The 65,902-nt window shown below is 37.2% G+C and overlaps 2 protein-coding genes across 3 annotated transcripts; both read left to right on the forward strand.

The window, feature by feature from the left end:
* Nucleotides 1–3,178: 3,178 nt before the first annotated feature.
* LOC129245207 (esterase B1-like) lies at nucleotides 3,179–9,514 on the forward strand. 2 transcript variants are annotated; one of them, XM_054883245.1, is made up of 6 exons: nucleotides 3,179–3,244; nucleotides 3,786–3,866; nucleotides 3,980–4,262; nucleotides 4,350–4,500; nucleotides 8,005–8,759; nucleotides 8,830–9,514. In XM_054883245.1, the coding sequence occupies exons 2-6, from the start codon at nucleotides 3,856–3,858 to the stop codon at nucleotides 9,331–9,333; spliced, it is 1,704 nt and encodes a 567-aa protein (XP_054739220.1). In that variant the 5' UTR covers nucleotides 3,179–3,244; nucleotides 3,786–3,855; the 3' UTR covers nucleotides 9,334–9,514. The 2 variants fall into 2 exon arrangements, with proteins under 2 accessions (XP_054739220.1, XP_054739227.1); XM_054883252.1 differs by having other exon boundaries at nucleotides 3,208–3,258.
* Nucleotides 9,515–25,275: 15,761 nt separating this feature from the next.
* LOC129245198 (esterase B1) lies at nucleotides 25,276–50,169 on the forward strand. Its single transcript, XM_054883231.1, has 6 exons — nucleotides 25,276–25,675; nucleotides 46,348–46,660; nucleotides 46,729–46,879; nucleotides 46,958–47,518; nucleotides 49,126–49,289; nucleotides 49,359–50,169. The coding sequence occupies exons 1-6, from the start codon at nucleotides 25,629–25,631 to the stop codon at nucleotides 49,830–49,832; spliced, it is 1,710 nt and encodes a 569-aa protein (XP_054739206.1). The 5' UTR covers nucleotides 25,276–25,628; the 3' UTR covers nucleotides 49,833–50,169.
* The last annotated feature ends 15,733 nt before the right edge of the window (nucleotides 50,170–65,902 follow it).

Here is a 65,902-nt window from a genome sequence, read left to right on the forward strand (position 1 = left end):
ATCCCGTCTGGTCCTGCTGTTTTGTATGGTTCAATTTTTTCATCACCCATAGTATTCTATCTTGGGATACGATTTGATTGATTGTATTGGATAACAGGTTGGACGTTGGAACACTGCTTCTATTGTTTTTCAATGTATTCTGTGTTACCTGGGAAGTGTGTATTTATAAGATATTCTATTGTGTCGGCCGAGGGTTTTGTCCATTATCCGTTATTTTTTTCGAGAAAGAAGGGCAGGAGTGTTCTTTGGATAAAAGCTTACCTAGTCTGGCCGTATCTTTGGTCGATTCGATGAAACTGCAAAAATCTCTCCAATTCTCTGTCCGAGCCTCTTTGATAGCTTTCTTGTATTCCCTAAGGCAATCTTTGTAGGGTTTGAAGTACTTGTGTTTGTAGCAGATATTGAAGATTTCTCTTGTCATTTTCCTGAGTTGACTTAAATCTTCATACCACCAGGTAGGATTGCTTGTTTTGCCATATGTGGCGGGACATGAAGCTTCAAGTCTTTTCGTCAACGAAGCTTCGAATGCTCCTGCTTTCTCATCTAAGTCTTCTCTTGAGGTTATAGTTTTATTTATGTGTTGAAGTTTAGACTGGGTTACTCTACGGAATATGTGCCAGTTTGTTCTTCTAGGGTTTCTATATGGGGTCAGTTTCTCAAGCTTCAGATTGATATCGAAGAGAATCCAACTATGGTCCGAAAAGGATTTCTTGTCGGATTCTCTCTAATTTGTGACTGTTCGGGAATTATTATTTGTGTATAGGGTAACGTGTAAGACCTCTGCCCAGCCTGGAAAATTTATCGAGCTCGGAAAAGTGAAGGTTGGGGTGTTCCTCTGACTTTATCTGAGGTGAGTACTGGAACAACGCAAGTGTTTATAAGATTGTGTTCAGTGAAAATCTGGAAAAATATTTTGAAGTGTGGAAAAGAGAAAAATATGATTTCTTAGTTTTTTGATTTATTGTAAATTCAGGAAATTCAAATACTGATAAGAAATTAAAAAAGACAACAAAAGGTACCAAAACGAGAATGAGTTAAGATGACTGCTGTTTGAGGAAAGGGTGGAGTTCTTCTCGTAAAAAAGAGTTTTCGTTGGACAACATAATTTTTGCTGCTGCTTGAGGAAAGCTTATACAAAGCTACAGAGCCGAGCGTAGTGCGGCGTCGAGCAACCGTGCGCTTATTGTTGTAGTGTATTGTTTCTGTGTACGTCTCTGTAAGTGTTTGTTTCTCGGCTTTTCATTTTCATGATTTTACCTAATTTATGTACACGATTGCAAAAAAACTAAACTAGCTATCCATTTCATTGAAAATGCGTTATCTTCAGTATTGTTTTCTTTTCTATGTGAACTAAAAAAAACATCCAAAAACTTTTTTAAGCGACTTTTTTACCCAGTTGAAGAGTTTTTTTTCCTTGAAAAACCACTTTTTTTTCTACCTTCCCCAAAAACTCGAATTTTACGTGTTTTTCCCAATTTTCTTAGTTCACATCGAAAATAATTACGTCAGAATTAATAATCTTTTTTTTTTTTTGTTTTCAGATGAAAATTGCAAGTTGTATCTTGTACAGAATTTGGATACTTCAGTGGCAAGGCGCTCTGGGAATCTATTGATAACTCGGCTTACATATATATTAAACTATCCCCAAAACTTCATTTGGCTAATTGTTTTTTTTTCTCATCCTACAACGCTTCGCGAAAACTACTGAATTTAGGACATCTAATTGGCCCGCCGGCCTTAAGAAGGTGAATAAAGGGGAATAAATTAAATCCTTTTTGGTAAAAATGGTAGCAAAAAGGTATTCTTTTACTTAAATGTAAGCAAACAACGAACGGTTTAATTATTATTGGAAACAAGTTCCGTCAATACCAACTTTCTTATAATGAGGTCTGCAATGTTATCGATTGCGTCAGCACTATCCCATTATTCTCCCTGTCGTAACTCTTTGGGAAATGCTCTTTTCAAAACATGAATTCCTTTTAAATCACCACATCATAAGAAATAAAGTTTTTTTAATTCTCCTTTTATCGATCTCGGATTATCTCAATTACTCTTTCATGCCCTGACTTAAGCGGTATGTATTCCATGTCATACTACCATAGTCCTGGCCATACCGATAAAAACTCTTTAGCGGGTTGTTGCTCGTAAGCAGACCATTTTGAAAATGAAATGTTTTTTCTACAAATTTTACTTTTCCTCCACTTTTACTAAACATTTGTAAAGCTAGCAACCAAGTGTATTGCTAAGGGAGCTGATTTGTCAAGAGGGAACGAGAAAGCTGCTTACTGAGCAAACCTTTTATTATTGAATCATGGCTTTTTTATAACAATATATATTATATTATAAGTATGTATGTATATTTTAGAATCAAAAACAGTTTTGTTGCTTATTGGCCTAAGACTCTTGTTTTTTTCGTAATCGTCAAAGTTTTTACTTTAGTGGTATTGAACAAGTAAAAAAGCTATTTCTAAAGACGCGCCTAGATATGTTAGAACAAAACATGGAAAAATTTAGAATATTTCAGGTTTAACTATTTTTATTCAAACAACAAGTATATTTCAAGGATTCAATATGTAAATGTCGACCATGGACCCATTTTCAAAACTCGTTCACACATTATCGCATTGAGTTCAACAATCTCGATCCAAATGTTGCTTTTCAGCGTTGGAACTGTTGTTGGCTTATCCACATAGACTAAACCACGTTTCAAAAAACTTAGTCTCGTCTGTCAGTCCTTTTTCTATTCTCGGTTGAACCAGTTTCTTCAAATTTTTTCTCCAATTTTCTCGATTTTCGCGATATATTTTTCTTCAAGATCGACAATTTTCATAAAAAGTTTAATTTAAAATTAATGAGTACTTTACTTTAATTCATAATTTTAACGTGGTGCTCTATAGTGTAGGTATCCATGGTTAAAATTGTAGATCTGTCCACTTGAAAAATGTCAAAAATGGCATAAAACAAGGTATGGTCTAGGAATTATTCACTACTGACATTTACTTTGAGAGACGTTCTCTCTCGCCCTTAAACACATACACACACGCATGCAATCTTCTTTACCTAATGCTTACGACTGATTAGAATAGCTTTTATGTCAATACAAACTTCCAGCGCACTCAAAAGCAGCTAATATATATCAATAGCCCTTTAGATTAGTTAATTAGTTTAATAATTTAGTACTTCATATACTCCTAGGCTGTTGTAATAGCGGAAATTTTTCTGCGTATACTCGTACGGGATTCAAGTATTACAGGTTTGGTAAGAAAGCAGACTGCTTTATTAAAAATGAATGTTTCTTTGAACAAATAAAAAAGGGAATTTAAAACATAATAGATTTTTTTTTGTTTTTCGAATAAAGTGCTTTGCTGGCGTCACTAATTTCTTTTTATATGTTTGCTTTTTGTGTTTCCTTCCTCGTTCTCAATTCATTTTTTTAATGGCGAGTATTTAATTAGTTAGTTTGAAATTCAAATATTGTTATTTATATTGAGCGCAGTTTTTTAAAAACGTGGTTTTGTTTCTTGGTCGTGTTAAGCATTTTTAAAATGTCCATCATGAAATTCCTTTGTTTTTGTATTTTTTTGTATGTGGCAAGGCTGCTGCTGTTAATGTTGTCGATCTTGGAAATTGCTTAGCATTCGTCAAAAAATTGTGAAGTGAAGTTACGGCCTATAACCGTCGAACTCTATATACTCAAAATTATTAATTTGGAAATTTTAAATTATCACAAAAAAATTGAAAAGAAAAAACAACTACACTTAACAATTCAAAACAATGTTTTGCAGAGTTTAAAGATTTACCAACAAATTGCATAAACTGCCCACTGCTAACGCGCTACGCTCATATCTTCGAAAAATGGCAACAGAGTAAGTGTGATAAATATTTTTGCATAATAATTTGAACTTTAATATCCAGTACAATTATTAATTCTCATACGTACATATGTATGCATCTGTATGTTCACATCACACACCACCAGCTCTGGCATTTTAGAGACAGTGGAATTGCAATTGCCCCAAGGCCGCATCCGCGGTGCGAAGCGGGAGACTGTCTATGGCGATACGTATTACAGCTTTGAGGGCATTCCGTATGCACAACCACCTGTTGGAAAATTACGTTTTCGCGCACCTGTACCCTTTGGAAATTGGAAAGAGACACTTGACGGCACTAAAAGTCCACCTAAGCCGGTGCAAAAGAATTCGATAACTGGTCAAATAGAGGGTAGCGAGGACTGTCTATACCTGAATGTGTTCACGAAAAATGTTAGTGTTAGCAAGGAGTACCACAAATTCAAGTGCAGTAATATTTCCTGTAATTTTCTTGCTTTGCTTTCATGCGAACAATTTTAGATTAATGTAACTAAGCAAATGCCCGTAATGGTTTGGATTTATGGTGGCGCTTTTCACACAGGTCGTGCAGCTCGCGATCATCATGGACCGGATTACCTTATGCGTGAAGATGTTGTGTTTGTTTCCTTGAACTATCGGCTCTCCTCGTTGGGTAAGTTAATGGCTATTGATAGTGGGACTGCGTAAAGCTGTGTCATTTTACTTAGGAAAGTTGAAATGTATTCAACTTTCTTACTGTGCTTTGTTAGTGTTGTCTGTGAATTCATTTCAGCTGTCAAACGCACGCATAGAGATAGGCATTCTATGTAGGATCCGCTTTGCACTTGAGATAGGTGGCGCAAAATTAATCATTTTCTTTTTTAATAAGAGCTTTATTAAATGTAAAAAAATTATATTTCACACGCTTTATTGCTTGTCTGCATACTCCAGCTGTCTAGTTCAAAAGTGCGAAATGTGATTGACGAACGACAACATTTGCAAAAATTATAAATCTTCCGATAGGCTGATTAATTTTGCGCCGCCTTGTGTATATTTTTGTTTTATATCCTTGTTAACTCCGCTTGAGAGCATAGATACTCGAACAGACTCTTCCATCGTACATGGTTCCGTGTTGTTGTGTTTGCGCCGTCTCAAGTGATGTCGGCATCTGCTAACTCGCGCCGCATCGACCTTCTCCAACTATTCTTTGACCGACCGGGACCTCTGCTTCCTTGTGGGTTCCAGTCCAGTACCTTTCTCGTGATGCTGTCTGGTGGTTATCTAAGCGGCTTCCTACCAGTTGCCACTTTCTGCGTTTGATTTGCCATAGGATGGGCACTTCATTCGTTGATCTCGACAGCGCGTCGTTGGTGATGGTTTTCGGCCAGAATATTCTACAGATGATGCGGAGACATTTGTTGACGAAATATTGTAGGCTTTGTGTGATTGTGTTGGAAACCAGCCAAGTTTTACTTCCTGAATGAGCTGAATATTCGCAGTTTAGTGCGCCTGGAGATTTGCGAACTCGCCCATACTGTGTGCATTCGCCGCAACGCCGCTCTCGGTTTGTTTAGTCTGCATATGACATCTTTATCTACTCGCCATCTGCCGTGATAATGCAGCCGAGGTAGCAGAAGCTTGAAAGAAGCGACAAATGCTTGGTGGAATTAGGATTTTCGGAAGCAAGTTCCCGGACGTACAACTGATGTGTATTGGCCATATCACACCTATTTATCGTCCTCTTAATTGGCACTATAACCGCTTATGAGATTTTGGCCGCTTATGCGATTTTCTCGTACTAACCGGCGCCAGTTGGACACACCAAGTAAAGCTAAGGCCTTATCCACCTGATCTTTCCAACGCAGTGGAGGCCTTCCTTTTCCTCTGCTACCCCCAGCTGGTACCGCATCGAATACTTTCAGAGCCGTAGCATTTGCATCCCTTCAGACGACAGGACCCAGCCAACGTAATTGCTGGATCTTTATTCGCTGCACTGTGTTTAGGTCGTCGTAAATCGCCTACGATATTCGACTTCACCCAGGTGTGAAGGTTCAAAAATCGGCAATCTTGCTCTCAAACACTCCAAGGGACGCCCCATCGAATGTTGTCATCGTCGAAGCTTCTGCGCCATACGTTAGAACGGGTGGGCCATCTAGAGTGTTAGTTTCGTTCGTCGAGAGAAGACTTTACTACTCAATTGCCTACTGAGTCAAAAGTAGCACTTGTTGGCTAGCGAGATTCTTCGTTGGGTTTCAAGGCTGACATTGGTATCGGTATTAATGTTGGTTCCTAGATAAACGAAGTCTCTTACAACCTGGGAACAATAACTGTCAACAGTGACGTGGGCGATTCGCGAGTGCATCGACTGATATCAATATCATCAGCAAATGCTAGCAATTGCTCTCTCTTATAAAAATTGTGCCTAAACGATTGAGTTCTGCGACTTGCATGAACTTTTCCCGCATCAGGTTAAAGAAGTCAGATGGCAGCGAGTCACCCTGTCACAGTGAAGTGCAGTTTTCATCAAACGCCACTTTTACTTCTTTTGATTAGATTAAATTTTTTAAATTTGGTCGTGTGCATACTGAAAGAACTTTTGTGTTCAAAGACATCTAAATATAAAAAAATAAAAATTTAGAATTAAAAACTGAATCTTAAAATTTTCGCTATAGCGAACTTTTAATTCTGTATCAGCCGGATTGTCTCTGTTAGTTTTGCAATAAAAAATTCCAATAAAATATTGCAATAAAACAAATTGATAGCACACAGCACTGGCAATATAATATTGCATACATACATACATACATACTCCATACTAATATGATAATAAGCCTATTTTTAGCATTTTAGTGATAAAAGTTTTCTGCTGTTGCAGTAACGGCATAAAAAATTCGCCATATTTTTTTTGCGAATGTCCTTGGTCGGATTTAAGTCCGGGTCGTACTGGTAACATCGGAATCACTATCGGGGGAACAAGTGGCAAAACATCTAACTATTGTTTCACACATTTTTTACAACACTCATTGCCGTTTATAGTTTGGGCTCAGGCGAATCCACACAAGTTAACAGTAGAAGTATAAAAAAAAATTGCATACCACACTTAAGAGCCTTGATAATTTTTATACATATATATCCTCCTCCGACTTGTGATGTGCGTTTTTCCACACATGGAGGGACCTACAGCGCTGATCGACGAACGAAAGTGCGCGCAGTAGCAGAGGCCATAGGTGTTTCGACCAGAATGGCAATTAATATTTTACACGATAAGTTGGCGATGAAAAAATTGTCGACCCGATGGGTGTCGCATCGCTCACGGTGGACAACAAGCGGATGCGGCTGTTAACTTCGAAACAGTGTTTCGTGCGATCTAAGCGAGATCCGAAGGAATTTTCGGTTTGGGATGCGAACGGTGACATCCTCATGCATTTTTTAGGAAAAGGAAGAACGATCACTCGACAATATTACAGTGAGTTATTGAACCACTTTCACAAAAAACTGAAGGAGACACGGTTGCACTTGGCGAAAAAGAAGATGCTGTTTCAGCACCATAACGCACCAATGCATTCAACCGGAGTTGTCGCCGCCAAACTGCATGAATCGCACCCCGAATTGTTGCCGTAACCCCCGTATTCACGCGATCTGTTTTCATGCGACTTTTTCTTGATCCCCAGGATCGCGGGGAAAAAATTTGGTTCAAACGAAGAAGTCATCGCCGAGACAGAGACGTATTTTTGAGAGTTCGACAAATTTTATTTTTTGGAGGTATTAAAAAATGGCCGGAGCGTTGAGAGAAGTGTATCTTTCTAAGAGGGCGAAAAAGGGAATTGAGAAATAAATACATTTAAAAAAAAACGGTGTCTTCATTTCTAACATGGATGCTTACTAAAGTCGTAGTGTATCGGTGTTCTCATCCCGCCGATAGAGTTTAGTCAGAACTTATATTATCCGATAAGTTTTGGGACTTCAAGTGATTTAGGTCAGTCTGGCTGTACTTCAGACGTTGATCTGGTATTTGCGTCGCTTTCTCTCTTTTATTTATTCCGCAGGTTTTCGCTTCAATTGAAGGGTAAGAATTATTTAATTCTGATTTTTTTTTTGTTTTGTTATTTTTATTTACTCTTTTCTTAATACTTAAACAGCTCTTACTTTTCTTGTCTTTTGCCTCCTTTAATTCTAGGTTTCCTAAGCCTAAGTGATCCGAAACTTGATGTGCCCGGCAACGCCGCTCTCAAAGATCAACTGCTCGCCCTTAAGTGGGTAAAGAAAAATATTTACCACTTCAATGGCAATTGCAATAATATCACCGTTTTTGGTGAAAGCGCTGGCGCTGCTTGTGCACACATTTTATCTTTGTCCGATCAGGCACGTGGCCTCTTCCAACAGGTGATTTTGATGTCTGGTTGTGCCCTCAACTTTTGGGCTAATATGCAGCAAACAGATATGGCTTACCGTCTGGCGACATATCATGGCTATAAGGGAGCATTCGAGGACCGCGCAATACTTGCATATTTAGAAAATTTGGATGCAGGAAAATTGGTCGATCACTCACTACTTAATGAGGAAGAAATATGTAATTTGCATATACTGAGCTTTGCACCGACTATTGAACCGTACGTATCAGATCATTGCATACTGCCAACCGATCCATTGAATTTGTTGAAATCAGCATGGAGTAATGGCATACCAATTCTAATGGGTGGCACCTCATTTGAGGGATTGCTTATATATCCACACCTGAAGATATATCCACACATTCTCGATGTAGTTAGACAGGAACCAGAAAAAGTTTTACCTTCAGAAGTAAGAGATCAGCATAAAAGCGGCTGGAACCAAGCTGAAGGTTCACGCATACTGCAAATGTACTTTGGCAAAGAGAAGGACGCGGTGGTGGCAAAGCAGCTAAAGCAAGATCCCATATTCGATTTGCTGCACGTGAGTATAAATGTTAGAGTTGTGTTTCCAATTTCTCATGAAATATGTCTTTTTTTTGTTTTGGTAACAGCTTTGCTCACACAAAATGTTCTGGCACGGCCTACACCGCACAGCACTCGCACGCAGTAAATATGCCACTGCCGTCACGTACCTCTATCGTTTCGATTTCGACTCGCCCACCTTCAACCACCATCGCTTACGTTTTTGCGGCAATGATTGTGTGAATGGTGTGGCGCATGGCGATGATCTCTCCTATTTATTTTACCTAACTGAGTCTTGCAAGTTGGAGAAAGATACGCCGGAGTATACGACTATCCAACGCATGGTTGGCATATGCACCTCCTTTGCCAAACTGGGCAATCCCAATTGTGCTGAGATCAAACCGAATGTATGGCTACCGATAGAAAAGACAAAACCCGATGTTGGTTTAAATATTAGTCATGAGGTGCAAGTAATGCAAATACCAGATGCTGCTAAACTGGCGCAATGGGACGCTTTGTATGACAAACAAATGCTCTACGATTCGGTATCTGATACTGAGGAAGAGCCTGTAAAATTTTCGAGCGCTAATTAACATACCTGAGCTATTGATTCGGTTGAAGTGCTGATGGATTAGATAATCACATGTGAGATATGAATTTGTAGATACTAATAGATTTTGTTATATTCTTTCTAGATTTTGTTATATATTATCGTAATTTTTCGGGTGGTATAATTTATATAAATATTGCGGAATGTCAAATATGAAATAAAGCAAGTATTCTTATGGGTATGTAAATTAGAAAAGCACTTCATATTTGCTATGTTATATTTTTAAAGGGTTTTCCAATATATAAAAGTTGAATAGTTAAATGCAAACGCACTCTTAGCTTTTAATGAGCTGGCCATGCTTAAACGTCAGTCAAGGTGAATATTTTTTTCATGTCACCAGAGAAAACAAACAGTTTGGGATTTTTATTTTATTACAATGTTAACTTTGAACCGTTAGTGAAGAACTTATTGTCCTTCCTTAAAGTATTGGGTGTTTTTTTAAGAGCTTGAGCACTTAAGGGGTCCCGGTGGTCCAGAGCTCGGAAATTTAGGGTATTTTCAGGAAGTTTTTGAATAAAAAAATGAAAAACGATATTTAAATTTCTTAGGCTTTTTATTTAACTTCTTTTACATACGAAAATTTTTTTTTAATTTTAATAGTTTTAAAAATGGCTCGGAAGTTACCCTCCCGAAAAATTAGACCTGGACGGTGTTGTCCATTTTGGCTCTTCTCTTTACATATCTGAAACACAAAAACCAAAAAAATTATTAATCAGTATGACTGTAGCTATGTCCCGTACTGAATAAAAAAAAAATTGAAAAAATGGCGCGGTTTTGAATTTGACACTCTAAAAATCGGGTTTTTATTGTTTTTTAATAAAAAAAAAAAATACGAAATAACTAAAATAATAATATGATTCCAGTACGGTGATAGCCATTGATGTTGTAAAAAATTTATTAAACTTTTGATGATTTGTTTTTTTTTTTTTTTGACAACAATACCAGGCCGAAAAAACAAGTTTTGAGATAATTGAGTTTAAAGTTTTGAGAGTGAATGATGCGGCCATTGCTGCCGCCGCGTGACGAATCTGACTCCACCTGCTAAAACGGCTCTGCAAAATGCTGGGAATACCCTTCCAAAATATTCACAGTACATTCTAGTTAAAAGCCTATACTTTCGAAATATAAAAAAAAAAATAATTTCTTTTTTTATTATTTTTTTTTTATTTATTTTTTATTCTAATTTTTTTATTATAATCTGTGAGTTAATTTCATAGCATTAATTTCTTGAACAGATATCCACTCCATCAGACCAATTTTTAACTACTTTTTCCTATAAATCTAAATAATAAATCTCCATGGGCCCAATCAGCGGAAAGGCCACGAACGATGGTCATTTGGTCTCAATTCTTGCACGAGCTGCTTTTTTATAAGCCCAGATCTTCACGTAAAATATTTCACGTAGTCGAAGGACAAAGGCCAACAAGCTAAGAACGAGGACGAATCTTTATTTCGGCATCTTCTTCAACACTTCGTTCTATGAACTTCCCGAACAAATTTGTTTCTACTTTTTCAAAATAAATTTCCACAATATGGAAGCGTTGTTCGGGCGTTAAACGATTCATGATGACTTGCCAAACCTTACTGCACAGAAATGTAAACAAAGTTGTCATGCTCAACTTTCAAATCGTAGTTATCGATATCGATAATTCTCATGCAGAAATAAACACTCTATCATTTGGGTAAAGAACGTTGTAAACCTGTTCCTGGAGGGCTCAAAGGGAGTAAATGCCTATTCTTTGACTGTCGAATAAATAGGACTCAAAGCTCCTTGAGAGTGCTCTCGAAATTTTACGGGATATGCCTGACTTCTTTTTCGATTGGATCCGAATTATTTGATGTTAGGTTTATTTGGATACCTGGGATCACAAACAAATTGCGGGAGATTACTGGGCAGATTAGGTGACAGGGAATCTGTAAGGTGGTTTCCTCGCGAAATGAGAGGATCACTTAGACTACCAGTAGTCTGCTCCCGGAAAGGCGGGTTTCGCGTCAACTGAGCGAGCGCTGGGCGAGTACACAAACTTTAAAGGTCGCGAGATCCCTCTGGTCACGTGCAAAGCGGATTTGAGCAAGAGAGCTTCTAAGGTTAGCCAAACCTTTGTGAGTGCCCTTACCAGACATGGTACGCGGCAACTGTCTGGAGGATGAGGTGGAATCATCTCACCACCTTCTGTTTAACTGTCCTGCTTTTGCTACGCTAAGATTTAGTCGTCTTGGCTCTCACTTCTTTGTTACGCCTGACGACATAGCAGAGCTATTTGGTGGATTTTATATGTAGACGAGCTCATTTTTCACAAATAATTACTAAGAGCCATATTTTGAATAAAAATAGTGAAACTTGAAAAATCAAAATTTTGACATACTTTAGTTTAAAGGCTAGACCCGTTTTTTGAAAAAAGAAAAGCAAAAAAAAAGCATTTGAATCGAATGACACCACTTTCAGGGAGGAACTTGAGAAATGTAGGTGCAATAAATTTTCAGCTCCTAATATTCACTAAAATTTAATACAAAAATTTCAAATAATCATAATTGAAAACTTTTATTTATAAATTTCTGTCAAAAAGGCTTGTTTTTGTTCTTTCGAACTAAAAAAACAATTTCGAAATCAGATCGAAATTGGCGAAGTTAGGAGTGATTCTTCACATCAACCTACTGAAAAACGGTTTTATGGCCATAAAATGAGATTTTGGGGGTGTATTGCAAATTTCTCCTATACCATTTTCTTTAGTTTTTCTATAGCCACAAGTTGTGCTAGGTCTCCATAAAAGTATATTTAATTTTTTTTTTGTCACACAGTGTTATCAGTGGCAAAAGCATAAACTCAGTATCTGGTGGTGCTATTTATATAAACAAATATGGTGTCATTTATTCTTAATTCGAGAGCAAACTTGTAATTAAATGCAATTGCCGCAAGTGGATTAGTTGTAAGCTTAAATATAATATAATATTACGTCCAAAGTGCAGCAATTAATGCAATTCTTAGCACTGACATATTTGCATGCCTGTATTTTAATGTGCAAGCGAGACAACCTCGAAATACCAAGATAAATATGTTCTGCTCAAATATTTGAAAAGATGCAAGTCAATATTTTAAAATTGCATTGTCATAAAAGTTTTGTTTACTCAGAAAATGTGATAATGGATATCAGCTGAAGTGGAGCGTAGTAAATTACTACAAAGGGCCAAAGCTTCCAGAAGGAAGTGTTTTTATTATCAAAACAAGCCATACAGTGCATGCGCTGCTGTAGCTCAATGTTTTTTTCTTTTTTTTTTTTTTGTTTAATAGCTTTTTATTGTTGTTTGCTCTTAAAGCAAAGCAGGCGTACAGTGGTTATACTTGTTTTTTATTTTTATTATTATGAGCGAAAATTGCACTGTGATCTGAAAGATCTATTTTGCTCCCATCTGCTTCGAGCTCTCCTCTGACCATTCTCCCATAAAGATTGAGCTTCATAACCCTTTTGGCAACACACCAGCTCAATGTTACCTCCATAACAATAAAACTGACTGGAATCTCTTTTGATATCTATGTAGAATCTTCACCGATAAATTTAAAACTCCCACTAAAATTGGAAATTGATATTGCTGAAGCTATTGAACATTTAAACCGCTGCTTACAACAAGCTGCTTGAAATTCGACACCGCCTATCTCTCTCCCAAAAAAGGCACTACAAATTTCTCCCAGTATTAAAGAAAAACTACGAGAAAAACAGTGATGGCAGCAAACTAGACACCCGGTAGATAAAAAAAACCCTAAATGCACTCACAAGGCAACTTCAAGAAGTTCTTGTTAATGAGCGAAGCACACAACTTAATCGCCACCTCAGCAGTCTTAGCGCTACAACAGATTCTGAGTATTCGCTCTGAAAGGCTGCTAGAAATATAAAAAAACCTACATTCCACCTACCTGCCCTTCGAATGGAAAATAATGCTTCGAAAGAGCAGCGACACTTGCCCGGCAGTTAAAAAGAGTATTTACCTCACACTTAATGGTCTCTTCACCCGGTACCCTAGGAGACGTAAGTTCTGTACTAACACAAAGCTATCAAATGGACCCAGCCATATATAAATTCTCTAAATTTGAAGTAAAATCTGCCATTAAAAATCTGAATCTCAGAAATAAATCCCAGGGATTTGATCTTATTACTGCCAAAGTACTCAAAGAGCTCCCAGAAAGAGGAGTTCCTCTGTTAGCGTATTTATTTAATGCAATAATACTAACTTGAAATCTTGCCTGCTCGGAAAGATAGCCTCAGCACAACCCTCACAACCCAGGTTGCGGATGGAGAGATCGGTGCGAAGTACAGAGAAGGAAGGGGAGATGCTACTAAGTCGTACAGGAAGTTGCCTCCAGAGGCCAATCTCCTTCAACCTAATAGTGGTCTGAGCAGGAATGGATTTAACTTGAAGATCCACAGGAATTAAGTGCAGAATGACGTTGAAGGCAGCAGTGGGACATGTTCTAAAAGCACCAGTGATGCCCACACATGCAGTTTTTTGCACTCTCTCTACTTTAGTGATGTTGTAGCACTTCTGAAGAGCTACCCACCAAACTAGTCAACTATATGTCAAAATTGGCCGAACATAGATTTACAGGCGTAGAAGGCTACGAGTATACTGGCCTTCTAAACTCGATTTTCTATGTGCAGTTTCTAGTGAAGTTTGGAGTCAAGTATTACACCAAAAGTTGGAGGCTTGTATTTCCTGGTGAATAGTAGCAACTCCGGTTTGTCAGAGTTGACTCTGAGACCGCTACGGGCAGCCCAACTACTGAGTGTAGACCTCTCCAAATTTCAGCCATTACTAATGGGAAGGGTCCTGAGACCATCAGGACCAAGTAATCGGCGTATGCTACTACCTTAACCCCACCCTTGTTTAAGCTTCACCAATAGCTACTAGCCAAAGGAGAGGCGAGAGGACGCCGCCCTCTTGCCACAGCATTTATTTTCCTACCACCAAGCAGGGACGAGATCCAGAGGTAGATAGGTTTTTCTACTCCTAGCCTATTTAGAGCAGTGACAATTGACTCAGCCGTAACATTACTAAATGCGCCCTCTATGTCTAGAAAGACCGCCAAAGTAAATTGTTTTCCTTCCAGGGATTTATCTACAGTCCCTACTAACTCATATAAGGCTGTCTCGGTAGATTTTCCTTTCAGGTAAGCGTGTTGGGCTGGAGAAAGTCTGGTTTCACAGTACTCTCGAATGTGATAGTCGATCACTCTTTCGAACTTCTTGAGAATAAAGGAGGTAAGATTTATGAGTCTGAAGTTCCTGACGAAGACGTGGTTCCTACTTCCTGCCTTAGGAATGAAGACCACCTGAAGCATCGCTGGCATGATACCATCGATAACTGGAGATTTGAAAGGGGAAAATTTATCGATTGCCCAGGTTATTCTATTGACGGACAGGACAGATGTCAGGGACATCGAAGGTAACCCCTCCTGCCGTTTCGCGCCTTCGTTACAGACTGCAGCAATAGAATTTTCCGGAAAATGGGCATGGACAAAGTTCTTAAAGATTCGCCTGAAGATTCAGCCCACTCCCCAGTCTCCCTTTTGACAAGAGTTTTACAAGAGTGGTCCTTGGAGAGTACCCTGCTGAGTCTAGCCGAGCCTTTTTTGCGGATTCAATGGATTCGCAGTACTCTTTCTTGCGCTTCGCATCTGTAATAGCTTTCTTGTACTCTTTCAAAATTACTCGGTAATCTTGAAAGTTCCTTGTTTGATAACATTTATTGACGACTCTCCCAACCTTCTCTTTCAAGTCGGTCAGCATCTTACTCCACCAGAGAGGAAAGTCTTTCTTGCTAAAGGATACTGGACAGGCCACTTTAAAGGCATCTGATAGGACCTCTCTAAGTGTATAGCTTGCATACCCAGTTGTAGTCCCTAGTGGTAGTTAGAAACTTATCCTTGTTCTGCTTCTTGCTGAAAACCCTATGAAAAAGTGACCACTCAGTTATTTTAGGGTACTTACGAGGTATCAAGGTTTCCCGAACGAAATTTACCCAACCTCCAAAGAAATCTGAGTAGATCTTGTGATGGCAAGGAGGGTCACTTCTTAACACATCAGTGTCAAAGACCTCAAGACCTCGCACAGAAAGTGATCCGCCGTCTCATGCTCCTCTTCACAAGCTAGACAGAGTACACTGTCTGAGATACCTACCTTTTCCATGTAATACCTTCAGAAGATAATGGTCACCATATTTATACTGACGGCTCAATGATGGACAATAGCACTGGATGGGAAGTGTGCTCGCAACAAATATCTTTAAATTGTTTCTTTAGGCTCCCAAGCCTTTATAGTGTCTTTGTCTACGCCATAGACAAAACAGCAAAGACGATAAGGTTCATGGACTTAACTCCGGCAAACCTAAGCAGTTAGTTAGGAGATAGAAATCAAATGCAGGTATCACAATGGGCCTTACGGCCACCGAGTGTCTTGTCTTAGACAAGGAACCTGGCTAACCTAAACTAACCTACCCCTTTCATTTTTAAAATTTTTGGCCACGCGCGTCATACTGTGACTGGCTTTCAATCTCTAAGTAAAAACAATAAAAAAATGTATGAATTGCATCATCTACCTAGTAAGTGTCGCGCAACCCCGGCGTGCCATATCAAAAATAATAATAATGCAAGTATATCGAAGCAATTGCGGTTTGCATTTTATTATTGTTATTATTCTATTTATTCTGTAATGGAGGCAAATTTCAGGCGGCCGGGAACCGCATACAGGTTTTTAAGCCATCTCATAGTGGAACCGCAAGCGGACGCTTGTCATTACCTGTCAAGAAGTAGCCTCTTTGACAAAACCACCAAGCAAATATCTCTCATTTATCTCAATATAAATGCCGTTTCAAATAATTTTGATGTTAAAAATTTTCAATAGGAATCATAAAAGTAAAGAGTGCACTGAGAAAATAATTGAATTGGGAAAGCTTCCATAATTGAAACGTTGTCTCACCATTTCTATCGAGTTGATATTGACTGACACCGGTGCATCATTGGCATAGGCATATGTATATGTGCGTTGTGTTCAACGAATGCCAATGCCAATGCCATTAAGTCATGCGACATTTGTATGTGCAAGTTTGTACATATGAAAAAACCTAGCGCCAGCGTAACCCAGCGAACAATAAAATTAAGTGATGCAATATACAATATTTTGAGGGAAAGCAAGAACGGAAAATCAAAAAGGGCAAATTAACATTCGCAAAATTTCTAGCAGTAAAGTGAAAGGGGCTCCAAGCTGCCACTTCCAAGGATGCACTTCGTTGGAAGATTGGGAGGCATTCATGACATGGCTTATCACAGCTGTTACCTAAGCAATAACTAGGAAATTATCTTCAATTTCTTGAGCGGAGGTCTAATCATCTTTGAGACATATCATACATAGAACGCTAGAGAAGAGTGTGGTACGAAAAAATATAAAGTAAAAAGTATGTAGTCCAGTTCAAGCATCTTTGAGACTTGACTTAATGCGACACTCTGGAAGCAAAAAGTTCTGAGCGTTATTTGACTTTATTGAAATTCTCGTAGTTGGAATTATCCAATAAAGGTTAATTCTGGACCATTGGTCTACTAGAGCAAGCCTCATTTTTGACTTTTATATTATCAGAACGAAATCTTTGGCCACCGCTTTGAAATTTGAAAAGGTCGAGCCAAGGAGCACCAGGAGATTTGGTGGCTCTTAAAATGATCAGGCTAAAAAGCCCATTGTATTTAGAGCTCTGGAAAGAGGGTAGATGGTCAAAACGGGAAGGAGAAGAGTATCAGAGAAAGAGATAGGAAAGAATAGAGACAAAGATAGAGATAGTTAGTCTTGTGAGAATTTTCCAGATTCTTTGGCAAATCTGTAGATATTTTCCAGTTTTAGAGAACGAATATTACTCATTCTCATGACATCGGAACCCAAAACTCGTAGCCGTGATCCAGCAAAGGCAGGACACTCACAGAGAAAGTGTTCAATGCTATCCGCCTCCTCCAAGCACGACAGGCACGACAGGCACATTGGGTGCCAATAGTGGTCATATGCTGACCCCATGGGTTGTGCCCTGTAGTGATACCGACCATCAACCGAACGTCTTTCCTTCTAAGTTTTAGTAGAAAGTTTGACAGTTTTCTGTTCGGACTTGTCACAAAACACTTTGCAGTTCTGCAGCGTTCTAGACCGGATCATCGCTCTTTATGTAGATGGCATACATAATGGGTGATCCAATTCATGATTCCTGCGGAACTGATTCCGATTATTGGCTCTGGCCCTTGTGGGGGAACCGCTGATCTACGGTTGACCTACTCATCTGCGATTTCGTTTCCTTGAACACCGGAGTGTCCTGGAGCCCATATAAGTACAAGCCTGTTTTGTCTTGCGACAGAATTATTAAGTTGCTAATTTCTAGTGAGAAATAACACTGCCAACTTTTTGGCGCTTGTTTGTTGGTGCAACCTTGTAGGAAATATATTGTTGGTGCCTACTTTTTGGCGCTATATTTCCTTAGTGCCTACTGTTTGGGGCGTGTTTTGGTCCCAATTTTTTGGCGTTTTTTTTGTGCCTACTTTGTGGCGCTTATTTCCATTTGATGGCTAGTGCTTGTGCGTACTATAAAGTGCTATCCATTCCAGCGTCGGATTTTTTGGTATTGCCTTGCGGTAATTTATGCCGTTGCTGCGGTCCTGGAATCGCTCCGTTTATGTAGGTGATAAACGCTCGGAGTAGTGCGCGTTGTTGCCATGGTTTGTGTCCGGCGTTTACCTAGGCCTGTCGACCCTTCTCCGTTTTTTGTAAATTTTGTCTATTTGTATTCTCTGCAAACGTTGTGAATTTATTTAGATATATATTCTTTTTCTCCCTTTCTCTCTCTCATTCTCTCTCGGGACTCTCCCTCTTTCTTCGTCTGCTTGAAAGTTTCACTTCTGTTGTAGTACACATAGCTACACGCACTGTTTTTTTAATGTAATGATATTATTATTTTTTATTTATTTACTTATTTATGAATAATTTATGAATAAGTAAATAAATAAAGTTACTGGCTAATATCAAGTAAGCGTGAGAATTATTTTAGAATCATCAAAGAAATTCTTACAAGGCGCTGAAAATTGGATCATCATCTTCTTCGAATCATCGTCTCTTGTTTCGAATGTAAATTTGAACCATTATCTTACGGTTACTGGAATATATCCCAATATAACTTGAGATGCTGTCCATTTCAATTCAACCGGGCTATTCGGGTCATATTCTTCGATTTCGATTTTTTGCAATTGTTTCTACATGAAGTCGCTCGTGCAAATAATAACGATCATTTTGAACCCAAAATTATTAAAATCGGTTCATTTTTTACTAAGTTATGAGCATTTAAAAAAAATTCTTGTATAATTAAAAACAATCGATTTTGAGCAGAAAAACAAAATTGCCGATAAACCTTGAAACAACTTTTTTTCGGGCGAACAAAAAAATACGTGTCTCATTATTTTGACCAGAGAGCAACATATTTGAGTAACATCGAAATTGAAGAACATGACCCGAATAGCCCGGTTGAATTGAAATGGAAAGCATCTTGAATGTTCTGTAGGGAGGAAGATAAAACCGCCAAACATGGCTGAAATCGGGCCCAGCACTGATGCATATGCGGGACAAATACCTGATTAAACAATTTTTACCAGAGGAGGAAATAAACTCATTAATCAAAAATCATGTAAATCAAAGTTTAAAACTTTGAGCAAATTAAAAAGAAAAATTAAAAATTAAAAATATAATATAATATGGCTAGTTTTCGTATCAAACTTTTAATGTACGCCGATGACTTAGAGATGACTTTATGCTTTTTGTCGAGTCTCCGAATGAATAGCAGGATATGATCGATGCAATCCGCGATTATAGCATTTAATGGGGTCTTAAAGTAGATTTGACTCAGTCGAAATGTATGGCGTTTACGGAGAGTGTAGCAGAATTCCTTCTTCTTATAATTGGAAGTTTGGAGACAAGAATATTGAGATTGTTAGCGAATACAAATATCTGGGGGTGCTGCTTACATGCAAATTCTCTTATGCAAAACACTTAAATCTGAAGCTTACTGATTCTAACACTGCTATCAATGCAGAATCTGCATTTCAAATAAACTAAAAATCTATGACGCATGCTCAGGGTCGATCATGGTTTAGGAGACGCAAACTGGGGTGTCGATGAGTGGGACTCAGTTGAGAGACTTCTTTTATTAAAAAATGATTTTTTTTGCCGCCAAATACTCCGAATTATACTATGATACAAATCGAAACAGATTTGGTTCCGCAATATCTATGTACATACACTCCGAGCACGTAAGAGCACTTTGCCTTTCGGTATTTTATTATGCCAAGTCACAGGCTTCCGCGCATCCTTGCTGAGGAGACTGTACGCCTCGACGCTCATTGGGTAAAAAAGTGGAAGGGCATTTCACTAATGTTTAACCCTTAACTACAGACGTCAAATTATATGAACGTTAGTACAGACCACCGGTAATTTTTACCGGTTATATTAAATTTATAAAATTTTTGCAAAGCAATTGAAAAATTTATTGAATATATATCTGGTATATATTTCTAGCATATAAATATCTAGGAAAAGCTGTAAAACTGTTTACTTTAATAAAACCGCACACATTTCTTAAGAAACATATATTCAGTTACCGTTTTTAAATTTTTTTTTAAGGTTGTAAAAAAAACGACAATAAAAAACATTTAAACAAAACACGAATTCATATTATTACAGAAGCTTAAAATATAACGTATTCAGATACAAAATATAACAATAAAACAGAAAAATATGCATTTGAAAAAAAATCTGCAAGAGGTAAATTTGGTCAAAAATTCAAGTCCCACATTCCTTACAAATTCTATCGGTGCATTGCAACCATATTGGTATCTTAAATATTAGGCATATATGTATGTGTTGTTTTCCTTTCTTTGCTAGCTGGACATCTCCTGCAGGTTGTTCTTTTCGCTTTTTTTGACTAAAATACTTTATGGTGTGGATTTTCCATTTTTAGTATACGTTGCAAGGAAAGTCTAATTTCACGTGGAAGGTGCGTATTTTGAAATCTGCGTTTCATTTCTGGTTGTACCAACATCATTGCTAATTGCTTAGAAAAATCATAGCGCTTCATTTTCTTATTATCTCGATAAGATTGATGCGCAATAAATGAGTTCACAGATGCTATATCTAGAAGTTTATAAAATATAGCCATGGGCCAACGACGAGTCCTGCGACTACAACAATAAATACTGCATTTTTGGTCTAGACTATCAACTCCGCCTTTTGTTAGATTATAAAATTCAATTCATCTTCTGCTTCTATTTCTGATTCAGTGTCATGCCCGCTTTCCACATAATCAGAATCTGAATCTAAATCACTTACATCAGAATTAATTTCTTCCAGCCATCTTTCCACAGCTTCTTCTAAATTTTCTTTTCTATTTTAACCCTCTTTGAAGGGCCTGGACTACTTCTTCTATCCATGACTTTATTCCAAAATAAAATGACAGAGTTATAATATACATAAAATTAACTGTTATCCAGTTTAATTATAACACGAAATAAAAATATACAAACGTCAAGACAGACCACCGGTAATTTTTACCGGTTACAAAATTTAGATAGTGATAAATTAAACAAATGACACTGCACACAACTGATACTTCAGCAAGCAAAGTTATACTAAGTCACGAAAAGGTACATAAACGTATAAATGCGTAACTAAAAGAGATCCCACTAAATTGAAGAATTTAAACTGCTTACCGGTAAAAAATACCGGCCGTCTGTAGTTAAGGGTTAATATGAAGCCTCTTAGTGTTTTTACTTCAGAGACTTTTTTTGTGTTTATACCTTCATTTTTAAATAATCTTAAGAATAAAAAACTTTCGACTTTTCTGGACTCTGCTGTTAAATCAGAATCACAGGATTTGTATGCTAACTTAACACTTTGAGATATTCAATATTTCATTCATAATTTTTCTGCCTACTATTAGGTTATTAGCTATTTACTTAATTTTTCGTGCTAGAGGAAGTTTTCTTAACCTAAATGCGAGACCTTTTAAAAATTTACTTTCTACGGCCTGCACAGCTTAAAACTTGAATGACCGCGATAACATTCAACACGTCATAGACACCTGCCCAATTTATAAAAATTTTCGTTTAGAGGATTTTGGTGAAAATACGTTAGATCTATCTAATATTATAAATATATTAAATGGCTGTGATTATAGAGCTTTGTATAAATATTTATCCTGCTGTCTCAAATAAAGGGTAATGATTTTAAATGAATTTTCATAACTACACCTTTGAGTTTAAATAATATTATTTTATGCATACTGAAGTTTTAGTTATTCTTTGCATTTTATAATAATACACTTGAACCTGAACCCTTTGAATTGAAAAAGCAGAAAATGTACAGAACATACAGTCTGTGTCACAAAAAAGGAACTGCGATAATTCATGAAGTGTAAAATATATACATATATTTAATTTTTTGTTTACATGAAAGTATGTACAAAACCTCGATACGCAATTACTCAATAAGCTGTGTATTCTTCATCGTTATCGAGTATAGCCAGGCATCTTCTTTATGCTTTCAACCAGCTTTTCTGCGTAGCTCGTCGACAAACAGGACTAGGTTTTGCGAACTTGACGCACGAGTTGCTTTAAATCATGGACTGATCTTCCGGGAAGATGCGTTTTCATAGTTTCCCACACATTTTCAATGGGGTTGGCGTCTGGGGACTGGGAAGGCCAGTCAAATACTGTGACGCCATTTTCTTGTTTTGTTCTTTCTCAATGTATTTTTCTGAGAGCAGTGGTTTTGATGATGTGGGACGGTAGAATATGTTCGACGCCTTTAGTCGTCATTCGATGGTGTTGATACTCACATCTATTCCCTGTTTAGCTAGAATTGTGCGTGCTTGGCGTAGTCACAAAGAAGAATCTCGCTTAAAAAGTTGGACAATCACTTTATCCTGCTTTTTCGTCGTCACTCACTTCAAGCCGCCCTCGAAAAGGTCATCAACATTTTTGTACACCTTATACCACTTATTCCACATCAGAACAAACTTTTTTGATTTTCTAATCACTTTTGCAGCCGCGGCGTAAGATAATTTCGGCCCCTTCGAATGGGTTCATAAAAATACCGCCTCAAAACGCTTCTCTTACTTCTCACTCATTTTTGTTTGGTTGCGTTTACGGGAAAGTTTCAAACGACACTAATCTGAGTTAGCACTAGCGTCGTAGCCCTTGAGTGGGACTATTATGCAGCGTAAAGCAGAACGAAATATATTTTGGAGTTACAAGAAAAAAAAACGGTTATTTTCTTCTGACACAGACTGTATCAATGTTATAGTCGTACGTTCTACTAGTTTTAAGTACCCATTGTGTTTTGTATTGTTTTAAATAAAGAACATAACATACATACATGTAATAACAAATTCATATAAGTCAAAGCTTAAAACTTTTCAGAAGGTTTTTTAAAAACTCGAAAAATTTTCATCATTATTTTTAATAAGAATTAAAAAAAAATTCGGCTCGCAGATTTAGAGCCCATTGAATTTTGACGTAATCTTTAGAGAACCAACTTTCAATTGGCAACTTTCAAGTGCCTCTAAAATCATATTGATTTTTGACAATTTTTTTTTGCTAACGGTATTGTGCACTTTCTCCACATAACGAATGCGCATATGGAGAAAATACGTAACACTGTCAGAGAAAAAAATTTTCAAAAATCAAAGAAAACCTTAAGTTACTTCAAACTTGCACCTTTTATAAAGGGTGGTTAAGTTTTAAGGGCCGGTATTGCTTTAGAATAAAATACATTTCTTTTAGGAAATTATTGTCATTTCTCTTTATTACGATAATATTGGTATGGCTCAACTACGTATGGAACAAAATTCCGGCGAAATAGCCGCCGCGGCCTCGGCGGCCCACCTGCATCCGATGGTCTAAATTTTCGATGACGCTGAGGCATAATTGAGGTTCTATGCCATAAATGTGCCGAATTATTTCATCCTTTAGCTCTAGAATTGTTGCTGGCTTATCGCCGTACACCTTTTCTTTCAAATAACCCCAAAGAAAGAAGTCCAACGGTGTCAAATCACATGATCTTGGCGGCCAATTGACATCGCCACGACGTGAGATTATTCGGCCATCAAATTTTTCGCGCAAAAGAGCCATTGTTTCGTTAGCTGTGTGACAAGTGGCACCGTCCTGTTGAAACCACATATCGTCCACATCCATATCTTCCAATTCGGACCATAAAAAGTTCGTTATCATCTCACGATAGCGAACACTATTCACAGTAACTACCTGACCGGCTTCATTTTGGAAAAAATTCGGCCCAGTGATGCCGCCGGCCCATAAACCGCACCAAGCAGTCACTCTTTGTGAGTGCATTGGTTTTTCGGCAATCACTCTTAGATTATCATTCACCCAAATGCGGCAATTCTGCTTATTGACGAACCCACTGAGGGGAAAATGTGCCTCATCACTGAAGATGATTTTCTTCACGAAGTGCGCGATATGCATTTTGATTTGAACGCCCGTTTTCATAATAAACCTGAATAACTTTAACGCGTTGCTTAATTGTCTATCTTTCCATGGTTCAAATTGAGTTAGTCTGAGATTGAAAAATGTCGAATGAAATGCAGAAAACAACTTGACGTTTAGGTGTGGTTTACATCCAACATCGGCCCTTGAAATTTAACCACCCTTTATTAAGTAAATTTAAATTTACTCGTACTGGGCTATAAAACTGTTTACGCGGTTTTTTTTATGCTAACTAAAAAGTTTTAAATTTTTGGTTGTATGATGTTGTATGATTATATTTTATTTTATTATTTTATATATTCTATGATGCATATATGTATATATTCTTATAAAATTAGTGGATGTTAGAAAGAAACAAAGAAAAAAGTAATTAGAACTGCTCAAAATGTTGTGGGACTATAGTTTTTTCGCCTGCTGTATCTTGTATGATTATATTTTATTTTATTATTTTATATATTCTATGATGCATATATGTATATATTCTTATAAAATTAGTGGATGTTAGAAAGAAACAAAGAAAAAAGTAATTAGAACTGCTCAAAATGTTGTGGGACTATAGTTTTTTCGCCTGCTGTATCTTGGTCAAACAAGCATAAGCGTTAAATTCAGCATTAATTCAAAAAGACGCAATGCTCTATTCAAATCCTCAAGTTATTGCTAACTGGTTAATATACATATATAAGAACACATATATACATACGTGCACAAGTAAATAAATTTCAAGTACATGCTTACATACATACATTGTAAATTGTCAAAACATATGTTTGTTTTGTGTTACTTTTTATCTTCCTATTAATTGATATTTCAGGCAGGCGTGTGTATCAACAGTGAATTGCTCATGCCGGTAGTGAGCGCAAGATATGTACATATGCACGTAATTAAATATGTACCTATGTATGGGCGTGTGGGAAGTCAAAAGTCTTAACACAAACGATGAACACTAAAAGAGCAATTTATATTCGTTCTCTCGCTCACAGAGCATACGAACGTACACTCACTCCAAGAATGATGTACTCACGCAGCCTAGTTCAAGTGCGCGCCAAGTGCTGCTATTTAATTTTTGTTTGTTTGTCCGACTTTGTAAAATACAGTATAATATTGAAATTTGTTTATCACTTTTTGTTATTTATCTTTCCTACTTGGTATCATCCACTCAATAGATATGTATGAGTAATCTTTGTTTTTTCTCAGCCTCTTCCTGTGCATTACATATTTCTTTTCGTTGTTCCTGCATACATACAAACATACGTGCATGGTTAGTGCCCGCACGGCCTGCTAGCGCTCTATTGAAGCTGCGATTGTTTATGCCTTTGATCGCTACGCTCAAAAGTTTTTTTTTCAGTAGAGTTACTTGTGTGTTGCTATTCAGTTGTTGTTTGCGTGTGTCGGCTCGTGGTGCCATAGCTAAAATATAATATTTAAAAAGTGCCGGAAAATTAAATAATTATTGCCTACATTGTATTGTGATATTTGTGGATACATATACTTGCGCACGTACATATTTTTGGTGCTGATCAATTGATCGATTTACTGCGCTTCATTGATACATAACTAAGATGATAGACAGTATGCCTTAAGTGGCCGGAATGTTAGACTAAGTTTATGAATAATCCGTCAAACATAACGCATATCTATAGTGTTTCAAAGTGTGGTGGGATATAAAATATCATAAGCCATAACGCTAGACACAATTCTTGAGTTTTATCAGTATGCAGTCAAATATTGGATTTATAGAGAAATTACGATGGCGATTGAAGTGAGTGTTGTTGTTTGTGATGAAATTCCAAATTGCGTGAAGATTTAATATAAAAAACGTTTAATCTGTGTATATGTAGTACAAAATTATTTACAGTTATTTGATTTATATGTAGACTCTTGGCAAAACTACCCTTCTGATTTTAATAGTAAATATTTCAGGCTCAATAAACCATTTTTTTTTTTATAAAAGTACAAGTTCACACGTGTTTACACTTTCATTCAAAATTTGTATGTATCTATACATACATACATATATACATATATGTAGCTATGAAAAACTAAAGCCTTAAATGTTGCTGTGAAACTCAGTGACTCTTGGCCTACAGACAGAAAATGCTAAGTCGATTATATTGTCTCCTTGCAGTGGTCCGCAGCATCTCATTTAAATCGACATTTGAAGTTTAGCGCCGTTCCCAAGTCATCTGCGTGCTGCTACCTGTGTTGTATGCCGGATACACACGAACATACATACACACACATGCACATTGCATTCCAAGAAGTTAGTCAGTTAGTTGACCAAATCAGCTGTGATGACTAATACGCGTAGCTAACTGGTTTGGCAAAACAAATTTACATGCATCCATACGAGAGTGACTTGAAAAGTTCGTGCAACGTCAGAGAGATGGCACTACTGGGGCGATTATTTTTAACCTCTTGTGATGGAAAGACGTGCAATGTACGCTTGCTGAATTGACTGTAAAGAAGCGCTTCATTTACGGTTTATTTCGAAAAGCAAAACTAAGTCCAAATTCTAAGAAATATTCATACGGAATGTTAATATTCCTGAATGCCCAACACGCGGATGGACTTCTCTAGACAAGACACCTTTGCGTCTACTGGCAAGACATTTTTCAAGAAAAATTTCGCCTACACAAAGTAAACAAAAGCCTCAACGAAGATGTCAGATATGCGCGAAACAGAACAAACGTTGTGAAACTCATTGTTTTGAAATATGTCACAAAAGTATTAATACAGTTAATTTTTTTTTTTTTTTTTTGTGAGGTTGGGTTAAAAATCCCTTCGCTACTACGTGTCTGGTGCTTCCACTAAAAATATCCCCCTCTTCTCTTGGATTTTTCCTTCCACCTCTGGACTACTTCCACATTGCTTCGAGGTAGAGGTCCAAAACGGCGTCCTAAAAAGGACACTTACTTAATTTATTAAATTAATTTGTTATTAATTTTCTTTGCATTCACTAAAATGTTCTGCATAGAGCATTTGTTAAACACACTCTGTTAAAAGTTTGAATAGAAATTATTCCAAGCAAGAGCTCGTTAAAAATTGGTTTACACGATACAGTCACTTGATAGTGTCCAGCGCAAGAGGGAAATTAGTAGCAGTAGTTGGAAGAGTACACACCAAGTTTCGGCCCGATCGGTCTATTTCTTTGTGTTTGGCATTCGTTTGAATCGAGGAAGTCGAGTGATTTTCAAAAAATGGAGGAAAAAGAATTTCGTATGTGGAATTTCAGCAGTTGTGGTCGCAAAACGAATGGAAATAGGGTGCCAACTCATTTCATATCTCCCTATTCTCTATACTTGGCTTCCTTGGACTACTAGTTTTCCTCCAATTTGAAGAAATGGCTGGCGTGAAGAAGATTTAATGCTCGTTTGGCAGAAGATTGCAGAAACGAATGGCTATTTTTCAAACTTTTGGACAATCCCTATTATTCGAAATGGACCAGCAAACAAGAAAATAAGCCTAAAAGGAGACTATGTCGAAAACAAAAATTAGTTTTCATTTTTGCACGGACTTTTCAAACCACCCTCGTATTCAAGCAAAGCGGTGTAAACAATGAATACACTTTGTTTATAGCATTCCGATTTTTGCGCATATTGCAAATTATAATAAATATAATATTAATGTTTTTTGTCGTTTTTTTATGAAAATACTGATCAACATCAACCTTGAAGAAGCTTGGAAAATTTGTATTACGTAGAACAGATTTCCACAGTGCATTGACACATTAACAGTCAACAATGCGCAGAACACAGGGTATCACATTTTAATGCCAATATGAAAAAGTTGATGGAAATTTCCCTTAACTTGTGGATTTTGTGGACAAACTAAGCATATAGCCGCAATTGAATGATTTGAATGATACTCAGAACGATGAAGTAAATATTCATCACATATGACAAATTACAAATGATGTGATTTTTTGTATCAGCTGCCTATTTAAACTTCAATCTTAGTTGATTAATCAAATTTGATGCGAATATCCATCACAAAAAAGAGAAAATCGAACATTTATTTTCTTAATATTCCACAAAGTTTCTTTATATCCTTATTCCCTCCGCTCAGAAGCATAGGGCCTCGTCAAGACTCTTCCATCGTACACAGTTGTGGGCTGTTGTTTGTGCGCCGTCCCATGAGATTTCGGCTTCTGCTTCTCGTGAATATTCCATAAATACTTATTTAATATTTTTACAATTATTCGATTCTTTTTCGGTTTGAAATTTAGGTTTTTGTGTTATTACAGCGCAGAATGAGACAACAAGAAGAGCCTGCAGACTATTTCATCTTAGGCCCTATCACAAATTACGTTCCTCATTCGTCAAATTGAGCGCTTGACAAACTCAGCTGACTTGCTGACGTAATAATAGAATATTCTATTCGTTTTATTTCTTATTTATTCAATTTTTACGTCATACTCACGGATGTATCACACTGCTAATATGATATATTCTTGTATGCATTCGCGCATTAATTTTTTCCACCCTGAGATACCAGCGATAGTGAATTTTTTTTTTTAAATAATTTTTTTTTGGAAATGAACGAGCATAAGGGTGTCAAATGCATGCATCAAAATCTAGTATTGAGAGCACGTGGGCGCTCCTAGGCCTCACACAACATTTATCAATTTAGTGGTCAACCCTCATGAGAAATGCAACTCTGACGAATGCATTATTTGTTGCATGCTTTTTTTCTTGCACGCAATTTTTCAGAAAGGAGCTGAATTGGTTTATATCCAAAACAAAAGTATGTAAAGTATTTGCAAATGCAAACACTGTACAATACCAAAAAAAAAAAAAAAAATAGAAAAGCTCTGACGACGGTTTAGGATTGAGAAGGTCAAGAAATAACATCTGTCATGCAATTTTATAGTTTTTATAAGAGATAAGCTAATCATACTTTACTCCCTCTTAGGATATTTAAATATAAGTTACACGGTTAGGTTAGGTTAGTTTGGACTTGGCTCATGCTGTAGATCACGCATACACCAGAAATCGATCCATAATGATACCAAGCGCTTGTATGGAGAGTTTAAGAATATTTCGTTTTAATGCACAGTTTAGATAATTTAAGTAGGTTGCGAATTTATTGAACTGTCACGCTTTCTTAGATTGAAAATGATGCAGAAACTAAGCAGTTTACAAGATACAAGTGTAAGCAACACTTTTATGTGAAAAACTTAAAGGAGAATTTTCCTTGGATCACATTAACCCTTTACCTATTTCACACATGAGTCACATTTGTACCTTTCTATAAGCAAAAAAAAAACAAAAATACATAATACAAAATCATATCATCACAGTTCGGGGTGAACCATTGCTTCCGTTACAATTCGCCTCCACGTCACTCGGTCATCAGTTTTACGTTAGATATCAGATATGTCCATAGCTCCTAAGTCGGCTTAAATGTCATCTCTCCATCGTTTTCTCGGCCGGCCTCTTCTTTTGTCGCCTTGTGGACTTGTTTCGAAGATCTTTTCTGATCTGCTTTCTGACTATTTCAATGCTATAGCCGCTGATTTCTAAGTTATGTTTTGCGTTGCGCGCTGCTCCTTCTATATATTTGGGTTTTTTTTTGTTGATGATCTAGCAGATGATCATAGATGCATAAATGTTTCTTGCAGAGCCTGTTTGTTTCTAGCTATAATTACGATGGCACCCGCATAGACACAAATTTGAGCAGATTTGCAAAAAATTGTGTCTCCGTGATTTATATCAGCTAAATCAGCGTGTAGTACCAAGCTAAAAAGTAGGGATGAAAGCGTATCTTCCTGTTTTACACCTTAAATCACTTCAAAACGGTCGGTGATATTTTCTTGGATTCTCACTTTTTCTGAAGTGTTTGTTAAAGTTATGCTAATCAGACGTTCTGTTTACAAGGTATGCCTAACATCTTTAAATGGTGGTCAATATGTTTTCGATTAAGTTTGTGAAACGCTTGTTTGAAGTGTATAAAAAGGCAACGTAGCATAATCTCGTATTTATGACATTTTTCAAATATCTGGGGCAGCGAGAAACAGTTTAGAATATACAAACCCAAAGCATTCACTTTCAAATAGTCGAGTTTATAGTTCTTTTATTTCATTTCACACAAAATTGTATATTTTTAATTAACCCTTACTTTCATACGCGGAGATATGTACCGAAATTTCATGACAAATATTTTGTTTTTCATATTTTAAGCTCTTATACCAGTTTTAGGAGTTTTCTTTGAAAGAGTGAAAAAATACCCCTATATGTGGTAGTAGAGGGTTAATATATTCCGATAGAATTATCTTTGTTGTTTTGCACATACAATTGTTGAAAATCTTATACGCCTCAGGCGTGATTTTGCAGGTCGTTTCTTCCTAGGAAGCAGTAAAATTTTATCGCTGCCGTTAAATCGGAGGTATATGGAAGTTAAATTAAAAAGCATAAGCTATTATTCATAAACCCCTTTGCTCCTTTTTCAAAAACTTATTATTTACAAAAATATTGCACCTTGTTGCACAGTGTATGATTCGTAATAAAATTTTGTATGCATATACAATAAAATGATACCTAAATATGTACGACATTTTACAAACAACAGTTTTCGCTTTGTCATCATAAAATTCAACTATTAAAAAAAATTTCATGTTAATTCATGCATATAAGTATGTATACACATATTCACATATACACGCCTCCAAAAATTTTACTTTCATTCTCTCTTAAATGCCTCACACCATTAACAAATCAGCAGTGAGGTAACAAGTCGTTGCCTGTATATAGCCGTATACACATGTTTGCACATTTGTATATTTATTGTTTTTGTTTCTCAATACAGAGCTACCTGACCTTAGTTAATTTCATAATTTTTGTACGCATTTGCTCAACTTTCCAAGTAAGTGAAATGCACGTGCTAAACGACTAGTACACGTGGGGAGCAAGCCTCTCAAACTGAAAAATTTCAGAGAGTATATATGTATGTATGTACATACATAAGGGAGCAATAAGGAGCCGTATAAAAGTCTAGATAGACGACAGCGCTAATCGGGATTAATTGCGCCATTAATTCTGATTAAAATTGTAATGTGACAGACGGTTGTTAGGCGGATTAGTGAACAGCTGATTTGTTTATTGGATAGTTTTGTCAGTAAAAGATGGATCGCAGGCGAGAAAAACGGGTTTTAGCTGTCATTTTGCTTCTTTCTGCGTGTCATCTGAATTTGGAAAACGCATTTTAAACTGGAAAATAAAATGAAAATGCTATAAAATACTTACCAGGTATATGCCTACATACACTTTTTTCTCAATTTCAAACGTTTGTTACCAAAAAACGGGTGCAAATTTAATTTTCAAAATAATAGCCATCGCTAGCGACACATTTTCCCCATCTCTCAGGCAATTTGTGGATGCCGCACCAAAAAAATTGGCCGTCTTTGGCCGCAAACCAATCATCGAGCTACTTTTCGGCTTCTTCGTGAGAATTGAAGCGCTGCTCGGAAAGTGCGTGGCCCATCGATGCAAACAAATGATAATCGGAAGGCGCCAAGTTTGGTGAGTAAGCCGCATGCACCAGCGGTTCCCAATCGTACGTCTCCACCAATTACCGCGTCGCTCTTGTTCGATGTGGCGGTGCATTGTCATCAAGTCAGTTCATGCGGCACCCATCCTTTGATGTCTTTCAAGCGTTTGGAAATGGTTTTTTGGCTCACTCCCAACTGCTATGCCATCATTTCTTCCGTTTGACTATCATCTTCATCCAACAATGCTTGCAATTCGGCGTCCTCAAACTTTTTCGGTGGCCGGCCAGGGTCCCCGTTCTTCACGCTAAAATCACCACTTCAGAATTTTTCAAACCACCTGTTGTGCTCATCATATTGTTACAGAATTTTAATGTTGTAATGATTGTTTTCAGTCTTTGTTGTTCTTCTCTTTAAAAAATTAATTATTTTTCATTCCCAGTAAATATTAACCGTCATTTTTCGGCAATGCTGCCATCGAAAATTCCCCTAACCCGCTAAAATTATGGGAATTAAGTCTCGTTGCCAATTCGCATTAATTGCACTTAATTCCTGAGATAATTCGGAATTAAGTCGTTAATCCCGATTAACACCACTGTCTGTCCAGGCTATTCGGGTCAAAATATAGATTTCCATAATTCGAAGTATTTGTTTTTTTTTTGTTTTTGTATTTACTGACTTATTTTTGTAAAACGCAGGCAAATAACCAGCTCTGGCGCTAAGGAAAGCATTTACGAAAAAACAGCAAGCAACACAATAAAAAAACAGCAGGTGCAGAAATCAGAAAACGTACTTCATACACATCCATTTATGTATATGGTACATTTTTCATATAAGCTTTATCTGCTTATTCCTGCTTAATGCAGTTTGTCACATAGCGAACATACCCTTAAAAGGCAATTTTTTGACAAATTTTGACAATTTTTGTTTAAAAAAATTTAATAGTAAGAGAAAATATATTTTATTAGCACTGAATGATAGTAAATATTTTTTAAATATATTTTACAAAAACACAATACTCTGAACGGTTGGGTCATGTGTGATTTATTGCAGTTTGAAAACATTTTTCTTTTATTTTTCCACATCTTTTGTTTTATAGGCACGCCTTTTTTAAGCTTACGCAATTCGTGTCGATAAAAAACCTTGCAAGAGAGATTTGCTTTAAAATACAAAAGAAAAAATCTATGCAAATTGAAGCATTTCCCACATAGTTATTAGCGAGCATACATAGCGCATTTAGACTTTCAAAGCAAAGAGTTGAATATGATTTTAAATAAATATTTTTTATTGGGAAAAAAGTAACATAAAAAATAAAAAAATTATTTACTTCCACTTTAAAACTAAATGGTCAAAAAGAATTTCAGTTCTGATTTAATTTACGAGAACGTTGATAACTCACGAAACCTCCTGGACACATAAGGTAGTAGTCCGGTGTAACGATCGAAATTTCGACGTTTTTTCATGAATCTTTTTTATAAAGAAAATAAAATGCGATCGTTTTAAATTTTTTACAGGTTTTTATTGGTCTTTTGAAGTATATAAAAAGAATTTTTTAAAGTTAATTTTATTTTAATTTATTTAAAATTTTTGACGTCAAAGTGGAGCCCTTAAAAAAAAAGATGAGTTGGTTCGGGGAAACACACAACCTTCCAAAGTCATCTGAAATAAAAAATTCAAAGAGATTATTATTCTGTAGACTTTATTTTAGGTCCCGAACGTAAAATATACATAAACCTAAAAAAACAAAAACAAAATGGCGAACTTGTGAAAAAAGTTCTCAAAATTCAATTTGTTTAAATTAAATAGTGTATTATTAAAAAATTAAATGTTTTAAAGGTCCGGGATCTAGATATGTGTGTCTAGAATAATGGATTAAATTTTTAGCCAAATCGGTTGAGTAATTTTGAGCCAGTGATTCCCCGAAATTTCGAAAACATGGTTGTGAGAAAAACGCGTTTAAAGTTTCGACAACAGCTGCTGCTGGCGTGTCACACGCTTTCATACACACTACGACGCGCTCTCTTAATTTAGCTATAACTTTAAAAATAATTAAAATTTCTGTCTGAAATTTTTTTAGTATATTTTTAAGATGTTTTTCTTCCGAAAATTGTACAAAAAAATCGATTTTTTGAACCCGTCACACCGGGCTACTACCATAAATAGCACATCCTAAAAAATTCCAAATAAAAGCAAAAATAGTAAACAAATCAGATAGTTAAGTAATAATATTGTTTTGCCAGTATTTTGTACTATATTCACCGTAATCAGTAATCAATTCTTCAAACCGTCGCTCCATGCTTTCCACAAGCTTGTGGCATCTTTCCTTTGGAATCGAGTACCAAGCCTCCTCAACTGCGGCCCACAAATCATCAAAATTTTTAAAAATTTTGTTAGCAATTTTGTCCTTAACGTCATTCCAAATATTTTCTATTGGATTGAGATTAGGGCTCTGCGCCGGCCAATCCAGTACATTAATTTTTTCTCTTCTGAGCCATTGCTTCACTGTCTTTGCAGTAAATCTTTGGATCATTGTCCTGCATAAATAGCAAATTTAATGGCATAAACTCAAACACAAATGACTCCATTTTATTCTAGAGTACATCCAGATATTGAAGTCTATCCATTTTACTAACAACCCGAACAATCAGCCCAATACCATGCCAGGAAAAAGCTCCCCAAACCATGATGCTTCCGCCGCCGTGTTTAATCGTCTTTTTTGTGAACCTAGGATTTCGCACTTGACTTTTTGGACGACGTACAGTTGGTTTCCCATCTCGTCCCATCGTATTTATTTTGGTTTCGTCGGTCCAAAGTACGTTTTTCCAAAACTGAATAGATTTGTCTCTGTGGGCTTTTGTAAAGGCAAGTCGGTGTTTGATATGTCTTTTTGAGAGGAGTGCTATTTTTCTGCTTATGCGGCCAAACAGCTGAGCTTCGTTAAGTCACCTTCCTACAAGCTTTCTGGACACCTGTAGACCAGATTCTTGGTTTATTTCAAGCATTATTTGCCCTGCCGATTTGAAAGGATCTGTTTTGCTCTTGCGTGTTATAGCTCTATCCACATTAACATCAGTTTTTCAAGGCTTTGGGGTTCTTTCCGTTTTTTGCTTAGATAGGATGAATTTTTCTTAACTAAATTAAGATCATTATAAACCATTTTCCGAGAGCACATCATCATTTCAGCTATTTCCGTTTTGACTCATACGGTATTTAAGAGCTATTTTCTCCGGCCTGCAATGTTTTCCACATCCTATTTTTAGTAATTAATTTAAAATTTAATTTAAGAAACAAAAGATTATACTAAAAATCGCTGAAACAATATTAAAGTTTTACTCTCCGCTGCACAAGTTAAAAGTAAGTATTAAGTAAAATAGAACGCAAAAAATTCCATCCAAAAAAAAAACGGTAAACTCCTCGCATAAATGTAAGCTTAATAACGTTAATAAAAGCAAACAATCAAATTTATTTGATCAAAGCAGTGTTCGTACTAAAACCTTAACTTAACATATAAGGTTCATATTTGTGCTATTTATCTGTCCATGGCTGTACATATTAGAAGACTTTTTAAAGGGCCTTTCAAAGGTGACGCCTAAATAGGTACCGTTTTTTATGTCTTCTTTCATATTTGCCAAGTAGACAAATTCATAATTTTACGCTATAGAAAAGTGGGTTACAACGAAAAAACTTATTATAAAAAGGTCGATCTTTAAACTCAAAATATCGCATATGTCTGGACTATACGGCGGGTGGGGTAACACTTCCCAGCCAAGCGTTCCAAGGTATTTTTTGACAGGTTGAGCAACATGCGGCCGAGCGTTGTCATGTTGCAAAATAACCTTGTCGTGCCTTTTTACCGTTTCCGGCCGTTTTTCTTTCAATGCCCGGCTTAAACGCATCAATTGCAGTCGGTAACGATCCCCCGTGATTGTTTCGCCCGTTTGGAGCAGCTCAAAATATACGACGCCGACCTGATCCCACCAAATGCAGAGCATGATTTTCTTGCCGTGAATATTCTGCTTGGCCGTCGACGTTGATGCGTGGCCGGGCAAACCCCATGATTTTTTGCGTTTTGGGTTATCGTAGTGGATCCATTTTTCGTCGCCAGTCACCACCCGATGCAAAAAACCCTTCCGATTTTGTCGCTCGATAAGCAATTCGCACGTAAAAAATCGCCGTTCGACGTCGCGCAGCTTCAACTCGTACGGGACCCAATGTCCTTACTTTTGGATCATTCCCATCGCTTTTAGACGCTTGCAAACGGTTGGTTTATCAACGCCCAATGATTCAGCAAGCTCTTCTTGGGTATGGCACGAGTCCTCGTTTACCAATTCCCCCAATTCCGCGTCCTCGAACTTTTTGGGCTGGCCAAGACGCTCCTTGTCTTCGGTGTGAAAATCACCACTTTTGAATCGTCGAAACCAGTACTCACATGTTGAAATCGACGGTCTGGGTAGGCCTCCTGCAGCAATTCACGGGCTTGGGCTGTATTTTTTTTTCAAATTGAAGCAGAAAAGCAAAGCTTCCCGCAAATTGCGTTTCGACGGCACGAAAGTTGACATACTCGGAGCACGAAAACACTGCGTTGTTTATACTTCAGCGAAATGACAGATACTGATAAACAAAGCCTAGGGATGAGGCTTTGTCATGAATATATATTCAGTATTGCCAACGCGATAACGTGATAAATAGCGCCATCTGTGTGTCACCTTTAAAACTAATTCAACCTCCAATATTTTGAATAATAATAATGTAATCTGAAAGAATCAAAATTTTTACATGTTTTATTTTAAAACAACATCTAGGTGCGTCTTTTGAAAGCGCGTTTATTATAAAATATAGGTATGCCTACATATGTATATAAAAGAGTGCGATTAATATTCCAAAGAGTCACGCTTAGCTGTTCTTTCTTCCAAACTGGGTACTATGAAATACATTTTTGGGCTATTTTGCACCGTCAACAAAAACTATAATTGTAGTAAAGTTTCAACAAATAAAAATAAGTAAACATAGTTAGGTTTTACATGAATCAAATCGAGTATTACAGTTTCAATAGTAAATTTCAAATATCAAACTTAAAATTTGGCTCTTAGATCCTTTTTCATTATTACACTCCAAATGATGCTATACTAGAAAGCATAATAAATGGAATCAGTATTTTAACTCAAACCATGTACAGATGTATGTGTATATCTATTAATAATTGTATGAATAGTATTGACGTTGAGGAAATTTTTTTGAATAAAACGAATAACTAATTTAATTTAAAAATTCGCTGTATGTAGATTGGGTGCGGAGGCTGGTGTTGACTACTCTTGGTTTGACTTTGTTAGCTCAATTAGAATCAGTTATGTAGTATGTATAGTTATCCGGATGAAATATGTGCTAAGAGAGAGCTAATAATTTTCGTTAAAAGATTTTAATTAGCGACTAATTAACAAACCTTGCCGAAGCCGGTGCTACATAAATTCTTATCTCCTTCGGTAAAGCGCCCATATGCTGGGAAAAGATACCTACTAAAAACACTTATTAGTTAAAAGACACATATACGAGTAATTTTTCAGTTCGCCTTAGTTAATGAAAAATTAGAGCTAAGTCTAAAGAATTTTACTGTGGTAGAAATACGACTTTTTTTAGTCACAAAACCGCAAACGGAAGTTTTTTTTTGGCGCCCCTATGGGCATCATGAATGAATATTTCTTTAAATGCGATGGTAGCAAAATTGAACGATTTTCGTTAGTTATACAAGGTGGCGCAAAATTATTCTCCCTATCGAAAAATTTATAATTTTTGCAAATGGCGTCGTACATCATTCATATTTGACATTTATGAACCAGGCAGCTTCATTATGCAAACAAACAAAACATGGAGCGCGTAAATGGTAAAATAAAAATGTCCATCATTTAAAATATTTTGTTTTTATTTAATTATCATCATCATCTTGGTATTACAGTTCGAGGTGTCTCCTCTACAATACGCCCCCATTCTTCTTGGCAGTCCTTTTCGCTCTATATTGTGAGATTTTCATCTTTCGTATATCGTATTCTACGTCTTGCAAACATCGTCTCCTTGGCCGACCTCTCTTTCTTGCCCCTTCAGGGTTTGCGTCAAATTTCGTGCGGTTTTACAACAGATGGCGTAACTTGCTTATTATTCCATCGATCCACATTTCCAAACATTCATTGGAGAGCTACTGTCGTAAGGCACAAACGTCAGTATAAGTTTTTTTATTTGAAGCGTAAACAACAATATTTTTACCACACTTGAAAATGTCGAATTTCGTGCCAAATAATGTGCTTTTGCGGGGAATTCTTTAATATGAAGAAAAAAGCAGCCGAAAGTCATCGTATCTTGGTGGAAGTTTATGGTGAGCATGCTCTAGCTGAGCGAACGTGCCAGAAGTGGTTTGCACGCTTTAAAAGTGGTGATTTTGGCCGCGCCGCCAAAGTTCATGGATACCGAATTGGAGGAATTGCTCGATCAAGATCCGGCTGAAACGCAAGAAGAGGTTGCAAAAACTTTGGGAGTTGATCAATCAACCATTTCCAAACGTTTAAAAGCCATGGGAATGATCCGAATCAAATTTCGAAAAAAAACCGCACGAACTTATTCATAGACCTATTACTTTTTTGGTCATTCTTTCGCTGCTCATTCTTAAAACGCGTCCATACGCTCGTAATACTTGGGACTTTATAAACCGCGTTGCATTTCCTCCCGAGATTAAAAGACTGAGCTCGTAGTTATACCGTGTACGGTATGTACGGTTTTCTAATCGTATAGGGTCGAATATTCTTCTAAAAATTTTTCTTTTAAATCGCATCAGTAAATTCACGTAATTAACTTTAAGGACCCATGTTTCACAGCCATACTCACCGTACCGGTCTTACTTGTATTATAGTTTTGTACATCTGGAGTTTTTGTTCCTTTGATATCTATGAAGACTTCATAAGTTTGACATGGACAGAGCGTGCTCTGTTAGCTGCTCGAATACGGTATTGTATTGATAAAGACGAATCCTTATTTATGCTGAGTACTACGCCTAAGTATTTACACTTTTGCATGTACTCATGATTCTGATGTGACTATCATGAAAGGATCACGTCATATACTTCGTCTTTTCTTCATTTACGATATATTGAGGCCCGCTGGTCTTGTAGCTTGCACTAAGCGCATGAAAACGTTCTGAAGCGCCTAGAGCTATTTCTCGCAAGAATCACAATGTCGTCAGCATATGCGCACAACACAAATGATTTATAAAATATTGTCCCACCTTGAGCTATTTCCTTTATTGTTGAATGCAGTGTTAAATTAAATAAAAGCGTTGATAGTGAGTCACCTTGCCTTACGCAGGCTTTTATTTCGAATTCGTCAGATATTTCGCCATTCATGATTACTTTAGCGCTTGAGTGTATAAGAGTTATATTAATCTAATTTATGTATTTTTGTGGTATACCCAGTTCTTTTAGGTGATGGTCGATATATTTTCTGTTGAGTTTATCAAACGCTCGTTTAAAGTCCATAAAGAGACAGTGAAGATTCATGTTAAACTCATCACATTTTTCGAATATCTGCGACATGATAAATCATTGATCTGTTGTCGAGCGTCCGATTCTAAAACCGCATTGATAATCTCCCACGATCTTTTTTTTTTTTATTTAATATAAAAGTTCTTTAAAAAGGAAATTGGATGATTGATTTGCGCCATCTCAAGCCCATTGCTTCTTAATGTTCCCTTAGCCTCTTTATATAATATCTGTTTTTTAATCGATGTAAAACAAATTAAAAACTTAATAATCCATTTAAATGCTAATGCGCTGATTTTAACTATCATTCCAGCATCTTTCAGTATTCACAGTACTATCCTCTCTCAATAAACAATTGCTTAGTGACTGATGGTTTGCCTCTAAAGTTACGTGTAAATTGTTTCGAGCGATTTAATTATATAAAAAACTATGCACAATAGAGCTATTGTTGAGTTTCTCTCTACTTTTTAGCTGAATATTTGATTTATCTTTTCACATAGGCATTGCTATTCCTAATGCTTCCTACTAATATAAAAGTTTTGTGAGTCATGTGGTCACACGCATTGAACTTGAGATATGTACACATTGAACAAGCGCACATACCAATATTTAAAAAAAAAAAACAAAACATAAGAGAAGCATTTAATTTATTTAAGTAGATTCCGGGAATGAATATGTCTGCTGAGTATTATTAATTATTTATACTATTAGCGATTCCGCAGCTTTGTAATAGACTATTAATAATCGTGTAGCGCACACGACTTGATGATACTTTCATCTTTTTCCCCAATTTGTCATTTCCGATTTGATATTTTTTTGGAAATCAGTGGCTCTCGGAAAAAGGATATCGTTTTAGTTAAATTGTTCAAATGAATCTTAAGCGGCCCAAAACATATTTGAAATTTGTCTGCTTTTATTTTGCGAAAAAGAATGGAAACTCATTTGCAGACAGTTAGTGAGACAAAGCCTGGGATGAGAAAAACATTATTTGAAAGGCGAGATACGAAATATTATATAATTATTTAAAACATTTTATTTATAACATTTTTATGCTTGCATTATGGGACAGGACTCGGCAGCCGTAGCCGAATGGGTTGGTACGTGACAACCATTAGGAATTCAGAGAGATCGTAGGTTCGAACCTCGGTGAAGCACCAAAATTAAGAAAACGTTTTTACTAATAGTGGTTGCCCCTCGGTAGGCAATGCCAAACCTCCGAGTGTATTTCTGCCTTGAAAAAGCTCCTCATAAAAAATATCTGCCGTTCGGAGTCGGCTTGAAACTGTAGGTCCCTCCATTTGAGGAACAACATCAAGACGCACACCACAATTAGGAGGAGGAGCTCGGCCAAACACCCAAAAAGTGTGTTCGCGCCAATTAAATATGTATATGTATACTATGAGACAGTCGACAAATTTCAATGATGAAGAAAAACATAAAGATAGCGTAGAGCTATAAAATTTGCAGGATAATTTTTAATGCCATTATAACCAGCCTTGCAAAATGTTTGATAATTCTGATCAGGTGAAAATGTTCTTTGTCTCTCATTTAGTGGAAGTCTTTGTATAGAAGAATGGAATCGGGTACTTCTAGATGGCTTGGAATGCTAAAACTTAAAAAATTGTAGACCTTGGTTTAGAATTAAAACACAAACAAGATGCCTATTTTTTTTTTGGCGCAAACCAAGCGAAGAAAAGACTCTGGCTTTTGTAGTAAAGGTTTTCATAGGTGTAAAGCTTTCTAATAGACAGAAAAAAGACTGTATATCAGTGCCCCATTCTGCTTTATAGTTCCTTCTTTCTATAGGAGATACAATTTTCCAATGATACTCAAAAAGATGTGAAGTTGGTTTTGGATATAATTTTATTATTATTTATTTGTTTATTTATTCATTCTTTCATCAATTACCTACGCGGATGATGTGGTATTAATTGTTAGAGGAAAGTTTATAGATACCCTATACGGTTTATCGGTGAATCCTCTTAAAACGGAGCTTGTCCTTTTCACGAGGAAATATAAAATACCCAGAGCTCAACTCTCCTCGATGGAGGGCGCTCCGTTGGTGCTTTCTGACAAGGTGAAGTACCTAGGTCTAATCCTTGACAGTAAGCTAAGGTGGAAGCTCAACATTGAGGAGAGAGTAAGGCAGGATGCAAGGGCGCAATTGACAAAAGATAGGGCCTCTTGCCAAGAGTTGTATTTTGGCTCTATAATACCATAATAAAGCCAATCCTGTTACATGGAGTCGTTGTATGGTGGAACTCACTGGAGAGGACGACATCAGTTAAAAAGCTAGAGAGAGTTCAGAGGTCTGCACTCATTGCAATCAGTGGGGCGCTTCGAACTACTCCTACCCTGTCGCCTAACGTAATTTTAAATGTGGTACCTATAGACAACGCAGGCAGAATTGCCGCTGCACGTACTGCAATCAGACTAAGGGACTTGGGCTATAAGCTCAATTTCACATATGGGCACTTAAGCATCCTCAGAAACTTTGAGTTCATCCCTTCGTCGACGGATCAGTGTGTGCCCTCGCTTAGTCCAAGCGGAACTTTCTCCACCCATATTCCACCAAGGGAGGAGTGGACCGGGGGACAGGGCCAAGTTACCCTGTTTACGGATAGCTCGAAGCTGGACGGTAGGGTTGGAGGAGGAGTATTCTGCAAAGAGCTTCGCATCAAACTCAAATTCAGGCTACCGGATCACTGCAGTGTGTTCCAAGCAGAGGTGGCAGCAATCAAAGAAGCAGCTGACTGGCTACTTACTTGCGTAATAACTCTTAAGAAGGTAAATATTTATTTCGATAGCCAAGCAACAATTAGGGTCCTAGGCTCTATGGTGCATTCGAAACTGGTCAGGGAATGCCTGGTCTCTCTCTCGATTGTATCAGAATTCTTCGATACAAAGATAATTTAGGTACCTGGTCACAGAGACATTACTGGAAACTGCGAAGCCGACGAGCTGGCCAGGCAAGGGACCTGTGAGGTAGTGTGCCTGCGAAAGGAGAGGATCGGGATCCCCTTGACAACCTGCAGTCTACTCTTGGAAGGATGGGCTTTGCACCAACTCAGCGAACGCTGGGCAAGTAAACTAACGTGTAAGGTCGCGAAGTTCTTCTGGCCACGTTTGTATAGGAGGCGTTCGAGGGATATTCTCTCAATTAATATATCTCTCAATTGTGTGGGCGTCCTCACGGGGCACTGTCCGCGGGGTATTCATGCCGTGAGACTCGGAATTACTTACACTTAGTCATAATTCAAAAAGTGTATCTCCAGATTAAATTTTGACTTGAAAGTCTCTTGTGAGTTGAGAATATATCTAAATTTTTACTGGATTAATTGGACAACGTGCAAGCGGTTCATTACGACTAAAATTGGTCTTCTGACAAGGTAAATGGAACATATTGCTCAGTTCAAGGTAACGAGTAGGACAATTAAAAAGTATTAGCCCCAGCAAGAAGTGGCATTTGATATGCTTCGTAGCTATGCTCCTTATAAACATTATCGATGAATATCTCCTTCGCAAACCTGGTGAAACGTTTCTCAAGCTTCTCAATTCTGAAACATGTACCCATTATAGATATATATATATAATTGGCGCGTACACCCTTTTATGGATGTTTGTCCGAGCTTCCCCACCGATTTGTGGCGTGCGTCTTGATGTTGTGTGTGTCTTGATGTTCCACAAATGGAGGGGCCTACAGTTTCAAGCCGACTCCGAACGGCAGATATTTTTTTATGAGGAGCTTTTTCATGGCAGAAATACACTCGGAGGTTTACCATTGCCTGCCGAGGTGCGACCACTATTAGAAAACACTTTTTCTTAATTAGGGTGTTTCACCGCGATTCGAACCTACGTTCTCTCTGTGAATTCCGAATGATAGTCATTCACCAATCAATTCGGCTACGGCGGCCGCCATTATATTATTTATATTATAGAATCGATCCTAAGTAATGCTGCAATATTCGTGACTTGATCTATGAAGATAAAATATTAATTCTTCAGCGTAGAAAGGTCCTGGAACTCCTTTGAATTCCTTATCACAAAGCTAAACATAGATCTAGACTTGGCAATCCTAAAGTCTATATGTTTAGAAAACGACATTGTCAATGTAAATATTACCCCCAATACATATACTTTATAATATTCATTAAAACTTTAACTGCATTTAGTCTATTCTTCTTCATCACTAGCTTTCAATTCTATTGAATAAAGCGTATTTTTCTACAGAGTAGGCTGTTCTGAAGGGGCCAACTGAATCCAACTTCTTTCTTGAAACGGATACAAAAGTTCGATAACTTCAAGAGGAAGCTTATTATTATTATTTCTTTCAGCGATTTTGAAAAGTCTAGAGTTCTTTTAAGCTCCAGAGCTCATATTATACAATACAATCGGCCTTCAGGGACGATTTCTAATAAACCGCCAACGGGTACTAAAGCTGTTGCCATATTTTGGGATGAATGACCCAATAATTTTATTAATTGTGGTTGACATTGAGAACCACCGCTAGAGGGCGATATTATATGCATTTAGTTAAATATATATGCTGAAAATAATTTTGAAAAACAAAAAATATTTATATTCTAAATTCCCTTCCCGATGGTATAGCCATGCCCTTCCACAATGTGAGCTATTTTGTATGGCTCTTGAAGTAGATATTAACATCTGACAAGTTATCCGGCAAATTCGGTCAGAATGTTTTACACAAATTTTTAGAGAAATTTGACGTCTTGTTTTCGATTCTTCATAAAAAATTGTGCTGCACTTTAACGTCAACTGTCGAGAGTCTCGAACAACTGTCTGGCTTAGATGTCAACAACCTAATAAGATTCTGAAACCGCACAGACTGGATATAGTCATGCCGTAAATAACTGGTACGAGTAAACAAGTTGGTAGCGAGGATGTGGCAACAAAATGGTGCAGAAGCGCTAGTTGGATTCTGGAAGAGTCACCACTAAAACCAACCACCCAACCATCAACGTCACAAATCTCACGGAAGAAAAACTTATATTAAAATCCAAGAATGCGATTTAATTAAGATACAGTTACAATTAAAATCCCTATTAAACGTAATGGGTTTTAGACAAAAGTTTTATTAACTGATCCGTTAGCATGTAGTTATTTAGCATATGTTTTTTTTTCATAAAGAAAACCGCTATGTAAGGCAAGCACATTGGGCAATCATTGGGGGCAATAGGGAAGTTTCACTAAACTTTCTTTATAGAATTTTTCTTCTCACGGCATTGTAAATCAAAGTACTGGAACACTTCTTCCATACTATAATCTTCAAAACTGCATTTTTGCCGCTAGAAGTGGTCGTTGGCCCCGTTGGGGAGATTCTCTTAGTTTTGTGAAATGCATGCACGGTGTATGTGGTATTCTAGACATCTACCGAAAAACATTTAAGAGATTTTACGTTATTTAATTTACATGGTAATAAAAAAACGAATTCAACATATTTAAGGAGGTAATTGTATGGAGCAAAAGAAGTAAAATAGAGATAATATAATAGAATGATGAGCGGAGTCTCTGTGTACACCCGAGCCAAAAATAAATATATTTCAATAAAACTCTTAGTATAAGGTAGATTGGCATTGACAATGGGCGAAATCGGTCAGTAATCAAGCGCATTTCCCATATAACAGTACTTTACAAAAAAGAAAAAGAAGACGTGTAATCTCTGCTATAAATGGATAAAAAATACTCAAATTTAATAATAGCTTTCTTAGCTTCTTTCTTCTTTGGTTTGAACACATTTCGTTTAACATTGATATTCATTTATATTATGTATTTCCGAGTTCCAGTGAATTTCTCTTTCTATTAAAGAGTAAAAAAATACAATATTTCTCCATAAAAATTTTCGAAATTAATATTCTTATACCCATATTTACTTTTGTTTCTCAGCGCACATCTATTTTGTGATCATAAATTAGGTGGCAGCACCACTAAAAAATATTTTTTTGTTAAAGTTATCTTAAACACTTTTTTCTTAACCCAGTTTTGTTTTGAACTTCCTTTTTTACAATTAAATAGGTGGCAACACCATTAAAAAGTGATTCTATATAACATACATATTGCCATATTTATTTTTGTTTTTCTACTAACTTCGAAATTTTGTAATTATAAATTAGGTGGTAATACCACTCAAAAATATTTCTGTATTAAAGTTATCTTAAACACCTTTTGTTTAATATTATTTTTTATTGTAAATTAAGTGGCAACATCCCTCAAAAATATTTATTTACTAAAGTTTTCTAAACACCTTTTGTTTAATATCCATATTCTAATATTTCATTCAGTTTTGTATTGAACTTCTATTTAATAATTAAAAATTAGGTGGCAACACCATTCAAAAATTATTCTATATAATATCCGTATTCTAGCATTTAATTCGGTTTTGTATTGAACTCTTATTTTGTAAACGCTTTCGAAAAAACTTGTTTTGGATTGAAGTTTTCTCAGTAATTTCGTTCGTCGCAGGATTTATTTCTGCTTTTTAATAAATTATTCTTTGAAATATATTACATACATATGTACCTGTAGGTACGACATATTATGTAGTTGTAGAAGACAGCATTCTGTTAAAAAGAACTGAAACCATGAACCATCCGAAACTAATAACCTTCCATTGCCCTTGCGGCCATTTTGAAAAAATATGGACCGATGATTCCACCAGCCCATAAACCACACCAGACCGTTGTTTTCTCTGGGTGTAAAGGTAGCTCTTGAACCTGTTCTGGTTGCTCTTCATCCCAAATACGGCAATTTTGCTTATTGACGTAACCATTGAGCCAGAAATGCGCCTCATCGCTGAACAAAATTTTGCTCGAAAACTATCTTCTTCAATCTTTTCAAGAGCCCAATCAGCAAAACGGTGACGTGCAGGAAGCTCATTTGGCTTTAGTTCTTGAACGAGCTGTATTTTGTATGCTTTTAAATGAAGATCCTTCCGTAAAATTGACCAAGTTGTTCCATACGACAGTCCAAGTTGCTGAGAACGGTGCCGAATCGATTCATCGCGGTTTTCACGTAGACTCTCTGCTACTGCCGCTATATTCTCAATGCTTCTTACTGGACGTGGTCTATTCGGTCGAGAATTATCCACCAATGAATATTCGGTTTCAAATTTTTTGATGGTATGTCGAATAGTGTTTAAGGCAGGCCGATTATGTTGACCATAATGCGGTCTAAGCGCACGAAAAACATTTGTCACAGAACGCTGATTTTCATAATACAGTTGAACAATTTGTAGACGTTGTTGCGGTGTGAGTCTTTCCATGATGCCACAACTCGCGCGCGATCTGTAAAAAAAACGCAAATGAAAAAAACTCCTCTTAATTGATCACCCGTTACATACGTACTCGCATTTAATATTCGTAATTTAATGCAGCTTTTCTCAATGCTCTCTTTTTCTCACCCAAACTCTAGAGTCTACGAACACAAGTACCAACAGAATCGACACACAACCGACGAAACATCAGTTGTGGAGACTGAGTATGGAAAAGTGGAGGGCGTTAAACGGTTGACTCTTTACGACATTCCCTACTACAGTTTCGAGGGCATACCCTATGCGCAACCACCTGTAGGCGAGCTACGCTTCAGAGCGCCTCAACGACCCATACCATGGGAGGGAGTAAGAGATTGTAAAAATACCAAAGAAATGGCGGTACAAAACCATGTCATAACCGGAGCATTGGAAGGATCTGAAGACTGTCTCTACCTCAATGTGTATACGAATAATGTTAGTATGGAAGAGTCCTGACAAAATATTAAACCCAACACAATTCACAATAAATTTCATTCGTACAGACACAACCTGATAAGCCACGGCCTGTTATGATATGGATACATGGCGGTGGATTTTACACCGGTGAGGCTACACGTGATTGGTGTGGACCTGATTATTTCATGGAAAAAGATGTTGTGCTGGTAACGATACAGTACCGCCTGGGTGTGTTAGGTAAGTGTGTGTATTTAATATTTTCGTAAGAAAATATCTGCAAAATGTATTTTTAATTTTTTTCATTCACCCACACAGGCTTTCTTTCGCTCAAAACACCCGAACTAAATGTACCTGGCAACGCTGGCCTCAAAGATCAAGTGCTAGCTATCAAATGGGTAAAAAACAATTGCTCAAGCTTCGGCGGAAATCCGAATTGTATTACTATCTTTGGCGAAAGTTCTGGTGCAACATCTGCGCATTGTATGATGCTTACCGAACAGACGCAAGGCATCTTCCACCGCGTCATTTTAATGTCGGGTAATGCCTTGCCTTTATGGGACACAGAGGATCAAGTTTATCGTGGCTTTGATCTCGCCAAGCTGGCTGGCTACAAAGGTGTGGATGACGATAAGGATGTGCTAAATTTTTTGAAAAAATGTAAAGCGAAAGATCTGATTGCACTGGAGAGTCGAACATTAACAGCGGAGGATCGCGCACGGAATATATCGACGCCTTTCGTGTACTGCGTGGAGCCATACGTGACGCCTGAATGTGTGATACCAAAACCGATTAGAGAAATGATGAAAACGGCGTGGGGCAATGCGATACCACTATTGGTTGGCCATACGTCCGATGAGGGTCTGATCTTTTCGCAGGGTGGGTACTTAGTATTATATGAGATTTGTGAAAATTTCAACAAATCGGAAGGTTATATACGAGTAGACATAGAAATCAGAGGCATTTTCCATCTGTTCTTTGCCTGCTTATTTTCACTTAACGAAAATACCTTCTGCTCAAATATGAACCAGACTTTATCAATAAAACGGTCCGCGGATGACATATGGCAAAAATAAATTTTTTGTTGGATGGTAGGACTGTTATAAGCTTACATGGCAAATTTCAGCGTGATATGTCACATAGTTTGTTTTCTGTGCTACTGTAAACAAGTCAAGCTCGAGTGTGTTCTTCGAATTTAACGATGGAAATTCAAGTTGAACAAAGAATTTGTTTGAAATTTTGTTATTCCAACAAAATTTCGGCTTCAGACGCCTTAAAAATGTTGCAGACAACCTATGGGGACTCTGCTCTATCGCGTGCACGTGTTTTTCAGTGGTACAAATCGTTCAAAGAGGGCCGTACATCAACCCAAAAAACACGCCAAAGTCGCTCAAAAATTAAGGTTATGCTGACTGTTTTTTTCGATTACGAAGGTGTGGTGCACTCGGAGTTCCTTCCGCAAGGCCGATCGGTTAACGCTGAATATTATTTAGACGTTCTAAAGCGTTTGCGCGAGAACATTCGTCTTAAAAGGAAGGAATTGTGGGACAACAAGTCAGGGTTCTTGCATCACGATAATGCATCAGCTCACACATCACGTCTTGTTCGCGATTATTTGAACAAAAATAATGTTAATATCGTTCCGCAAGCACCGTATTCGCCTGATATGGCTCCATGTGACTTTTTCCAGTTTCCCAAGCTCAAGTTGCCGCTCCGTGGAAAACATTTTGAGACAATTGAAGTCATAAAAGAGAATTCGAAGAAAGAACTGAAATCCATACCGAAATCGGCCTTCCAGAAATGCTATGATGATTGGAAAAAACATTGGCATATGTGTATCGCCTCCAATGGTGATTACTTTGAAGGAGATAAAATAAAAATTGAACAATAATTAACCGTTTGTGTTTTATTAAATCAGTATTGTTCATATTTGAGCAGAAGATACACACAAACTTTTTTTTTCATAAAATCTTCCTTCTGTTTTTTTTGAATTTTATGAGTAATAAGAAATAATGGATAAATTTAATTAATACAGAGCAACAGTAAACATTTCAAACGTTTATAACAAAAACCAAGTACTCCAATCGGTTGTGTCATTTTTGATTTTTTTATAAGTTTACTCAATTTATGCAAAAAGAAAAATTAAAAATTTGGAGCATACGTTTGCCTTAACTCTCCATTGAAGCCTTTTTTAAAACCTTCGGTTGAGCACCCGGTTCTGGCCTTTTTTTCGTCCTCTTCGAGGATCCTTTTTAAAAGCTTATATCCATAAATCGATAAAAAATTAAATTTTAGGAAACTGCCTAGAAGCCGAAGTCATTAGCTATAATAGAAATATGTAAAATTCACGTTCAATGTCGAAAAAGTCCGTCTAGTCAGACCCGAGTGCCCAACGGAGGGTTAAAATACCACACCTTCTATTCAAAATTGATAAAAGTAACTCATAACCCTCGTACAATATTTATAAAAACAACATATCATTGCAGGCGCTAAACTATTAGCGGGCTTGGCCCAAAAACATAAAACCTATTCATTGGAACAGTTTGTGCCCTTTGAAGTTGCCGACAGTGATGAGAACGAAAAATTTGTGGAGAAGTTAAAGACGGCGCATGTCAATGGCAAAATACCAACGGTTGAAGAATATAAAAAAGTGAGTACTTATAAGTTAAAAATGTGATAATTTTTCCAGTTTTTTTCTGACTTACCATTACTTTCCTAGATAATAGAACATTCTTACTTTCACCTCCCTCTTTACCGCCTGATACGCTCTCGTTGGGCATACGCTGCCGGAGCGCCACTTTATCTCTATCGCTTCGATTTCGACTCTGAAGAATTGCCACATCCGTATCGTATTTTTCGTTTTGGACGCGGCGTAAGGGGTGCAGCGCATGGTGATGAGCTTTCTTTTATATTTTCAAATCTATTTTCACATCGTTTGCCAAAGGAAAGTCGCGAATATCGCACAATAGAACGCATGATCGGCTTTTGGACACAATTCGCGCGCAGGGGAAATCCCAACGACGAGCAAATATCCGGTATGGCGACATTGACGTGGGAACCGCTCAAAAAAAGTGAACCAAACATAAAATGTTTGAATATAAGTGACGATCTAAAATTGATAGAATGGCCAGAATTAGCGAAGACTAAGGTGTGGGCGAGTGCTTATGACCATCACAAAGAATTGCTTTACTGAGCAAAAACGAAAGGGAGTGCGATTGGAAACAAAGAGAGAGAGAGAGAGAGAGAGCGAAGGAAATGGAGATTGTACAGAGCGCTCAATGGCTTACGGACAATTTAGCCGAGTTATTAATGTGAATATTTGAGACAAATAAATTAGTAAATTATTTTTGTAAAGTAATACTAAATATTATATATATTTTGTTATTTATAAATATTGATTGTTATTTATTTGCATATTTTATTTTCTACAAAAATTTAGATTTACGATTGTAAATAATATTTAAAACATAGTATTAAATTAACGATATTTCTTGTAACTAAAATTGAAAAAAAGGCTTTAAATATTTGTAAACGAGTACAATTTAAAATATTTCTAAAAAATATGAAAAAAAATTAAAAATATATGAAAGTAAATAAACGATGCAACTTTCCTTAAAATTTACGAGATAAAAAACTAATCAATCGTTGCGTATTTTTTGTTGAGGACAACATTAGCTTGACCCAATGTTAACAGAATATTTAATCAAATTTTTATAGCCATTATATACAGACATATCTTAAAATAATATTATTATTATTATTTATTGGAGCATTGTGAAATATAATATTTCACTAATTAATGGAGCCCGCTAGCTACTTAGGTCTACGGTGCTTAAAAAAATAAGTTTAAGAATTTTATGGAAAGGTTTGGCGAGTACTACAAATCGTGTTTATGGTCCGATTTGGCTCATATGCCAAACATTCTTTACTAAAGGAAAGAAAAATACTTCTGGAAAATATTTACGCACCAAATGGCACTGAAATCTAATTGTAAAAATTTAATTCATAAACCATATTTTTATATTTAATATAGCAAAAAAAAAAAATACAAAAATCAATGCGATTTTTAGCCAATTCAAGTTTACCAAAAATTCAATAGGCTATAAAACTGCTTACCCGAAATTTTTCTAAACATTTGGATTAAAAAGTGTGATATTTTAAGGATCATTTGTTGATTTTATATAATTTGCACAAAGCTTGGATTTACATGGTTTTTATAGGAAAATGAACTACGTTTTCATAAACAACTCTTTATGAAGCGTGCACATAAGGGACTGAAAAAAGTGTCCGCCTGTGGGAGGTGTCCGTTTCAGACAAGTACAGGAGTACACTGAAAATATTACAGTTTGTCAATAAGTCCATGTTCTTTAGTTATTTGAAGCGCTGAATTTGTTAAGTTGGGAAATAACTTCGGAGAATTTTTACCGAAGACTTTTCTTTAACCCATTCGATCCCATTGTACTCGCTTGAGTACAGAAAAAGCATCTTTTTCGAAACGACGTCAAAAGCCAACGCTTACAAATTTTTAAATGTACTCGCCACTTTATAATACAGAGCAATGTCGAAAAGGAATACACATGTTTCTCCTTCTTTTTTTTGAGTCCCGTTATCCGTTATTCACTTGTCTTTGCGTGCACCTTTGCTATTTTTCTTCTTTTCATGATTTAGTTTGCAATAAGCTCTCTGTTTGACAAAATCTAAGTTATCACGGAAAAAGTTCAGTATTGTAATATTCATAATACATATAATTTGTACACTTTATACCAAAAAAACGAAAAAAGTTGTGGAAAAGTGCATTTCTATTGAATCAAGCGACCGTCACTTCGACTTCGCTATTATACCGCCAAATACCCACTGTGACACAGATGAGGAGGACATTGAAGAGGATAATATATTGCGTGATGATATTCCAACCTTGGAATCGTATTTTTCGATTCTTCTTTACGTCATATGACCTTCTTAGAATTTTGAAAGAACAAGGATTTAAGGGTACTGGGACTGTTCGTGAACGGCGGACCAAAAAATGTCCTATGAAAACGAACAAAGAACTACAAAAGAAGCATCGGTCTCCCCGTTTGATTTTATGTAAGTTTATCATAATGATTTATTTGAATAATTGTTTTGTATCAAATTTTGTAGGTTTTCTGACTCAGGAATACTTTTTGTGACGTGGAATGACAATAGAGTTGTGACAGTGGGAACAAACTTTGATAGAATTGAACCTTTACATACCGTCAAACGATGGTCAAGACAAGAGAGGCGCAAGGTGAATGCCCATCAGCCGAAGTTGATAGCGGAATGCAACTCAGGAATGGGAGGAGTTGACCTCTACGACCAAGCTTTGAATACTTACAATATAAAGTTTAGAGGAAAGAAATGGTGGTGGCCTCTTTTCACCACAATGATAAGCTCAGTCGTAGTAAACGCATGGAAGCTTTATAAAATGGCAAGTAAGAGTCAAGGCGACTTGTTGCAATACCAACGTGAAATTGTGCGATTTTATTTACGCAATTATAATATCCGGGACATATCTTCAAAACGATCGACAACGGCATCAATAGCTGGTACCTCATATAACCATTTTCCCAAAAGGATATCGAATCAGCTGAGGTGCAGGGAGTGTCACCAAAGAATTCGATGGAGTTGCGAGTTATGCAATGTAGCCCTTTGCGTAGAGAGAGCATGTTTCAAAAACTTCCATACTGTTAACCGAACTAATAACCAAGGAAGTCTTTGAAAGTGTCTTTTTATTTAATACTCCATATTTTCATATACAGGCAATGTATATACATATAATATTATCCCATTGTACTCGAGTGGGTACAGCCCAAAAAATGCATTTCATTGATTTTTTTTCGTGTTTTTTTTAAGGAGCTTAAGTACACTATTTCAATAAACGTTTTATAAACGCATTTAAAAAAAACTGTTTTATATAAGGTTGGGATTTAATGGGTTAAATAAAAATCAATAATTACATCAATAAGTTCAATTGTATATTCGCCGTTGCTGTTTACAACCTCATTCCACCTCGCGAGCAATTTATTGATGCCGTTCCGCCAAATATCGCCTGTTCTGGTGTCAAATAAGTTGTTGAGCCAGTTCTTAAGAACCTCTTTGTTATCCACGGTAACGCCCTTCATATGGTTTGCAAGAAGCGGATAAGATGGTAATCGGTCTGTGCAAGGTCCGAAGAATATGGCGGATGCTGAAGGACTTCCCATTCGAGCTCTTGGAGTGCGGCTTTGGCTATTTGTGCAACATGGGACCCGGCATTGGCGTGAAGGAGTATGGTTTGACCACGCCGAGCAGGTATTTTCAGTCAAATAGCCTTATTCACGTGGTGTAGCTGGGCAATGTAGAGCTCCTTCTGGCCATGCCTTTTTTTCGAGCATTTCCCAGTGCACCATACCCTCCCAGTCCCACCAAACTCATACATGATCTTCTTTGGATGAAGACCCTACTTGACTATCGACGTTGGCGTATCTCCTGTAGCAACACACTCCTCTATTTGCTTCTTATCGATGTATAGGCACCATTTCTCATTTACCGTGACGATTCGGTACAAGAAGCGTTGCTCGATGGCGGGCGAGATGCAGAGGAGCAATTTGAAGGCGACTTTCTTTGTCTTTTTCGTTGAGCTCGTGAGGCACTCAGGCTCCCAATTTTTCGGTAAGTTCAAGTGAATGAAGGTGATGGAGAGTAGTTTTACTATCCCAGCTCATTTTTTTCGCCAATTCAGGATTGGTTTGGTAACCGTTCTCCTTCAAAAGTGATTTGAAATGATCTTCATCGAATTCAGAAGTGACGTGTCATCGACGTCAAAGTCGCCACTTGTGACCTTTGCGAACCATTTCCGTACTATAAACTCACCTATGATGCCTCCTCCATACACGTCGCAAATGTCCCGGACTGCTTCGGCAGCTTTTCGACCTCGATGAGCAGGCGTGGAAAATGTTGATTTTAACCTCCTTAATATTCCATTTCTAAGCCTCAAGACTAATAAAAAATTAAATATTTCAAAAATACAATTAACATAGTTTTGTGGAGTAGAAACAGTTATATCGAATGAATACTTAGCCTTTGTCAAACAGCAAATAAATCGTTGTAAAATAAAAGAGTTACACTTCAGAGGTGTAAACAAAGCATAATTTCCGTATTGCCAGCCTATATTGATGATATAAGTTTAAGATGGCAGAAAATTTAAGTGTATCCCCGTCAAATAGTTTAAAGTATTGAGTCCGAAAGTGGAAGCAATGATTTGCGATTTTCAGGCAAATTTGTCGAATACGCATTGTTTATTTTGAGAGCTCATAGCTTTTTAGTTACTGAGAATTTTTCGATTGAAATTTTGGTCTGCTCTTTGCTGAAGGATTCAGAATAAAATACATATTTACTCTGATACATTTTGATTATTTAATTTGGGCATTTTTGTCACTACTCGTTACACTGTGCGACGGGGGCGAGCAGCAGTTACGATATATTTAATCAGATAACTTAATTGCCTCTCACCACTGCTTGCTTTTTTTATGGCAAAGTTGTATAGTAATCAACATTATTAGTTGATTTAATAATAATATGTAAATGTTTTCAATTTCATTCCGACTATTGAAAATTGAGGATTTTTTCATGTAGTATTCAAGGACAAATATAACACATGGGCTGAAAAGTCCCAGGCCTAACACATAGATGGCACTAGTTTTATTGTATTTACCTCTTTTTCAGTTAATACTAACCTTAAAAAGATAGATGATAAAATTTCACGATGTTCTATTTATTAGTTCGTGAATTATTTAGCTAAGAGTGCCGGTACTTTTGTTATTTTCAAAACAATGGATCAAAAAGAATTTCGAATTTTAATTTTACACTGCTTCTTGATGGGAGGAAATACCGTTCAACCGAAGCAATAGCTTGAACAATATTATGAGGACTCCGCTCCATTAGAAACAATAATAAAACAATAGTTTTCTGACTTCAAATGTGGTCGTACCAATGATGCACAACGCAGCGGACGTCCAAATGAGGCGGTAACACCAGAAAACATCAAAAAAATCCACAAAACCGTTTTGAACGATCGAAAAGTGAAGTTGAGTTAGTTGGCTGACATCATAAAGATATCAAAAGAATGCATCGGCTTTATATCGCAAGAGCATTTGACTATGAGAAGGCTCTGTTCAAAGTGGGTGCCGCGTTCGCTCACTGTTGACCAAAAACAAGAACGTGTTGATGATTCTAAGCATTGTTTGACCATCTTTAAACGTAATAAAGCAGAATTTTTGCATCAATATGTGACAAGGGAATCCATCACTTTACTCCGGAATCAAAACGATTGTCATTTGAGTGCACAGCAAATGGTGAAACTCGACCAAAGCACCCGAAAGCACAACAATCGGCTGAAAAGGTTGGGGTTTCAGTATTTCGGAATGTGTTAGGTGTAAGATTCATCGACTATCTTGAGAAGGAAACACCATCAACAGTGAATATTATGTAGCGTTATTGGAGCGTTTGAAGGCCAAAATTGTAAAGAAACTTGAGCATATGGAAAAGAAAAAACAATGGTAAAACTACATGAATTGAACTTCGAATTGCTGCCCATATTTGAAAGATTTGACTCCCACTGACTACTGGATGTTCGCAGACCTAAAAAACTGCTCGCCGGTAAGAAATTTTGATCGAATGAAGTGATTATCGCTGACTCTGAGGCATATTTTGAGGTCTTTGAAGGTTAAATCGTTCAACAAAAGTGGTGTTGAAAAGTTAGAGCGGCGCAAGAATGATTGCGTTGTTCTTGACGAAAATTTCGTTGATGAATGAAGCTAATTTTGAACAAAACAAAAAAATACCAGCCTAAGGTTAGACGCGATAGAAGTGAAACCTTCCGTAAAACAAACTGAGAGAGAATGAGACGAAAGCAGCATTAGGAGCGGGATAATTATAGGTTCATTATAATATTGCTATAAAGTTCATATTTTATTTTCTTCATTTTATTATTATTCATCCTCAATGTTTTCAATTTCAACAAATGATACGAGTGGCTTATGATAGCTAAAATATGATACAAATGCTTTGGTTTCGATGTTGTCAACATATCTTTGAAATACCGCGTCAATTGTTGTTGTTGATCGTGTTGTCGATTCAGTGCGATTGTTACACATTTTTAAATTGAATGTTGTATTGAGAAAGTCAATTAAGGGGGTCTTCTGGTCTCCAGCGAAAAAAAAATCGATTTTTTTTTTGCATAATTTTGTTGTATGTGTATGCGAGAATACGCCACAGAAAGGATTTTTTGAAAATCGCATTTTTTCACATTTTTCTGGGCACCGAAGTGTACCCTCCTCCGGCCGTTTTATCATAAACTTTATCTTTAAACGCGTTTCCCCGAAAATCGTGTTTTTTAAGCATTTTGGTCACACTTTTCATAGTAGTTATACTCCGATTTCAATGGTTTTGGTCTTAAAAGGTTCGGAAAACTTACCGCTAAGTTTCCTCGTGTACGATTTTTGAAATTTTTTTTCATTCCATTTTTATAACCTTTTAAAGTTCAAAAAATGAGCAAAAAAACATTTTTTTTGCGAATTGTTGCATAACTTTTGAAAAAAATTAAAAAAAAAAAATCTGTCACGGGAAAACTTAACCAGGGCAACTCTGAAGACAACGCATATCTAATTTTTGCTTTCTGATTACCCAGGTGGAAAAACCGTGACCAAAATGGAGACCTGTTTCGTTTGGAGGTGGACGTCTTCAGCGCCATTTCAAGGTCGCGGGTGTTAATTTTTTTCAAAGTCAAAACCATTTTTTAAAAGCCAAGACATGTACCTTTAAAATAAAAAAAAATTTTTTTTTAAATATTCACAGGATTTGTCACAATCAATCCCCAAAAAAACCTTTCATTTCAGGGCCTCGAGACCAGAAGACCCCCTTAAAGGAACGGCTGTGTCCAATACAAAATTTACGTTAAAATCGCTACTTAAAATCATTGGAACTTTATCGTAATCTTTTCTAAGTATTCGCGATACTTCTGGTGTATACTTTATTAAATTTTCATGAATGAATTCCGTGATGCTATTTATTGGTTGATTCGGTGAAATATAAATTGCCACAATTAAAACTGTTTTTCCATTGCTCAATCTGGTTTCGCATGCACATATTTCTCCCACTTTAGAGAGCTGAATAGACAGTGATTCTAGTTGCTGTGCATTCAGATCTATCTGTGGAGTTACAATACGAGCACCGTCATTTGGTTGTGGTATATTGCAACACCGCCTGCAATTGCGGTAAATATTTAAAAATGAAAATATTTACGAATATAAAAATACAGACGCAATACAGCACACGCGGTTGCTATTATGAGCGTCGTAACGCGTATATTACACAGACGTACTAACATACACACAAACATTCGTAAGACGCTTGGTCTAAGGAAGTATTAGGTAGTGTAGTATAGGTATACATAATGCCTTCTCGCTCACCGTGGCTACGCAGGCGCGCACACATACGTACTAGCATACATACAAACATACATACGCATGACGTTTGAACTAAACATCAAAGCAAGTAATAGGCAGTGTAGTATACATACTACAATACTCACTATACTAGCGTGGCTCACCAGTACGCAGCCACACACATATACGTATATCAACATATAACGCTTCGTAGTGTCGCTTTTTCGTTTCATCGAGTCTCAAATCACTCCCAACGATTCTAAAGAAGTTTTCACTTCCAAAACGTGTTTTCATTTTCGCTGTTAGGCCCGAGGCTTTGCAGTCCATGTGTTAAGGCAGACATGATCAGAGGCCAGGTGTACAGGCACATGACTTCTGCAGAAGTTGCCTGAACGAAGAAGAGAAAAAACGATCTCGCACCTTCTGTGCCACTATCCTGCTCTATTCAGTAATGCTCTAAATAAATCAGTATTATTGCGAAATATTAGATATCTAGCCAAGAACTTCATATGTTTAATAATGCCGAACGTTGTAGGAATTTAATACTTATTAAACTTATATATTATATCAGATCAGTCCATAAGGTTGTGCGTATTTTACCCATAATTTCACTTTTGTACGATTTCTGCATACAAAAAATCATTCGCGGAATATAACGGAACTATTTATATTTCCATCGATATATTGTGCATTCAACAAGGGATTTTAATCGCGGATAGAAGCACGTGATGTTAAAAAATAAAATGGAATCTTCGAACGCGTATAAGAGGCATATTTTGTATTTTTTTATAAAAGTGGTACTGCTGCTGCAGAAATAAACACTGTTCACGGAGAGGATACCGTGAGTGTAAGGAATGCGCAAAAGTGGTTTTCAAAATTCAGAAGTGGTAAGTACGACGTGGAGGATGGCCCGCGTGCTGGTCGTCCTAAAGCTTTTAGCTCCGACGCCTTGCTCGAACTCGTGGAAGCTGACAGTCGATATGATAGTTCAGAGGTTAAATTCATCGCATGGACCAGTTCACAGGCACCTGGTTCAGTTGGGAAAGGTTTCAAAGCTGGGAAAATGGGTTCTGCATAGACTTTCCGTCGCCAACCTTCAGCAGAGAGTGAATGTGTGTTCTCAGCTGCTGCAACGGATTGAAAATGGAAGTGTTTTGAACCGTATCGTTACTGGTGATGAAAAATGGGTCCTTTACAATAATCCTGGTTGCAAGCGCCAAAGGTTAGATAAAGATGAAACACCAGAACCCCTAGAGATGGCCCTCACCCCAAGAAGATTCTCCTGTCTATTTGTTGGGATATGGCTGATATTGCTTATTATGAACTTCTGGAAACAAACCAGACGATAACTGCTGATTATTTTTCCCATCAGCTATCCAACCTGAATGAGGCACTTAACAAAAATCGACCGTCTTTAGTGAATAGACGCAAAGTTTTGTTTCACCACGACAACGCAAGACCTCAACCGCAAGGCGAACATAAGGCAAGCTGAACGAGCTCGGATGGGAGCTAATGCCGCATCCACCATACTCTCCGGATATTGCACCTTGTGATTGTCATCTTTTCCGTGGACTTCAATCCCATATGAGTAACAAAAACTACTCCTCAAAAGAAGCTATAAAAAGGGATATCGAAGCGTATTTTGGCTCCAAGGAGAAAAAATTTTTTGAGCAGTGAATTAAAAATGTGCCTAAACGTTGGGAAGACATTGTAAATAATGAAGAGCTTATGGACTGACCTGACATTATTATTTCATTTGATTGAATTGCTTGAAACTATGGTATGTTTAAGCTTTCAAATTTTACGGTACCCATTTCTTTTATTATTAAATTTGTAGGCAGGGCATTTCATTAAAATGTTAACCAAATCTGTGTGTAATTTGCTAAATTAATGTATAATTTTCGCCAGAAATCAATCCAGTATAATTAATGTCAGATCTCAACTAATTTCTGCTAACACGCAAACAGTTCGCCATGAATAATTCATTTTTGTGAAAGTAAGCTTTGCAATTATTTCTGGGCAACTAGCGGCGAGCCCATCCCAGTTCCGCTATTTTTCTCTAAGTTGAGTTAACTGATCATTTGGCATTTCACATCTACTGCAAAAACTGTTTATGTATATAAATAAATGTTCCAACAAATGTTAATTATATGCATGCGGCATTTACTAGTAGTTGGTGCATGAAATGATGAATGCAACCTGATTAATAGATGTGCTTGAATATTATACAGTAAGTACAATAAGTATATTTATTTGAGCAAACTAGTTTTTCAACTGATTATTGAATATCAATACAGCACTTGAAGGCTAACAGAAATATTATATAATATTGGAAAATTGTTTCAATGCGAAATTCTAATAATTTTCCATTGCATTAGCAAATATTTTTTGAAGGTTTGAAATGCCGCTCGAATTGTTGGAAAACGCGAATGACCACATGCCGTTTCAAGAAAGATGGAAAAAGAGATTGTGCCCTCCGAATTCACTGTGACGTCAGGCTCCGAGAATATGCAAGTAAAAGGAAGGGAAATTATTTGTTTGTGAAGGGGAAGAGTAGGTAAGCACATGAAATTATACATACACACACGCACACACTTTCTTGCCACGACGTCATCTGCATAAAAACGCAGAGAAACTGTATTTAGAGGCATTCTTATAAATTGTGCTTTCACATAATTCGTGCTTAGCACACGACACTTCGTTTTCATTAGTTTGTTTAGTTTAAATGTTACAAATCAGAATATTACCAAGGCATTTACTGAATTTTCACAAACATCTAATTTCTTCTCCTTTTGTTTATTTTGTATTATTAAGGGGCTACACACGTCCAGCAGCGCCAAAAATGCGCTAAAAGATAAAGGGTTTTTAGAGGGGATAGCAGTACAAATAAATATACAAAAATTTTACACATTATTTACTAGTACTTCAACTTTCTAAAAAAAAATTATTTAAATTTTTCTCTACAAAAATTAGTATATAAAAAATCTAAGTACAATGAAAAAGGTTTCCTCACGGTCTGCATCATTTCTCCTTGAAATGTTGATGGATCTGTAAAAAGTAAAAAATTCTTCTAAAATAAAGTTGTAGTTATAGTCTTTCCAGCCGGATTTTTGGATTTCGAAAAATTGCGCAATTTACGGCATTTAAAAGAAAATTTAGCGTTTTACATCATAAATGTCACATTTTCATTATGTTTATAAACTTTTTTAATAAAAATATCAAAAATACGGCTCGACAACTATAGCGAAAACACTTTCGAATATTTAAAAAAAACCGCATCAAAAAATATTAAAAACTGTACGAGTTATGATGCAGACACTGCCGGAAAAATAGTTTCGAGAAAAACGAATTTAAACTTTCGAGTGCCTCAAACGAAGGACAGCTACCTCTCGTCGGGCAGTTACATTTTCTACTATAACTTTGTATCTATGGGGAGTTTTTAGAATCGACTTCCACAGATATACACCTAAAACTATAAAGAATAATAATCCGTAAAAAATCGATCTTTTGAAAATTTTGGACGTATGCAACCCCTTAAAATGCCTATCGTCAGACTTGTTAAAATCAAGAAAAATAAAGTAACGGTTTTGGGAAGACGCCACTGTATTCAATTCGCTTTACTGGAGCCCTATAAACCTGATCCCAGTACTCTTGTGGACGATAAAAAATCCAGAAATTTTTGAGTTAACTCTGTAACGTAATTTTAATTTTTTGTACACTAACGGCATTGTCGGCCGACGTAGTCGAATGAGTTGATACGTGACTAGCAATCGGAAGTGCATGGGTTCGAAACCCAGGGTTGGGTTAGCTCCTCGGCAGACAATGGCCGACCTCTAGAGTATTTCCGCCATGAAAAAGCTTCTCATAAAAACCATATGCCGTTCGGCCTAAAAGCGATGATCTCTCCATTTGTGGTAAACATAGAAATACAGGGTGAATGATATGAAGCGTTACCAACTTCACACTCCTTGTATCTGTAAAACAGCTCATGACATCAACGTCAAAATTGTTCTAATGACAGTTATATTGTTTATAAGCCATCAAAAGCATTTATAATGGTGTGATTGCGTTATATTTGGCTGAAAAATCACAACCAGCCATTGTTCGTGAGCTCAGTCAACTCAAAGTGAATAAAATGTTTGTGTATCGCACTATAAAACGTTACAATGATACACTGGTAGCATTGCAAAATGCAAACGAGGTGGACCAAAAAAAACCGCAACAACGACGAAAATGGTTCGGAAAGTGAAGGCTTGACTTGAACGAAATCCACGTTGAAGTGGAAGAAAAATGGCGAAAAAATATCGCAAGACAGCATTCGACGCATATGGAAAAATGAGCTTAAGGTGAAGGCTTACAAGTTCCAAAAAGCACACGATCTTTCATCCCAGCAAAAAAAAGTTCGGTGCGAAAGAGCAAAGGAGTTGTTGCGCTTGCACGAACGTGGCGAATTTCCTAACATTGCGTTTTCTGATGAAAAAAATTCCCCAATTGAGCAGTTCATAAACACTCAAAACGATCGTGTTGATCGAACGCTCATACGAGAATGTGAGCCTACGTATGGCCACTCGAAGCAATTTCCCATCGCAAGTAATGGTTTGGGCCGCAGTTACCGCTAATGGACGCTCTCCAATCGTTTTTATCGAGCCTGGTGTCAAAGTGAATGCGATTTATTATCTGGGAAATGTTTTAGAAGCGGCTTTAGAGCCGTGGACATGCAAACATTTCGGTCGTAGACCAGGACGTTCCAACAGCACTCTGCACCGTCTCATAAAGCTCGTGTGAACCAAGAATGGTTAAAAAATCATGTTCCTCACTTCATTCCGTCCACACAATGGCTTTCGAATTCGCCAGACGCAAATCCGATGGACTATTCCATCTGGTCTATTTTGGAGAGCAAGGTGAGGACTAAAAAATGTGGCAGTATGGATGCGCGGAAAAAAGCGATTGTACGAGAATGGGCCAAAATACCTCAAGATCACATTCGTGCAGCATGCAACTCATTTTTTGACCGTTTGAAGGCTATAGTCAAGGCAAAAGGTGGTCATATCGAGCTAAAGTGAATATATGTTAAAATTGTAATCATTTTTGAACAATTTTGTCTTTGGAATCAATAAAAAACTAATTTCACACAAAAAAGTTATGGTGTTTTGAATAGTTTTTAAAAACACTTCATATCGATCACCCTGTATATGTATCATATAAGCGATTGAACACAGAGAAATCGACATTTATATGCACTTTGCAAAGAAACCGAGTTATCAGGCACACATTGAAATCGATGGTGAATGCCTACAGAGAGTCGGAAAACTTAAATACTTAGGTCCCTTCATCAGCAGGAGGTCTGATACTTTCGTGACAATAAATGACCGAGTATGCGCGGCAAATAAATCATTATTTGCACACATAAAATGATTCAAGTCTCAATTGCTATCAAGGGCTCAAGAGATGGTAATGTGTAAAACGCTAACATACAGCAGCGAAGTATGGGTACTTAAAACAACAGGCATCGACCAAATACTGAGGTTTGAAAGAAAGATACTGCGAGATGACGAAACAAATCGAGTGAGATACAATCACGAGCTCTACGCATTGATTCTTAATGGAAACGAATATAAAAAATCAGATGGCTGTGGCACATGCACAGCATGTACAGAATCGCCAAATGGAGAGCGTTCGGTAGGCAAGTGGTTAGACGGAGAGGTAGAGGGAGACCAAATAAACGCTGGGTTGTTGAGGTCACAGCAGACCTGAGAAAATAGGATTTTTTTCTTTTTGGTGGGTGAGGTAGGGTTCAAAATGCCCTTGCCATTACAGTGCCCGTCGTCTACCGCGTCGTGTGTTGTGACCACTAAAACGATCCCTGCTCTCCTTCTGGGGAGACATCCTTCTCGGAACTTCTTTCTATATTACTTCGGGAGGGCCCAGAATGGCATCCATAAAGGACCAATTCTATTCACCCACGTATGGGTCCACCATATTTGTAGCCAGATTTCATGCTATAAAATCGTCTTCTTGTGTCTCTTTCTGTGCAGTTTAGCTTTCTTGCACTGTGTCGAGGTCAATCTTTTTTTTCGTCGTACGTTCTCCATGTATTTCTTTACCTCGTTTCAGCTGTCCTCGCATTCGAGCATTTTTATAAGTATGTTGCTCTGCGCGACTTCGCCAATCTGTTCCTTTAGAGCATTTCTTTCCGCGAGCCATCGGTTACAACTAAAAAACGTGTGTTCAGCGTCATCGCTCAGCGCTTCGCAGTATATGCACTTGGAATTGCTTATCTTGCCCATGCGATATAGGTATCTCCGGAAGTCTCCGTGGCCCGGAAGGAACTGAGTTAAGAAGTAGTTCACTTCCCCGAAGTTCCTTTGGACCCATTTGTCAATTGATGGAATAAGTTTCGAGGTCCATCTGCCACTCCGTTCAGAGGAAATAATATAGGATCGGAGTGGCAATGGTCTGCTCAAGACTGTAGTGCTAATAATGATGATGATGAATGAGCCGATTTTGTAGATGCATCCGACTATGCAACACCTACTCCGAAGTCAAGAATTTTTAACATAAAGTTGACTTGTAGTTGAATTTATTTAAAATGTTTAACTAATATTTAATCTAGTAATCTGTAAGAACCTCTTGAGACGAAATAAATAAATGAATAAAAAACTAATAAAAATAGATTAATTAAACGGTTTGAATAAACTTCATTTAAAATAATAAAGGCTGTCGTTGAAATATAATAAGTTATCGCAGCATGTTTGCTACAAAAACAAATATGTAAGTCTCGCTATCGGTTCACTGTAAGAGTATAGCGACTTAAGCGCACCTTTAATGAACAAATTGGGATTTCGAAGATTAATATTCGATTCATGGATTTGTAAAACTTCAGATACACCTGTTCAGGTAGTACTGCAGGTGAAAGTATTTTATACAAATATTAGCGACAAATACGAAATCCGGGAGCCAGACATTAGAGGCCAAGAAGTTTCCTTCTTGAAGTGTACCTGTATGCGAAAATAACCGTTGAATAATTTATGCATAGCAAACCTGGTGAATTGTCTTTGGATTCCTTCTATTCTGTCGGAGAGCTTTGCATAATAATCGAGTAATTTATTGAAAATTCGTCCGTTGAGATGCCATACAGGAAAGGAGAAGGGAAGGAAGAAGGAGCCATGAGATTAGAGACGATGATGACCATACATTTTACGACGGCGCCGACGGTGGCTGATTTGCATTTGTAATTAGCCGTAACATGTTACTGATGAACTTCGCCAAATTTGTGATATTTAGACCCGCTATATCCGCAGGCGTAGCGAAAACATGAGAGCCCAGATGTCTAAATCTTTGCCAGATGAGAGCAGGGCAGCTGAGAAGAAGGTGTTGAGGTCATTCCACCTCGTGTTCAAGACAGCTTCTGCAGAACGGACTTGAGGCAATCCCAAGTCTCACCGCATGAACATCTAACGGACAATGTCCGTTAAGGATACCCACCGAATTCGAGAGCTGGGGCTTTGTTAGCCTTAGGATTTCCCTCGAGCGTCTCGATCTACCCTTGGCCAGAAGGATCTCTCAAGCTTGCACGTTTGAGCACTAGCCCAGCGCTCGCTGAGTTGACTCGAGGCCCATCTTTCCAGGAGCAGACCACAGGTTCTTAAGGGAACCCCAATTCTCTCATTTCGTGACAAAAACATCTCCAATGTTCCCTGTCTAGCCAGCTCATCAGACCATCAGTTTCCCTCTATGCTGCTGTGGTCGGGAACCCAAATGAGCCTGATGTCGAAGTATTCAGATGCAATCGAGAAAGAAGCCAGACATTCCCCGACCAATCTCGAACGCACAAACAACGAGCCCAAGGCCCTAATTGACGCTTGGCTATCGGAGTAAATATTTACTTCCTTAGGGGTAATTACCGAGATAAGCAATCAATCCACTGCTTCGTTAATTGCGGATACCTCCGCCTGGAAAACACTACAGTGGTCCGGAAGCCTGAATTTAAGTTTGATGGGAAGCTTCTTACAGAAAACTTCCCCACCAACCCTTCCGTCCATCTTCGAGCCATCCGTGAACATGTTTGCCATGCCTTGCCGCCAAATGTTGCGCATCGCCCACTCCTCAATTGAAGGAATATGCATAGAAAAAGGCCTGCTCGGACCTAGTGTGGGTATACAGTGATCCAGCACCATGGGGATGAACTCAAAATTTTTAAGGATGCTAAAGTGTTCGCAACTTAAGCCTAGCTTATGGCCCGAATACCTTAGCCTGATTGTGGCGCGTGCAGCGGTTTATTTTCCTACAATGTCCACAGGTGCCACATTCAGCATAGCGTTAAGCGCTAGAGTAGGAGTGGTACGGAGGGCCCCACTGATTCCAATGAGGGCAGACCTTTGTACCCTTTCCAGCTTCTTAACTGATACCATCCTTTCTAGCGAGTTCCACCAGACAAGGACTCCGTATAGCAAGATTGGTTTTAGATGGATAGATAGATTCTTTCCTCATTATGGAAATATCTGGAAAACTATTTATTAAAGAGTATTCAACAATGACCCAAATGGTTGTCTGTCGGAAAAACACATTGAATACCAAATTTATTCTAAATAAAATGCACAAAGCTTAATTATATTAGTTTCCAATTAACTGTCTATATTTTAAAGCCCTAGTGACAAACCAAACTAGAATTTTCTGTCCGCCTCAAACAATTCCACTCAATCTTTTGTTAACTTAACTTTCGTCTAAGTAGAATTGTGCAAAATACCGTTATATGATTTATTTCCAAATGGGGCAACTTTCCAAGAAATGTATGTTCTAATTCGTTTAAGTTGCAATTAGA

The sequence above is a fragment of the Anastrepha obliqua genome, chromosome 1 (assembly GCF_027943255.1).
Source record: "Anastrepha obliqua isolate idAnaObli1 chromosome 1, idAnaObli1_1.0, whole genome shotgun sequence".
Classification (NCBI taxonomy): Eukaryota; Metazoa; Arthropoda; class Insecta; order Diptera; family Tephritidae; genus Anastrepha; species Anastrepha obliqua.

Excerpts from the sequence above, each read along its gene's own strand:
- LOC129245207 (XM_054883245.1), top strand. Across the intron at positions 4,501-8,004 it reads CTATCGGCTCTCCTCGTTGG|GTTTCCTAAGCCTAAGTGAT; the intron begins GTAAGTTAATGG and ends CTTTAATTCTAG. Across the intron at positions 8,760-8,829 it reads CCATATTCGATTTGCTGCAC|CTTTGCTCACACAAAATGTT; the intron begins GTGAGTATAAAT and ends TTTTGGTAACAG.
- LOC129245198 (XM_054883231.1), top strand. The coding sequence starts at position 25,629 with ATGCAGTCAAATATTGGATTTATAGAGAAATTACGATGGCGATTGAA. Across the intron at positions 46,661-46,728 it reads TCAATGTGTATACGAATAAT|ACACAACCTGATAAGCCACG; the intron begins GTTAGTATGGAA and ends TCATTCGTACAG. Across the intron at positions 46,880-46,957 it reads GTACCGCCTGGGTGTGTTAG|GCTTTCTTTCGCTCAAAACA; the intron begins GTAAGTGTGTGT and ends TCACCCACACAG.